The 71543-nt window shown below is 33.5% G+C and overlaps 6 protein-coding genes and 1 long non-coding RNA gene across 10 annotated transcripts in view; 3 read left to right on the top strand and 4 right to left on the bottom strand.

Annotated features, from left to right (window-relative positions):
• Nucleotides 1-9, top strand: part of LOC146925683 (uncharacterized) — a 4022-nt gene extending 4013 nt beyond the window's left edge. The window contains exon 11 of the mRNA XM_085701322.1: nucleotides 1-9. This exon is cut by the window's left edge and continues 147 nt beyond it. Within this exon, the coding sequence (XP_085557448.1) occupies nucleotides 1-9 (9 nt within the window).
• Nucleotides 10-15611: 15602 nt separating this feature from the next.
• Nucleotides 15612-20632, bottom strand: LOC146925682 (uncharacterized). 3 transcript variants are annotated; one of them, XM_085706840.1, is made up of 16 exons: nucleotides 20167-20632; nucleotides 19868-20035; nucleotides 19295-19404; nucleotides 19077-19194; nucleotides 18544-18999; nucleotides 18294-18464; nucleotides 18060-18184; nucleotides 17861-17963; nucleotides 17612-17755; nucleotides 17473-17529; nucleotides 17246-17341; nucleotides 17107-17166; nucleotides 16901-16975; nucleotides 16727-16780; nucleotides 16153-16254; nucleotides 15612-16051 (listed from the first exon to the last, which is right to left on the bottom strand). In XM_085706840.1, the coding sequence occupies exons 1-16, from the start codon at nucleotides 20611-20613 to the stop codon at nucleotides 16031-16033; spliced, it is 2307 nt and encodes a 768-aa protein (XP_085562966.1). In that variant the 5' UTR covers nucleotides 20614-20632; the 3' UTR covers nucleotides 15612-16030. The 3 variants fall into 3 exon arrangements, with proteins under 3 accessions (XP_085562966.1, XP_085562967.1, XP_085562968.1); XM_085706841.1 differs by having other exon boundaries at nucleotides 17246-17343; nucleotides 17478-17529; XM_085706842.1 differs by lacking the exons at nucleotides 15612-16051; nucleotides 16153-16254 and adding an exon at nucleotides 16267-16420.
• Nucleotides 20633-21757: 1125 nt separating this feature from the next.
• Nucleotides 21758-24388, top strand: LOC146925681 (uncharacterized). Its single transcript, XR_015007917.1, has 2 exons — nucleotides 21758-22014; nucleotides 24137-24388. It is a non-coding gene; the product is annotated as an uncharacterized LOC146925681 (long non-coding RNA).
• Nucleotides 24389-28059: 3671 nt separating this feature from the next.
• Nucleotides 28060-37591, top strand: EXO84B (exocyst complex component 84B). Its single transcript, XM_085706839.1, has 7 exons — nucleotides 28060-28406; nucleotides 30041-30138; nucleotides 32247-33279; nucleotides 33793-34308; nucleotides 35442-35630; nucleotides 36867-37003; nucleotides 37142-37591. Exons 1-7 carry the CDS (start codon nucleotides 28245-28247, stop codon nucleotides 37302-37304), a joined length of 2298 nt encoding a protein of 765 aa, XP_085562965.1. The 5' UTR covers nucleotides 28060-28244; the 3' UTR covers nucleotides 37305-37591.
• A 4298-nt stretch (nucleotides 37592-41889) lies between these two features.
• On the bottom strand, nucleotides 41890-45933 carry LOC146925679 (RNA-binding (RRM/RBD/RNP motifs) family protein). Of its 2 annotated transcripts, none has more exons than XM_085706837.1 (8): nucleotides 45720-45933; nucleotides 45396-45651; nucleotides 44808-44937; nucleotides 44392-44506; nucleotides 43269-43360; nucleotides 43091-43160; nucleotides 42913-42995; nucleotides 41890-42470 (listed from the first exon to the last, which is right to left on the bottom strand). In XM_085706837.1, the coding sequence occupies exons 1-8, from the start codon at nucleotides 45819-45821 to the stop codon at nucleotides 42374-42376; spliced, it is 945 nt and encodes a 314-aa protein (XP_085562963.1). In that variant the 5' UTR covers nucleotides 45822-45933; the 3' UTR covers nucleotides 41890-42373. The 2 variants fall into 2 exon arrangements, with proteins under 2 accessions (XP_085562963.1, XP_085562964.1); XM_085706838.1 differs by having other exon boundaries at nucleotides 44808-44931.
• A 14214-nt stretch (nucleotides 45934-60147) lies between these two features.
• LOC146925678 (D-3-phosphoglycerate dehydrogenase 2, chloroplastic-like) lies at nucleotides 60148-63910 on the bottom strand. Its single transcript, XM_085706836.1, has 5 exons — nucleotides 63142-63910; nucleotides 62236-62612; nucleotides 61773-61883; nucleotides 61572-61667; nucleotides 60148-61317 (listed from the first exon to the last, which is right to left on the bottom strand). The coding sequence occupies exons 1-5, from the start codon at nucleotides 63785-63787 to the stop codon at nucleotides 60646-60648; spliced, it is 1902 nt and encodes a 633-aa protein (XP_085562962.1). The 5' UTR covers nucleotides 63788-63910; the 3' UTR covers nucleotides 60148-60645.
• Nucleotides 63911-70180: 6270 nt separating this feature from the next.
• Nucleotides 70181-71543, bottom strand: part of LOC146925677 (Glucose-methanol-choline (GMC) oxidoreductase family protein) — a 3388-nt gene continuing 2025 nt past the window's right edge. The window contains exons 2-3 of the mRNA XM_085758088.1: nucleotides 70639-71543; nucleotides 70181-70516 (exon numbers count right to left, since the gene is read on the bottom strand). The exon at nucleotides 70639-71543 is cut by the window's right edge and continues 71 nt beyond it. Coding sequence (XP_085614214.1) covers nucleotides 70459-70516; nucleotides 70639-71543 — 963 coding nt within the window. The 3' untranslated portion in view covers nucleotides 70181-70458. The remainder of the gene's footprint in view (nucleotides 70517-70638) is intronic.

The following is a 71543-nucleotide window of genomic DNA, read 5'->3' as shown; positions in this document are numbered from 1 at the left end:
AAAAGCTAAACAGAAAACTCTAAAAAAGAGGAAGTTTAGTCATTTTAGTGGTAAACCTTTGGCTGATAATAAAGTACGTCCTTTTGCATTGTTTTTTTGTAATCTAACTCTGAATTGCTATGAAATTTTACTCATATTCAAGATCTCTACATTCTTTGGTATCTTATAGTTGTTTGATTCTTCAAATTGATTTTTAATTCCATAACAAACATGGAGATCTTCCATATAAGGTTAAGATCCACGTTGATCGTCTAAATGTAAAAGACTGTCATAACATTTTCTAATTTAAATATCATATCATATCATTTTGGTGCTCATCTTCCAGCTGATATTTACACCACAAATGCTAACCTTGTCAGAAACTTTTCATCATACTAAGAACAAAAGCAAGAGATAAAAACTCCAAGATATTATCCATTTGTTAGTGCTCCGAGTCGTAAGGTATTTCCTACCTTGGACTAGAGCACCATCCCCTCACTCTAAAAAATTTCTATAAAAAAAAAAAAGCACTAGATAAAAAACATATATAGTGAGGAATGAGGTTATCAAAAACTCTAATTCCATCTAAGAAATTCAATTATTTTTATCACCCTTCACTAAATTGAAACAGTATAGACATGGAGGAGTTGCTATCGTGCCAAGTAGGAACAACATAAGTATAAATTTTAGTTTTTTCAAAAAATAAAGTGCAACACTTTGAAGTCATTCAACTTCTTATTTATTTATTTGCAAGGTGGAGGAACAACATGAAGAGATATCCTTCCGATTCAAAACTTCCTACAACGACGGTTGATGATATTGACACCTTTATAACCTCAGTTTATCGCAGGTTGAGATTTCCCGCATAATAACCAGTTCTAAACTTCCTTTGACGGTAGATGATATTGACACCTTTTTGACTCCCCTTCATGATCTCTCCCTTGATTAACCAATGTATGCTCTCATCATCAGAGTCGTCAAACAGCTAGCAACTGATCTTTTGCCCAATCAACTTGGCAGACTGCATCTGCATACATAGATTGTTCATATACATATATAGTGAATACCAAATTCATCATTACAACTTTACGGAAACAAAGAATATTAATCTAAAAAATCAAATGGTAAGTAACAGGGTACTGATCCATAAATTCAAAACAGTTGCATCATGTTATGTTTTCAACCATACGCTACAAGTTACTTCATTTGAGATCGCTAATGGATGCAATGCAGCATAGCATATTTCATTATGAAGCCAAGGGAAAAAAAAATATTGTTTGGTTTTACTTCTGGAGTAGGTAAATTTGATTCTAGAAGTGCATAATTGAATTTTTGACGTGTTTGAATGTTCTCGAGTAGAATTGATTATACATCTAGCACCGATTCAAAGTTGAAGCTAGAATTTAAAGCTTCCGACTCTACAATTGTTTTTTTAGCTTCGAATTCATTATTCAACCAACTTTTAAATGAATGCATCAAAACATAAATCATTTTACATTCAACTTATCTTTATTCATAATCAATTTTATAGAATCAATATCAATTTGTCACCGCACAACCAAGGAAGGGATGAATTATCATCATAATATTTATAAAGGAACCACTTGATGATTAACAGGCTTTGGATTAAGGTCACCCACAAATTCTTCTCACCCCCAGAATGCAGCAAGGTAGGAAATAGAGAGAAGCACTAGTGTGAGTTTGAGAGTGTGTGAAAAGCAGTTTTATATTGAGATTAGCAAGACCCTTGCCACCTAGCAAGGCCCCCCAGTTTTAATAGAGAGAAGCACTAGTGTGAGTTTGAGAGAAGCAATTTTATAAAAATGGTTGCCTTTTATTCTTCAATACGGATAGCCCTGCCACCTCAAAAAAAAAACTTTTAATTTGCATAGGTTTTTTTAGGGACTAAAAATATATTTAATTTAATTTTTTTTTTTGCAATTTGCTTTCACTCTCATACGCGAATTTACTGGATTGTGCACGTGGTGTGGTTGTTTGCTCCGTATTTGGATTTATCTGTCGGATTGTACAGTGTGATTCCGCACTCGTATGCGGGTTCGCTAGATAGTGCACATAGTGTGTGGTTGTTTGCTCTAGATTTGAATTTACCAGCCAGATAATATGGTTGTGGTTTCCTTAGCCCTTTAGGTTGATTTGTATCACCCTTTTGAGTTGTTTGGTTTTTACTTTCACTCGGTCAGATTTTATCCCACCAATTTTTTTTTAGGGGATTATCCCTCCAATTTTTTGTACGTTTTCTTTTATTTGAATTTATTTAGGGTGTTGCAAATGATTTACTATCTACACGCCATTTGCTTAAAAAACAAGTTGAATTTAATGTGGCTTCTGTCGGATACACTTATGTAAAATAGAGAGTTTAACAACAAAAAACAATGTAAAATTCACGTTTAAACGAAAAAAACACAACTAATTCTAGCTTCATGTTAGAATAAAGGCTTAATTAATGATTTGGTCCCTTAAGTTATTTGTTGGTTATATTTTGGTCCTATAAGTAGATTTTCCCATAACAATAGAACTACACCAAGGGTCAACCCTAAGTCCTTATCTTTTTACTTTGGTTTTGGATGTACTGACGGAACACATCCAAGAGTTAGCACCGAGATGTATGCTTTTTGCAGATGATGTAATCTTGCTTGGTGAGTCGAGGGAGGAGTTAAACGGGAGGCTAGAGACTTGGAGGCAAGCCTTAGAAACGTATGGCTTCCGCCTGAGTAGAAGCAAGACAGAGTATATGGAATGTAACTTCAGCAAAAGGAGAAGTGGGTCTACCTTGGAGATGAAAGTTGGAGATCATATCATACCCCAAGTTACGCGGTTTAGATATCTTGGGTCCATAAATGACGGAGAAATAGAAACCGATGTACATCAACGTATTCAAGCTGGGTGGTTGAAATGGAGAAGAGCCTCAGGTGTTTTGTGCGATAAGAAAGTACCACTTAAGCTGAAAGGAAAGTTCTATCGGACAACAGTCAGACCGGCAATGTTGTATGGTACGGAGTGTTGGGCGGTTAAGAGCCAACACGGGAGTAAAGTAAGCGTAGCGGAGATGCGGATGTTGCGTTGGATGAGTGGTAAGACTAGACATGATATGATTAGGAATGACACCATTAGAGAGAGAGTGGGGGTAGCACCTATAGTAGAAAAGTTGGTAGAAAATAGGCTTAGATGGTTTGGACATGTAGAGAGAAGACCCGTAGATGCCGTTGTAAGAAGAGTAGATCAAATGGAGGAGAGTCAGGTTAAAAGAGGTAGAGGAAGACCTAAGAAAACCATTAGAGAAACCATTAGAAAAGATTTAGAGGTCAATGAGTTGGATCCAAATATGGTTTTTGATAGAACACTATGGCGTCATTTGATCCATGTAGCCGACCTCGCTTAGTGGGATAAAGCTTGGTTGTTGTTGTTGTTGTTGTATTTTGGTCCTATAAGTTATTAACGTTACAATTTAGTCCCTTAAGTTATTATCTGTTAGCCAAATAAATCCTCATCGTCAGTCTTTTGCTAAAACGTTAAATAGGCACATGTGAACGGTGACGTGACAACTTGCAATGTGCATCCACCTTAAACATTGGCTTAACGGTTTTGACGGTGGGAATCTATTTGGTTGACGGAAGATGATTTAAAAAGACCAACTTGTAACATTAATAACTTATGGGACTAAAATGTAACCAACAAATAACTTAAGAGACCACATCATTAATTAAGCCTAGAATAAATTCAAAAGGTAAAATCAAATTAGTATTTCAAGTTGATGTGCCTTTCGTTGGTAACAGTGAATTTTCAAATTAGTATTTCAAGTTGATTTATTAAAGGGTAAAAAGTCATTTTTGTTAATGTGTAACAAATAACTACTCCCTCCATTCCTTTTCTTTTGATGTTTTAGGTGATTGCACAAATATTAAGGAATCATTAAATTATAGGAATAATTGTATGGGGTATTCTAAAATACCCTTACTTACTCCTTGATTTTTTTTTTCTCAAAATTCTAATCTCCTTAATTATTGAAACTCACCACACAAATTGCATTTATTATTTAAACTTCCAATTTTCAAAGTGTGTTTTTCAACAAGGGTAAAATTGGATAAAAAGTATTAAAAATTCTAAAACATCAAAAGTTTTGGAATAAAGTTTAAGTTCTAAAACATCAAAAGAAATGGAGGGAGTATAATCATCTTTTAATGTAGCAAAACAACAAAGTAGTTTTTAATTGTGTACTCGTTAGTCAAATCTAAATAATCAATGACGAGAACAATTGCTTATATTTCCCATCAAGAAATGCTTACATTTTTATGCCTACTCCCTCTTTAAACCCTTGGGACGTTAACTCACCACGCTTCAATTTTCTAAGAACTCCAAAGCTATGATGATTAAAGGAAGCATTTTAAGGTCAAAGACTATTTTGAGTAATGACTGCGAAATCAATCACTATTTGTAATTTTGTCGAGTAATCATGGGCACATACATTACGTCTTGTAGACTAACCCTTGCCGCAAGCTTATGAGACTAACACTATATAGTGACTTATTTATTATGAATCATACAGGCATCGCAGATTAGTCTCATAGCTTCATCGTAGGTTTTGAGTTGGTATCTATTTGAGAACATGGGAAGAAAATCTCCGTTTCTACTTGGCTTCATAACTTAAAAAACAACTGTTTCAATGTGCACTGGTCAATGGGTTTATATTACTTATCTTCAGTCAAACCAAACATAAATGGATTTTTTTTATTTTATGAATAAGCATAAACAGATTTAAATAGCATGCTTATTTTAATCATCTATAAAACTGTAACCAACAAAAATCATCTATAAGACAATGAAAACGCAACATTTCGCATAGTGAGTATATGTCAATATCTAGTATCATTAAAATTGAATATGCAAAGTATTAGAACTAAGAAAATTAACCTCTGCTTGAAAAGCTCTATTTTCAAAATGGATGGGGATATAGTAAGAACAGAGTATTTGAATCGTAATCAGATTTACCAGCATAGCTGCAACTACAACAAAGTAAAATACAACTACAATGGCTAGTGGGTTGTCGCGATTCACAAAATTTTGAGCAAACTAATAACAATCAAAATAGTAAAATTAGTACTTCAAATAAACAAATATACTATAAAATATACGCTTCAATAGAAGAAACAAGAGTTAAATCTCATATTAGAACAAAAGAATGAGATTGTTAGTGTTTTCAAAATTGGGGATCTGGGGTTTCTCTAAAATATCGATCAATTTATCATGCCAGTCTCCTACTCTGAGAAAATAAGAAGAATGCATATGAAAAAGTTGAGCGGGTAGGGTTTTGAGTTGGAGAAAAGAAAAAGGATTTGCTTCTGAAAATAAGAAGGAGATGTGGAAATGTGCGGCTCAGTCTTTATAAGTCTAGGGTTTGTTGAAATGGGCTTGAGCAATACAAATGTCTGGCCCAAATACGAAAGCCCTCACCCGAATATATTTATAAGTTCTGAATTTTCATTCCCACCCTCCGCGTTTCTCGCATGCCCTCCAAATTTTTATTTTTAACTCATTTGGATTAATTGAAATCCTAAGAAATACGGTTTAGATTATATGATCTGAATCATTCTTATATACAAGTAAATCTCTAAAACTTCCTTCATTTTAATAATTAATAGTTTCTAACCTAAACTTCTCCAAACCACCCAAAATTTGAATCACTCAACGTCGTGCCATTCTAGAAGTTTTTTTTTGTCTAATTCATCATATTTCAACCTTTATTCAACCACTTAACACAAGGTTATGTTGCATTTCTTCGATCATTTTCTCCTCAATTTGTTTTTATTTTTGGGTGAAGTACTGTTTCAAATTTTATAATCTTAAACGATACAATGTTTGGTGATATCTTGTTTTTATTGAACTTTGTTTATTTTTTTCATTTGTATATGTGTTTCGGTTTTTTTATAGATATGAACCAACTCCTTGATTGTGTTAGATGCAACAGATCTACAATGACAACAACTACTATACGAGAGTGGTTAAAGAAGATCTACAGCGACAACATCTCCCTCTGTATCTCTCACCCCCCCCCCCCCAAAAAAAAAAAAAAAACCTAAGGGTGTGTTTGGTATAGGAGAGAAATTGTGAAGAGAGAAGTATGTAAGAGAGAGTATAGGAAGAGAGAAATAGGTGAGAAATAAAATAGATTTGACATATTGTTTGGTATAAGAGAGAAATGAGAGAAATAGAGAAGAAAGAAGTGTGTTAAACTTTTGAAAAGACCAAAATATCCTTATACTAAACTTTAATATACAATTTTATTATATCTGAATTAATTTCTTATAAAAATTGATATAATTTTTTACATTAATTTAATTAAGAAATTAAGTTATTTTCTTAGAAAGAAATTTAATAACTTATTTACTTAATTAATTATTTATTTAAAATTTTATAATTTAGTGGGCTAAACTATTTTTTAATTTTTAATTTGGCTAAACTATATCATTAGTTAACTAAATAGTAGTTTAATTTTATTTATTATAATATAAGAGGAATCAAAGAGGTTAAAGGCAAAGAGTTGAATTTTAGCTTCTTTGTTCACGTGCTACAACGAAAAACTTGAAAAAAAACTTGAAAACAACACTACAATATAATTGTATATCACCACGGACAATTTTGGAAAAGAGACAGAAGTTCATCCTTCTACTCCATTTCTTCGCGGTTCCAGAGAGAAATAAAACAGGCGTGGGTCCCACAATATTTGGTCTCCTCTCTTCAATCTCTCTTTTAAACTAAACAGGAGAAGTAGTTTATCTCTATCCAACTTCTCTCTTCCCTCTTTCTCTCTTTCTTATTTCTTCTCTACCAAACATAGTGTAAGAGTATAATTGGAAGCACAAAACATGTATTCTCTGTATATTGTGTGGAATAGATAAATTGGTGTGCTTTTATAAAAAAGAAAATTACAGCCCCATCAATTGAAATTTATGAATCTCTAAGCGGAAACCAAAGAGAGCGGTATGCATCTATTCAAGAGTTCTCAAATTGCATCTTATTGCATGGTTTGGAATGCTAACATAGATGGCATCTAGCTTATTCCATGCGATCATTATTTGATGCTAATTTTCAATATCAGGAATTCAACAAATTAATAAAAGCAATAGAAAATGATTTCATGTAGACATGATATAATTCTTTTACATGTTTTCTAATGTGGAATCAATAATGGAACTCTAACTCAACTAGATTAAAAACTTAACATATTTTGACCATGATTCGTGGATATTGTTTTGGAATGGTGGTATTGACTTTTGGAATTATACATAGGAGAAGTTGTGCTTTGACTTGCCATGTACGCATGTCAATGACAACTTTTTTTTTAGCGAAATGTACGCCGGCTAATGGTAAGCTACATTTGATACCTAATGACAGAGCATCATATGACATTTTTGCTATGTTTTTAGTACCTTTTCTTTGCATTTAAAGACAAATAAGATGAGAATTATAGGAGTTGTTGATGATTTTAGGAAAATATTGTATTATTTTCAATCGAGTCATTGTAATTCAGTTTTATCCTAAATCTTGCAACTCCATAGGTGTTTTGTAGTGAGGAATCATGTAAATCAAGACATCATGTGAAGGATCAAGATTGAAGAATTGAAGATCAAGGGTTCTTAGAAGGTTGTTGAAGACAATACAAAGTGAAGAAAATTAATTTCATGTTTCTAGGAGTTTTTAGACGAAAAAATGAACAAAAACGGAAAGAAAACACAAGAAAACGCACCTGAGTGGCTGCCTCAGGCGCCCTGCGCCTGAGAATGGCATCGAGAAGCATTTTGCTTCTTTCCCAGGCGCCATGCGACCTGCGCCTGACAGCAGGTCAAAATTCGTTTTTTTGCAAATTAATTAAACTATTACAAATATATCTATTTATTTATTTTATCAAAGGAGACATTAGAGAATACGAGTTAACTAACATGCAAGGTTTAACAATAGAGTTTTAACATATAATGATGATGATTAATTAAGCCATATGTAACTAACATACAAAAAAAGTGATGTTCAATTTGAGTCAAAGTTCAAGTCTAAGCATCATAATTGAACACCAAGAAAGTATTAAACAAAACTACATATAAAAAAGTCTAATGCATCAACCTATACAAACATTCCAACTCACGGCGGGTTAACCGATGAATAGGAGGTTGTCGTGGGTGCCATGGAGTCGACGAGCAGTAGTTCTCAACACAAATGAAATGATATTTTAATATAAATAAACTTCGGTTCTAAATTAATGGTTATCTTTCTAAATAGCATACCAGAAAAAGAGAATTAAGAGAATTCACGAGGAAAAAATGGTAAAGAGGGGTTTGAAGATGAGATTCTAGACAGAGTAAGATAAAGACCTGTATTGGGAGAAGAGGGAGTTTGAAGATGAGAGATAATTTTGAAGAAGAGGACGTGAGAAGAGAAATAAATTCACTTTTAAAGGGATTGAATTTGTGAGATGAGGGTGTGAGAGGGAGAAACTTGTATTGGTCATTGAATTGTGAGATGATGGATTTTTTATATTTTATTTGATGTCTTAGAATTGGGGGTAGTGATACATTGTTGATTCTATGGTAGATGACTAAAATTTTCTAGAACAAAAAAAAATTATATATATATATATATATATATATATATTTGAAATAATTTAAAAGTAATAATATATCTAAAATAATTAAAAAATATATGACATTTTCATCTTAAATCAAACAACTAATTCAAGAAAAGAGAATGTCATGGAACATCAAAGACATTCAACCATGTAAAAATAAATTCAAAATCAAAGACATTCAACAACATGAGTGTTTCAATATCATGTATTATATAACATTATGCATAATTGATGTTTAAGTTTAACCACACAATAGTAGCCAATATGATGCATACATTTAGCATCGATTCAGCTTAATGAAGGAAGTAACCTTATTCACAACTCATGTTTAAAAGAAATAATAACAATTAATAAAAATATATGTTAAATAAAATAGAATTTATTATATTATTTTCAATCAAATATAAAATTAAGGACATGAAAACACATAACAAAATAATTTTAGTAAACTCATTTTCAATAAATGACATACTGATACATGAAAAAAAAATTACAAAAAGATATAGTAACATAGAATGTACATAAAAGTTAAAGAAACTATTAAGAAATGAAAAAAAAACTACAAAAAGATATAGTAACATAAAATGTACATAAAAGTTAAAGAAACTATTAAGAAATAGAAGTTCACTTTGAGCATTAGCTCTCAAGACAAATAATATTTCAATGTAAATAAACAACAACAAAAATCCACATAAAAGAGAGCCACCTGTGGGAATGTGAAAACTACCTCCTAAGGATACAGTCAAGTGGGTCAACAACCATCTCATAATAAAGACACAAACTACTCTTAGCCATCACTAAAAAACCGTCTTAAAGATAAGACTTAAACATGATATTCAATATGCCAAAATCAAACAATTTATCATGAAAAATAAAACTAATTCGCACTTCCCACAGCATTTATGCAAGATCGAAACCAAACAAATTGTTTTACGAAGATATATCCCACTTAACTTTGAAAGTTTTCAATGTCCAAATAAGTTAAAGTAGAATTAGTAATGAACAACAATTGTTCGGTTTAAGTAACAAAAGAAAGATTTGATAGTCCAAAACTTTATAAACCATAACCTTGTAAAAAAATGCATCACATCTTTAATGAATGAAGATGTCGTAGAAAATAAAAATCAAAAGAATATCAAACTTAGAGTTAAATTGTATAGACATTAAATCAATATTAGAATTACCTGATACGAAATGTTTGGCCGAGACAACCATTATCATTGAAATGAATGACCTAATTGAACAACAACAAACACTAAGTCATTTATAACACATAATCACAACCAAAGTGTATATGTTTTAACATGTTGTGAAAATATAAGATACCTTGCACAATCCATCATACAAATGAAGTATAATGAGTCTACCATCAAGGTCTATAAGGCCTATCTTTATAAGTGAAATACATTAGTTATCTAAACCATACAAGAACATAATCAAAGTAGATATTGAAATACAAATTACACACCTAATATTAGTATGACGTCCCCAATTAGGCTCAGTAACATCTTCATTTCCCGGAATAACAAAGAAAACAAGGTATTTAAAAGATAAAATCATTGTTGCTCTACCTAGTAGCAGACTTTTTGGTTAATATTGAAATAAGGTAATGAAGAAAAATATTGAAATACAAAAACATTGTCGTTTGGGGTATTTTTTGGGTTAATGTTTACCCTATCTTAAATGATAAACCTCGTTTAAAAATGAATTTTTTCTTGAGATAGTAAACATGAGATCACAACGCATTACCTAGTAACAAGTTTTGAGTTCACTGGTTACCAATGGAGTACAAAGCATCTGCATTCTTCAATAGCAACAAACAAAAAATCTAATGTTTCACTCTATTTGATTGCAAAGTAAAAAATAATAACAATCTAATTCTTCAACGTAGACCGTTATGCAAATGCTTGAGAAAACAAGTGCAGAGGTGAATGCACGTAAAATTATATTACACCGACAACCAAGCTTATTTCTCGCCAACGCAATAAATAATTACATAGTCGTCTTTTATTTAAAAACTGTCTAAAATGTTCTGGCAAATCAAAGAGTTGTGATTAAATGTTGGAGTAAAATCACTTTATGCAGACGATGCATATCTATTAATCTCATAAAATTTACATATAGTGTTATACATTAAATCTAACTAAATATCAAGATTAGCAAAACCCTCCAAAATTGAACATGTAAGATTTAATTTAAGATAATTTACCATGATTTATGTTCATCGCATAAATATGGTCTCCAACGTAGCTCATGAGAACTTCGAATTCATGAGGGTTGAAAGCGACTTCAAATACACGACTACTTTTTTTTGAAAGAGGACATAATGGAATCAAATAAAATATATATATATTGCTCTAACATTGACAGGGTTACCACCAGAAAAGAAAGCAAATAACTAACTCCTGGAAATTTGGGAACATTGGATTGCATAGAAAGATGTTTTGGACAATAATAGTTGACTAGAAGTGACTTTTTCTTCCTACTACGTCCAACACTCAGATTCCTTCGATCATACAATCGTCCAAAGCGATCACTGCAAAAATATATAAAATCTTAATTCAATTGAAATAGAAAAGTGATTTAATAGTTTATAACATTATATCATACCTTCCATCAATAAACATCAAATATGAGCTGATTGGACTAGAATCAAATGTGTATATATCAAACAAACAAGTAGGACGGTAAGGGAGTGAATTTCTATGTTCCCGATTTAAGTCAACCTCGCATTAAAAATTAAAAATAAAAATGTAAAATATCATGAAAATGTAAAAATGTCACAAAATCCTAAAATTAAAACAATTTATATCTCCCAACACCGCATTAGAAATGACTACAAACAAATTAAAATACTTACTATGACCTTTTTGCAATCATCTCCATAAGGTGGTTCCCTAATATCATGTTCTCTTACAGTACTATCGTAACCACCACTCCATACAACATTAGGAATTCCATTTGGAAACTACAATATTTGAGTTAAAGAACATTTTAAATATATTATAACTATATTATTAAGAAAATTCATTAGAAATAACTAGACAAATTTTTATTTGTAGATTTATCATGTATAATATTTTTTTTTTTGAAGAAAACATGTATAATGTATTTGTAAATTCTTTTATGTTTTGTTGTTAAAAAAATAAACAAAATAACATAAAAAAATTACGTAGTATTCATATTCATTGTTATTTTGAAGTTATATGTAATGGTTAAAATTTTTGTAGGAAAATTTCATTACAATTTTATATGTGTTTGACGAATCAAGTAAAATTCACTTGTTGTTTAAATACTAACGGATTCAAAATTCAACTGAAATTTAAACATGAGTTGCGAAAGTGTTAAGAAGCTTCAATTAACAAAATTGGTTGATTATATTGAGAGGTAAAATGACTGGAGTTTAAAATAATTGGAGTTAAAATTTAATGAACTCATGTTGAGTTAACATATAAGTAAGAGTTGAAATATTGTAAAAGGGTTAAATGTTCAAATATCTTATCGTAATCACTAAACAATATTTAATTTAAAGGATATTTTAGATATATTATAACTATATTATTATCTTATTAAGTAAATTCATTAGAAATAGCTAGATAAATTTTTATTTGTAGATTTAACGTGTATAATGTATTTGTAATTTTTTATGTTTTATTGTGAAGTAAAAAATAAACAAAAAATGCATAAAAAATTAGGTAAAATTCATTGTTAGTTTGGTGTTATACGTGATTGTTAAATTTTTTGCAGAAAAATTTCAATACAATTTTATGTGTTTGGTGAATCGAGTAAAATTCACTTGTTGTTTAATTTTTATCGAATTCAAAATTCAACTGAAATTTAAACATGAGTTTTAAACATGAATTGATATTGACGTGTATTGTCAAAATATGTGTTAGGGCGAAATATATAGTTTCTTGTCAAATAATAATTTGATCACACTACATTAAAAATTACTATTAACAAATATTGTTCAAGTTATTTATTTGTTGTGGGATTATCTGTCCGAAAAATGATGATTTATTGCCACGATATTGGATTTCAGACAAAAAAAATTACATATGAGATCAAGATTCAACTATTTTATTGTTAAAATCATATATTGGACAAAAAATATCGATTAGGATCAAACTTGATACAAATTTGAAAGATTAAAATACTAAAAATTTTAATTTTTAAAAAAGAGAATTATTTTGGAAAAACTTAAAAAAAAAAAAAAGTGCAATTAACTGTTGTTTTCAAATTACAACTTTTCATAAAAAAAACAACCTCTTATTGAAATTTATATAGGTAAAACAAATTTTAACTTGTGGCATTCTTTGTACTGACCTAATATGTCACTGTATACTTATCTTAAGAAAGTTTATTTCAATTTTTCATATGAAATTTTTCATATTTATCAAGGGTATTAAATTCTGATTATTCTTACATGATGCAAGACCAAATATTAATTTTTTAGGCACACTCACAAAATGTTAATTATATCTTTTAATCTTTTAGTTATTTTAAAAATAGTTAAAAAAAATTAACTAAATATTTTACATTTATATAAGCGTGTCTAAAACTAGTGTCCATAATTTGTGACTATGGAAGACTTCTCATGATCATAACCATTGCACCAAATACTTAGAAAAGTCAATTTTTCATTTTAATTTTTATGTACAACATTTTACCTATTGGATTATATTATTATTTACAGCCAAAGGTAGATTAATAACTTTATGAATTGAGAGTTAGGAAGTGTATTATCGTATTTTCTATAATAATAATAATAATAATAATAATAATAATAATTTGATATGAAACGATCATAAAACAAAAATATCAAACACGAATAAAAGAGACGTAATAGCAAGAATTTCTACTTAAAATGAGTAGAGATTTCACCTATATTTGAAGTGTTTGATTACTGGAGAGTTTGATGTCTCCTTCAAATTAAGAATCAACCATCATTTCAAAAGAATGTCATATGTATTTTTTAGGATTATGATGGTTTTGCTTCTCTTTTTGTTTTTTTAAGGATTATGATGGTTTTCCTCAGAAAGAGATACTAATATTTCACTTCATACGAGTTTAATGTGGCTGCACCTGATTAGGTGCGAAAGAGAGGTAGATCAAATATTATATGAAGTTGATCATTCACCTCATTATCTTTTGATTAAGTTATTTACAAATCAACAAAATCTCAAAGGTTAATCTTTTTACATCTAAACTTCCACACATAAATGTCAAGTTAGTGACACCAAGGATCAAAAACCCACTAATATTTATCACGTCTAGTAGGCTATATTTCTTAAAGGAGTAAACAATTATTTTTGCCCTTAAATATTGGGTTAGGCTCTATCACTATAATTCATAAATGCATAAGAAGTATAAAAACACTCTAATCGTAATTCATGTACATTTTTGAAGATCAAACGAGATACATTTGATACTCAAGTTGATCAATGAAGTCGATGCAACACTCTATTCCATTTGCATCCTAACTCGCCACTTGACATCTCAAGTAGCTCAAATCCAAAATCTTCAAACTTCGGCACACATTCATACCTGAAACTTCAACATACATCAACCAACACTTGTCTAGTCTGTCAATAACATTCAATCTCTCGGCAATGACCTGAAGTTTCCTTGTTAAACAACTTCGAAATTTCAAACCTTGATTCGCGACATTGATTTGTAGATCAATGTGCAATGAAACCAAAGGAATAGGTGTAGAATTTACAAGGAGATGTTTGAGGAAAGTTATGACTCGTAATTGTTGCATTATTCTCAATGATTTGTTTATATTCGATATGTAAAACTCATTGGTACTGATTGTTATTTTGTTTTGCAAGAATCAAATAAAATTCTTCAATCAACTAGATGCTAACTTGCAATTATCATTGAGAAGCTGCAATGTTCTTTAACCTTCTTTGTGATTGATACATACATATATATATATATATATATATATATATATATATATATATATACACACACACACACACATATATATACATATATATATATATGTGTGTGTGTGTGTGTGTGTATGTATCAGAAGTCACCTATGTTGAAAGAGAATGTTCAATGTGAAGCTTGTATGATCATTTTTGGTTAAGAAGCTTCAATTTTGAACCAGTTTCATCTAATAACCTTTAATGTTTCCAAGCTAGACCTAGTTGTTAAGAATTTTCGGTCAGCTTCAATGTTCTCTTTGATTTCCATGTATAAAGATTGTTGAAAATTCAAGGGTTTGTTTTTGAAAATGATTACTAGTTTGGCTTTTGAGATTGTGTTGAGAAATGATTATATTTCAACATGATGTCGTTTGGTCTAATGGAAAAACATAATCTCTGTTGGTTTCTTGTTTATCGAACCATCCACTTTCTTTCATCAAGCTCAACAAAATATATATATTAAAAAAAAAAGAGCTTACTTCACTTGCAAAATAAACATCTCAGAAACTTCAAAAGGAGCTTACTTATCTATTAATCATTTTGTCCTAGTTTTTTTGTTTGATTTGAATTCTAAGACATGCTAGTCTTGCTTCAATTACCTCAACAATCTCCCAACCAAATGCATCACTCACATTGTTTGATTGATGAAAGAAACATACCCTTTAATGTGTTTTATTTTATATATTGGGGTGCTTTTGAGAGAAATTTCAGGGAGAAAGTTGGCAGGAGTTTAACAAACATAGAATAAAAACATAGTTTGCTAAGAAAGTTCATTAATTTAACTGCAAAAATTATTCTCCCAACAATGGAATGAAAGTAAGGAAAATTATGATTGTTGATATTATGATTTGTGATTTTATTTTACAAACAGACTCCACTTGTGTACCATTAAGGTAGGAATGTCACATGACATTTTTCAATACAATTGTGACACATAAGCTAATTCAACTATTTCCTCTCTCTCTCTCTCTCTCTCTCTCTCTCTCTCTCACACACACACATTAAAGTGTATGTTTTAATTGGATGAATGAAGAATTGTCATGAGAAGCAATGAAGTATTGTATCAACCTATCATACGGGACATTAAAATTTTAACTGGATGAGAAAATGGTACTATGGTTGAAAAAAGAGGCTCAAAAAGCTTCTTTCAAAAACAATAAACATATTGACAAAAGAGTAATTAATATCGGCTAATTAAGTAATAACGTGACATCGTATGTATTGATCATCATTTCCATGCTTTTCTCCCTCGGAATTCTTCGCTGGTTCACTTGTGTTTTATCATTTTTCTCAATCCTAGATCTTGCTTGCACGCAAATTTTCATCATCGATGCTCATCTAATCATTTTCTTGGTCATGGTCCGCGTGCCGAAGCATGCAGAATCATTACTCTCCAATCTGTCATCATTGTCAATGTTCTACAATAACTCGGCACAAGGAACATCCAGTTGCAAAATTGACTTCTCCATTTTTCTTATCAAAACAGTGAAGGGCAAACCTGCAAATGAACTACGATTGTTAGATGTTGCGGACAATGGGTTGAGTATGCTGTTGTTCTTAGCACGCATGCATGCACTGACACAATGTCAGGGTAATCACCTCTTGGAATACGGTAAGCCGAGATCGAGCTGCTACCGGATCTGCCTTCTCATATGATTTCTTATATAGGGCAAGGTCTTGTAGCAAGTCTTCATTCATTAACTACATTCCGAAATCAAACAATCAAATAGCATCAAGGAAAGGAAATAAAAGTTAAGGAGGAAGGGAGGTAGTGTCATTCCAAAATTGGGCCATTCCACAAGCCTCCTACACGTAGATGGATCGCCTATTGTAACTGTGTGAGCAGTTGCACAGTTACAGCTCTCAACTGTTCGAACCAAATCAATGGTTAAGATTTTATTAAATTAATATACTGATTGGGTATTTGAACTTTCCGGTCTAAAATCAATGATCGAGATCCATTACTGCATACAACTGCTCCTAGATAAGGTACTAAAGATGACCTACCTACCTACTAATGAAGAACCACTAGTAGGAATTGAACACAAACACCTGATGTTGTTTGATCCTACTAGTTAAGCTTATCTTCATAGGAGACACATGATATATTTTGTCAAGACATAAATCATTAAATGCAGATATTTCCAAAGGAAGAGGAGATTGCAGTAGTTACCAATGGCATGTGAATGCATATCTCCCTGACCGCATTTAGTCCAGCAGTGAAGACCTAAAAATATCACTCAAACTCATCAACCTATTAAAGTTGAATGCTCCTATCATGGAATTGAATTATGAAATCTCATTATGATATCGAATGTTAATGCGACAGGTGACAAACAAAATTTACCTCTGGTTGTGAGCCGGCAAGAACAAACTGATTTACAATTTGTTTGAACAAGGACTTAACAGCATAAGGGGGAACCTGCATTCAAATAAAAGCTTGATTGAGCTGGAATGCACTATTTGTTATAATCTATTGAAGAATCAAAATTTGAAGGAAAATGCTATGAGTTATAAAAATTGATCTGGCAAAAAATCACAAACATACTCTACCTCATCATGGCATGCTTCAACTACTGCCGCAAGCAAATTTATAACGTCTTGTTGATGCGGCTGATAGCATATATCACAATGGTCATACTTCAGTTATATATAGAATACCAAATTCCACGTAATATATCAAATAAGATACCTGGATATATTTCTGAACAAAAGGGTAAAAGTCCAACAACGCTAATTTGTGACGACCAACTATTCGAGCAATAAATTTCAGCATCATCATCTTAACCTAAAATTTACACATGGTAATTGCATAAACCAGTGAATATGTAATCTTGACGTGTGCCGATATGAAAAGGAATTGCATGTCTTTTTTTATAACATTATATAGAAATGCTTATTTGATATTGAGTAATACACCTGATCAGATTCTTCATTATATGTCTGAAGGCAGGAGAACAGCTTCTCAGCAAAACCCTGCAGACCATATGGTATTGAATGTTGATGATCCAAGAGCAAAATCCAAATCCAAAATGAAACTACAATGGAGATCACAAACCTGTTTATCTATCATATGGTTTAGTGGTGAATAATAATCGTTATTGCTTCTTTCAGCTAATGGTTTTTGCAGACTTTTCCTGTTGTAAGGCAGTGTGTTTCCTAATTTCCTTAGCCGATACATTGTTAAATCTCTGTGGTTTTCCTGGGATTTGTTAGGAGACACCAGCAATTACAGACAGCTTAATATGAAAGCCACTAATCTTAATAAAAAAACAACATCGATTCAAATACTATGATTTAATCTCACCTTCATATGAGGCAACTCATCATCGCTGTCTGAATCATCATGATCCTTTTCAACCACCTGCTTCCCATTCTCGAGAAGGAATGATAAAGCCGCAGTCTTGATGCTGAGAGATGCCGATACATGATCTTAAAATTTAGGCTGAACACGACCTAAGGTACAATTTTAAAACATTTTTATCGAACAAAAAAAGAAAGGATACCTCAATGCTGGATGAAAAGAAGCTGTGCAAATAGCATTTGCTGTTTTTTCATCAAACCACACTTTCCTCTGGTAAAGCCGCCACAGAATCACAAGCACTCTTTTGGCAACTGCTTCATTCCCTTCCTATTGAAACATAGATTCATTGAATTAAAAACTCGGGAAAACTAATATTATAATTTCCTTGAATCTAAAGGCCAAATGATATGGGGAAAAATAGTAGTAATTCACAAACCTGTAGCATCTTAAACATGACACTCTGAAGTTTTTGGGTCTTGATTGCAACCGGTCTTTCTAGGCGCCTTATGTTGACAACAAGGTGCTGAGATACAAATCTGGTAAGCTTTTTATCGCCTAAGGTTTGTAGTTCCATTAACAACGGCAATGTTTCAGCAATAGCCACAGTCTGCACAATTCAAATAAAATCACTAATTATTATTCTGCAATATAAGAATAATAATGTGTATATTGTTCAGAAACAAAACCTGTCTATTAACGAGTAGAATAAGAGCGTGTGCGAGTTTGAAGCGAGACATGGAAGGAATAAACTGTGCGAAGCTATGGAGCAAATAAACAAGTCTTATAGGGAAATCGGCGAGGAAGAAAAGTGTAGGGTAGGAAGGGGCAACGAGTGTGAGGAACATGGCCCTCTCAGCTAGGTCTTCAGCGACATTTGGATCAGAAGCAACAGTTGTTAGGTCAGAATCGATGATTCCGTTGATGGAAATGAAGTTCATGGCCGCTTGTTGTTGAAATAGGAGGAGGGAGGAATTGAATTGAGAGTGAATAAGGAGAACCTCCAATATGTAGCCTTTTGGGTCGCGTTCCACTTTGGATTGGAGTGTTTGAAGGTTTAGCTTCTCCGACCTCCCACCGGAAGCCTCCGCCACCGATAATTTGCCGTCGCATGACATGAAATTGGTTGAGCTTCGTTTCTCCGACTGCATGCCGAGAATGAAGCTATCACTGTCTGAATCAAATAAGGACTTTCATGCAAAGCTTTATTATTCAATCTCACCTTATCAAGGATGATAGCCTGAGGTGACTCTGTTGGTTCATCATCACTGTCTGAATCATCATTTTCTATAATCTGCTTCTCATTCTCAAGTAGAAATGATAAAGCTTCTGTCTTGATCCTAAGAGATAAAAATACATAATCATAATTAGGCTTAAACTACCTAACTAAGGTAAGATTTTAGAACATGCATGTAACCAAACAAAGCAAACGAATGATACCCCATAGCGTTGCAAATTGCATTTGCTGTTTTTTCATCAAACCACACTTTCCTCTGGTAAAGCTCCCACAGAGTCACAAGCACTCTCTTGGCAACTGCTCCATTACATTCCTATTCAAAAACACATTCATTGAATTAACCAGTTATAAGAAATCCAACCATGTAAGAAAGAACACATGTGTTTGTATTAACTCATAATAAAAAAGACAAAACCATAAGTTTGGTCCCTAAACATGTAAGGACCCATCACATTAGTCCATGACTTTAGGAAATTACTATCATCATTTTAGTCCCCGAATCTACAAGCATCAATCATATCAGTGTCTGAATCTAGAGACCAATTGACTAATCAATGATAAATTTAGGGAATGCTATATATGATATGACTAGTGCTTAAAAACTCAAAAACCAAAATTATAGTTTCCTTGAATCGGGTACTAGCCCCACATGTACCAATCCCACATAAAGCAAAAGCCCAAGAAAATGGAAATTGATCCTGATACACACCTAATGCAATTGAGAAAACTCAAACACAATCTGAACAACAACATCTAAGATTCAGTAATTGACAAACCTGTAGCATCTTAAACATAACACTCTGAAGTTTTTGGGTCTCGGATTCAGTCATATTTGTGCGCTCTATGCTCCTAACAACGTGACGGTATGCCAATTTCATAAGCTTTTCATCGCCTAAGGTTTGTAGTCCCATGAACAGGAGCAATGTTTCGGCAATATCCACAATCTGTACAATTCACATAAAAATTACAACACATCTAAAAAATACATGCGAAATTTTGATGTCCAAATATCATTTCTTTATAATCAACTATGATGAAGCTACAATAATAAATATATATTGTTGAGAAGAAAAACCTGTGTATTAACGAGTAGAGTGAGAGCTCGTGCAAGTTTTAAGCGAAGAATGGAAGGAAAGAACCGTGCAAAGTGACGAAGAAGATAGACGAGTCTTATAGGAAAATCAGCAATGAAAAAGCTAGGGCAAGAAGGTGTAACGTGTGCGAGGAGCATGGCCTTATTGCCTAGGTCTTTAGCGACGGTTGGATCAAAAGTGAAGCGAGTGATGGAATCAGAGTTCATGGCTGCTTGTTGATGAAAGAGCAGGAGGGAGGAATTGAATTGAGAGTAAATAAGGAGAACTTCTGATATGGTGGCTTTTGGATTCAGCTCTGATTTGGATTTGAGTGTTTCGAGGTATTTTAGCTTCTCCGATATTCCACCGGAAGCTGCCGTCGTTGTAGGTAGCTCTCCATCGTGTGACATAAGATTGGTTGTTGAGTAGTTTGGTTTCTCCGGCTGCATGTCGTGACTGAAGAGAAGACGTACGTTATTTTTAATTCTTAAACCCTTTTTACCTATTTTTAATTTCTATGTTTTTTCCAAATCTTAAATCCTAGAAGCCTTCCTTCAAAAAATAAAAAATCCTAGAAGGCTAAATCGATTTCGGCAAAACTATCTTGTGATCCAAGGATAATTTTTTAGTTAGTTACGACCCGTCCGTCACTCATAAAATATAGTTTTTTTTTTTTTTTGAGGGAACTCATAAAATATAGTTATTACTTAAATATTTTAATAAAACGAAAATTTTATTTTTCTTTATATACTTTTTTCAATTTATGTAGTGTGATTAAATGCTTTAAAATAAAATATAGTTTTTTTTTTTTTTGAGGGAACTCATAAAATATAGTTATTACTTAAATATTTTAATAAAACGAAAATTTTATTTTTCTTTATATACTTTTTTCAATTTATGTAGTGTGATTAAATGCTTTAAATTTAGACTCGTGGCGACACAAATCATGCTTCTGATCCAATTAAGTTTCATTGATTTGAGTTTCGTGTGAACTCGTATTTTTAACGTCAAATTAAAACCAACCTAATTCGATGATCGGATTGGTTTTGATCGGTTGATCAAGTTCGTGGGAAATATTTTTTTAAACATATAATTAAATCATATTATTCCTTTTTAAAAAATTAAATAATATTATTATTATTCATACAAAATACAATGCTTATGCTAAATTCTACGATTTAAAGTCCTTGTGAGCTTAGCTCAGTTGATATGGACAATGGATAATATATGCAAGGTCCGGGGTTCATTTCAGTTGGATTCGATCTCCAATAAATTGAAATAAAATACAAGTTAGTTTCATTTGGATCATCGAATCAGATTCAATGGGTCACATGAACCCAAAAACATCTTTAATTGAGAAGTCTTTTTCAAAATCTAGATTTTGGTTTAAAGGTAACACAGAACTCATGATTAGTTGTGTTCATGGGTGTGGATCGGTGTACAAACCTATCTCGAGTTAATTTTAGGGGGCTAAAGAGATATGAAGGGGGTCTAAAAAGAAGTCTTCTTGTTACTATTTATATTGAGGCCCAAGCCCAATAGTCCCTTCTTCATTTATTTTTGCATCTTCTGAGTACTGACTGACTGTAGCAGTAACGAAAACAAGTGTAAGAGGAAAGAAACTCGACGAGAGAAAGTCGTATCAGATAATCGATCAATGGCGTCAGGCAGAGGAAGAGTAGCGATTTGGAGAGCAGCAGGGATGACATACACAGCATATTCCAACTTGACAGCCAATCTTATTAGGAATTGCCTTAAGGAACCTCACAAAACTCAAATTCTCTCTCTTTCTCGCGAGAACGTTCAGTACTTGCTTCCCACATGGATCGACAGTCATTCCGGAAAACTCAGTAAGACCCCCTCTTTCTCTTTCTCTCTTCTTCTATTTACTATCTTTAGTCTTTACCCTTCCTTCATCACTTGGGTTGACCTAGGTCTTGGGGTTTCAAACTATTGAGTATTGGAGCGCTTGGATTAACCGGTCCTTTCCCCGGATGCCGAGTTCTTAGAAAGAAAAAAAAAACTATAGCGTATATGATATGTCTCTTCTAGCTTAAACAATGTCTCTTGTTGGAACTTGAGTTTGGGCATGCCATAATGTTAACTTTCTTAGGGAAAGCAGCTTGCCACCCATTTGTTTCTACAAAGCTTGAGGGACTAGTATGTAGAATTCATCATTTTAGTCCCTAATTAATTAAGATGATAGGGAACTATTGAGTATGTTAGAACACATTTTTTAGATTGAAGGTGTGAGTGGTGTCTAACATGTGTTGGTGTGCGACACCGGCACAACAAAATATGTGGTTATATTTAATTACTTTCATTTTCTTAAGTTATTACGGGTTTCAAAGTGTTCTTTAGTATCTTGTCTATATCGGTGCTTCATAGATAGAGGGACCTATGGGACAAATTTTGAGATGATTTAGAAACTACTTTGGAGAGAAATTGAGGGTCTGTTTACTTTGTGACAGTGTTTTCTATTTACATTTCGTAAAATTTGCGTTAGTTTTACTTGTCAATAAGAAGAAAAGAAACCGATGAAGTGAAGTGGAGTATTGTATTGCCTTTCAGAAATCAATGAAAATGTCAAAAAAATTGTTTTCATTATTATTAGTGGAAATGTATCTTCCCTAGCTAGCATTTTTATCTTCTCTTCTTCTTAAGACGTTAAAATGAACACGTATTTTAGAAAATAAAAGCTTACAAAGTTTTTGCAAAGTAAACAGACCATGATATTTTTGAGACAAAATTGAATGATTATTCTTATCTTCTCTTCTTGTTAAGATGTTAAAATGAACACGTATTTTAGAGAATGAAAACTAACAAAGTTTTCGCAAAGTAAACATACCATGATATTTTAGACTAAATTGAGAGGTTATTCTAAAGAAATGGTGAGTGTGGAGTAGGAACTAGGAATGGATTTTCTCATTTAATTACCTAACTTGTGGCACCAGAAATTTCAGTACTCATCGCTACAATGGTTAGGTCTGTCTATATCCCTTTTCTTCATAAAGCACAAAACCCATGTTCTGAGATAATCCTTTTCTGTTTAGTGGCAATGAACCACTCACACCCTTCCCTGCGTTTCCATTTCATTTCTGTTTAATTGATTGGCTAAAGAAATATTGATGTGCTTTTTCAAACTTTTGTCATTGGTTTTGTTATATTTCAAATTTTATGTATTTTGATGTATCATTTGCTGCTAGTTTATAATTTACTGTAACAATGTTTCTTCCTGTGTAACATCTATTTGTCGAACTGATTTAATTTAGTTCACATTTAAACTCTTTAAAATAACATTCAACTCACACTTACATGGTTTTGGTAAAGATTTTTCTTTGGAAAATAATTGGTCATTGTCTCCAAACTTCAAACCGATTAAAAGCGATAAAATTCTCAATGAGTTTTGCTTTAAATTGGCTTTGAATCCACTGTAATGTGAAGTTACCCTTTAAAAAACACATTCAAATGACACTTACGTGATTTTGGTAAAGATTTCACTTCGAATCATAATTGGTTTTGTCTCCAAACCTCAAACTGATTAAGATCAATAAAAATTTTCCTTGAGTTTTACTTCAAATTGGTTTTGAATCCACTTTAATGTGATGTTTTCATTAGGTTTAGAAATTTACATCAGACATTTATGTCAAATATTCTTTTAGAGAGTAAAAAACATTCAAACATGAATTACTTTGCCTTAAACACAGTTTCACACAGTCAAATTTATTCAAAACTCACTTAGAAGCCAAAAAAAGAGGTACACTTGTAAAAGAGGTACACTTGTTAGGGATCTAAGGAGAAAAGGGTGGATATTGAAGTAAAATATAAAATATATTGTTGCTTGTTCACAATATTCAGTTTGACTAAATGTTGTTGTCGTCTCCTGATGATTTGCATTTAACGCCAAGTTTATTTAGTTTTGTATATTTGCTGTATTATTTCTGATCAAAGTGTTCAATTGTTTTTTATCAGCCATTCATACAGACATCCCAGAGGAATCAAGACGACGTCACTGAAACGCATTCATGATGGAAGCTAATCTGAGATCTGCTGGAAGCTAATTGTCATTTAGAACCTTTCTAGAGTTTTAGATGTATTCCGTTTTCTTTTTTGGTTATGATGTGTGGCAGATGCCCTGAATTTTGGATTTGCATGGTTAATCTTGTTTGTAATAATTTGAGGTTGAACACTTAATGAAAGAATTTAGATGATAATATCCCTTCATAGGATGAATCTCACTTTTTTTTTTTTTTTTGAATAGCAAATATTATTCTCGACATGGAAATGCAAGAAGCATTAACCCACGCGGTAAAAAGGGAGAACCATACAAAAACAAGATGCCGCATATATGCGGAACACCTTAAACCCACAAATTGAATCTCACTTAAAAAGAGATTGAAAGATTTGGCTAAACTACGCCTGTTTGATACATTATTACTCTTTTAGACAATATATAAGGACACATCATGCTGACGGAACTTTGCATGTATGTGTAACTTGTGAGACAAATTGAGACTCTAGTGTTTAGACTGTCAAATTGTTACAACAACCTGCCACTCTCTACTTGGCAATGACAGTCTGCTTTGTCATCAATGGAACTATTGCATTGTGCTTCCTGTAACTTTTCAATTGCCAATTGAAGAGGTGGTGGTTCCTAACTTTGTTTGGATTGAAAGATTTGGAATAGATCAAAAGATTTCATAATTTTAGCTATAATATTGTTATCAGACCAAATAAAATGAACAGTCATTCAAAATTTTATGTGATGTTTAGATTTGCATCAGCAAGAGCTTGCACCCGGTATCTATAAAAGTTAGGAAAATCTCATCATAACTGAGAGCAAAAACTGAATCTCATGCAGCCTCTTCGATCCTTCTTGGCCAGTTTTGTAGAGATCTTTCATTTTTCTGATTTATAAGTCATCCTATACTTAGCTTACGGTTTAACTCTGAATTACCAAGGCCTCATTCATATAGAAACAGTCAGGTTAACTTAACACAAAAGTAGGTAAAATAGGAAGTTGTGAAGTTATGATGTAGTTGAAGATCAAGTTGGTTCTTGTGCCACAAACAGTGACAACATTTTTAGTAACAAAGTGTCAACAACATTGAGGAAACAGTCATCTGCTTAGATAAAAGAGATGTTGTGGTCCAAATTGCATCAAAATTCAAGACATTGAAGAGAAGAAAATTTAACTCCGGTCCTGTCACATGCATCATCAGTGTAGTACAATTGATTAGTGAATCATAAAATGAGTGGAAATAAAGTGAAGTAGTACATATAAGTACGTAATTAATGGATGTTGAAATGAAGACAAGTCTATGGCCTAAACTAATGTAGTACTAAACGGCAAAATCGTGAAAAACAGTAAAGACTTTCTTGTCCAAAAATCAATTGGTTTCTCCACAAAAACTTTTGTAGCTTTAATTAGAGTTCCTAGGGGCAAATGAATATGTCGCACCATATAGGATGTAGAATAATTTTATTATCATTTCAAAACATAAATTTTAAAAGTAACTTTTTATATACAATACTTTCATGAAATCACAGCTTTCCCTACCCTAAAAAATTTACCCTTTCATCTCATTAGAAGATCATAATGTTGTCAACAAGATTACAAAATGATATAAAGCAGGTCATTATCATTATTAGTTTCTGAATGGAAAAATGTTTTTCCCTTTAAATTGAATGAATTAGAGACTCTTTAGGTTCATAATCTGTGTGAGGGGTAGAAGATAAGAGAAAATCTTGTGTGGTCCTGGTCCACACAAGTGGTCTTTGGTCACAAAGAGAAAAAAGAGAAGAGAGAGAATAGAGAAGAGAGAGAAAATGGAGAAGAGAGAAGAGAAGAGAGAGAAGGAAAAAACTTGTGTGTGTGTGACCAAACCAAAATTCTTGGTCCTGGTCCACACAAGTGTTTCTCAGAAGAGAGATAAGGAAATTTGTATAAAATAAAAGAGGCTAGGAGCTAGAGCCAGCTAGATTTTCTTAAATAATGAAATGGCTATACATATAGATTATTCTGTAATGTTTATGATGTTTTGAGGAGTCTTATGCATGTGCTTTATCCTTCTACTACCTCCGTCCCTAATTATAGGACCCTTTTGAAAAAATAACGGGAATTAAGATAGTGGATATTTGTATTAAAGATGTTTGTAATTACTATTGGTTTTACAATTTTATCCTTTAAGAGAGATGGTTGGTTTATGTTTTCAACATGTTATTTATTGCTTATTGAAGAAAAAGATGTATAATAAATAGGGGCATGTATGTAAAAAAATAATTAATGTAGTTGGAAATAGCAAAGGGGTCTTATAAAAAGGGACAAAAAAATTCTCAAAAAGGTCTTATAATTAGGGACGGAGGTAGTAGTATTATTTTTGTAAGCTTTGCATTCAATCACATAAAAATATATATAGTTGTCAACTAATCATTAAGCCATAATTTCACTATTTAATTCCGCTGTCTCATACATGCGGCGTTTGATGGAGATTTTATTCTATCAATATCTAGTAATTGGCATTCCATCGAATGAATAACAATAACCATCTTCTACTTTCTCAATAAGTTTTTTTTTTAATGAAACTTAAAAGAGTTAATTCATTATAATTTTGTAGGCAAAAATATTGAATCATTAGCAAAGCTTACCATGATTTTAAAAAATAAAGTTGATATATTTTCTATCATAAAATTTGAAGGAGTCATCTCTGTGTTTGTTTCAAAATGGAATTGAATAGTACTAGCAATTACCTTGTCAATTGTTAGGATCTAATAATTAGTATGTAGTGATTTTCAACCCTGTTTGTTACTTCAGCTAAGAATTGTTTCTATTTGTAATAGTACCTAAAATAGAAAAGAATGAAAAGATTTTGTCACAGAAAGAAAAGAATAAAAAGTTTCTTTTTATATGTGATATTTAAACGTACGAAATCTCAGCCATCCAGATAATTTTAATGGTAAATCAAATTTCACATGAAAATCTTACTAAATGTTTTTTCCCTTCCTTCCGACATCCTGCAATCATATGTCTACATTTATCAGGCAATCAACTAAAGTCTAAAACTACCATTCTCAGCAAAATATACGATTTCATTTCCAAATATGTAAAAAAAAGTAAAAATAGTGTATGATTACCAAATTTCTAATTAACTTACCTAGTAAAACACAATAATCACAGTCTATAAAACCTAATGCGTCCGACAAAAATGTTAAAATTAAAATGCCAAATATTAACTAAGTAAATGAGTTTAAATGATTAATTTATTACATCAAATGATGAATTATTCAAAAGATTTGAAATCGATAGAACAATTTTTTGTCAGAATTTATGTACATTGAACTTCAGTTTACTATAGCCCTATGTTTCGGAGGGTTAACAGACAAAAGTTGAACTTCTAATAACTATTATTACTTCGTTTATGTTCATGTTAAGATCAAAAGTTGAACCTGCAATTATACAAATGAGTCTTTATCACCGAACCAAAAAATGAGTCTTTATCAACTAAATCGAATTGATCTTCATGACAAACAAAAGCTAACTTATTATTTATTTTATTTTTTTGAAGATTATTAAATCCCTAGCCATTTTTACCAAACAAAAGCCAAGATAGATTTTATTATTATTATGCTATCAACAACTACTTTTGGTGTAGTGGTTATGTCACAAGTAAGAAAATTCGAGTCTACTACTACTACAAGCAAAAGTTACTTTACTATTATTATTAGTTGAAGAAGTTATACCCAAAATATATTTATTTATTTTATTAAAAAATTATTAGAAAAAAACAGAGAAAGAGGAAGAAGAATTAAAAAAACACAAAGACTGTTAAAGAAAAAGTGTGCGCTGGCGCATAAGAAAAGTTTCCATAATACCGTCACCGCTTGGTTAGGATCATAGAGAGAGAGAGATCAATAAATAACCAAACACACAGTGCGCGTGACTTGACCGTGTCTTCTTCAATTCAATTCCAATTCAATTCATTCAATGTTGTTGTTCAATTTCTAGCTAGATTGGCGCGTGTGTGCGTGGATCTCTCTCTTTTTTTGAATTTAGTTAGTTACTCTCCTTCGTGATCTTGTTATGGCGGCGGCGACGATGATGAAGTCATCTTCACGGTCAAGAGCTACGGCGGCGAGTGTTAAAGAAAATGGAGTTAAGCTTGAAGAAGGTCTTAATCCTTTCAAGTCTGATAGATTTGATGCTGAGTTCTATGTTCAATCCACCTCTTCTCTCAATGATAAGGTTCCCTTTGATCCATTGTTTCTTGCTTCGATTACTTGCTTTCATTTTCCATTCATCAGGTTTTCAATTTTAATTTATTTTGTTGCTCCATGATTACTTACTTCATAATTTAATTTAACTTGTTATGTAGTTGATTAATCGAAGGATATACAATTTGTTAGTGAAATACTTTTATCGACTAATCCAGAAGCTTAATTATATATATATATATATATATATATATATATATTTAGGTCTGTTTGGATAAAAAACTTATTTGAAGCTCATAGTACAAGCGTCGTTTAATATGCTTATGTATAGGCTATTTTTTATAGCAAAAGATAAAATTAAGTTAAATTGTTTGTGTTTGTATAACTTTATAAGTTGTTTTCATAAGCTATTTTGGAGACCTTATCAAAATAAGCTGAGAATAGGTTAGAAACAACGGGGCTGTTTGGATAAACAGCTTATTTGCAGCTTATAATACAAGCTTTTATCATGATAAGCGTTTATGCGTAAGCTATTTTTATAGAAAAATATAAAAGTTCAATTATTTTTGCATGTGTTGTAAGCTGTTTTTATAGAATTTATGAAAATAAGCCCAGAAAAGCTTGGGAAAATTGTTATAAGCTGTTTTTATAAGTTCAAAAAACTTAGGTTGGTAGATAAACTCAAATCCCAATCCAAACAAACAGGCCCAGTGTCATAAGTTGTTTTCATAAGTTTTCCCATCACAAAAGTTATGCTAATAGATATGCTCAAATAAACCAATCCAAACATGTGTCACATGTATAATACCAACATTTTCTATCGAAGGCGGCGTGTCCCGTGTCCGACACGTATCAGTGTCCCACACCAACATAACCCCAACACACGTGATTACCTTCAATTATGTTATTTTTCTCAAATTATTATCGGTGCCAACATGTTAGATGCTTCACCTCATTGATAACTTCATTTCATTCAAACTGCATTCTTAATCTAGAGTAGAGAGTCCACTCCAATAAGTGAAGAATTTAAGAGCTCTACTTTAGATTATAGTTTCTTGTTGCTAACAAGGTTCTAAATTGTGGTTGCTATGGTCCTTTATATATCAATTGTGATGCTGTTGCAAGCCCTCAAACCTGCCTGTATCTTGTTGTCGCAATTGCAGTTGTTGACTGGAATTTAAAACTATGCATGACACCAGATGATACCAGCTAATATCCTCTGTCAATCATGTTATTCATAAAACTAAGAGTATGTGCTTGTTTCTAGTTCGTATACTTGGTTGAACAGGGAAAATTTTGTATTAATTTCTTCTCTGCCTCTATTATGATCTACATGGTTAGAGACACGCCTTTATGCTAGATAGCAGATAATCTAAGACTTGTGTTGAGGAAAAATGACTTTGATGTTGTTATAATATATGAACATAGTGAAAGAGTACAAGGTTATGCCAATTGTGATAACCATGTAGTCGCAATTTTCCATTCCTTTTAGTCACAATTTTGTTTCCATTTAGTCGTCTAAGTATCTAATGGTAAAACCTATTTGTTGGGTATGTCTTATTTACACCATGCAGGGAGAAGATTTCTTGTTCTTCATACTGTCTAATGTAAAGTTTCTAATCAAATTTTGACAATTGTTTACTCTCTTTTTCTCTTTTTCCCCAGGAAATTAAGCAATTATGCACATATTTAGTAGACTTGAAAAGAGCTTCTGCCGAGGAGATGCGCAGAAGTGTCTATGCTAACTATGCAGCCTTCATACGGTTAGTTTGTGTTCATTTTTTGAAATTTAAACTTGTCCTTAAACTATAAACTAGTAAAGAAAGTGGTTCAAGGTTCTCAACTCAAACTAAATTTTTGTAATTACAAAATCTAAACAATTTGATCTTGTGAAGCAAAGAGGTTGTTTTCAAGGTTTGAACTCGTGATGTCTAGTCACAAAGCATCACCTTGCTGTTCGGCCAAGACTCACCCAACTAGTGGGAGCCTAGTGCACTATGCCGATGATAATATATAAATAAGAAAGTTTTAAATTATTACCCTATAAATAATATAGCATACATGTTAAGTACATGCATGACAGAGACACACAGTAAGATATATCCCCTAATTTAATAAAATGAATTGATGATAATACAATAATTTAACACAGATGGGTGAGATAGAAGAGGCAGTGGGGTTTCAGGTACTGGTTGTCTGACGGATCTATGAAGCCTAGATAGTTGATACAACAACACGGATATTTTAAAACATATACTAGGATACTGAAATTTTTTCAAAACTGAAGATCTGATACTGCCTAGATAGATATATTAACAAAAATTTATAATAGAAATAATTATACATATGAATGCATACTATTTCTAAAGAGATTTTGAAATTTGTATTAAATATGTAGATGATCACAGATTCACAGTTCACAAAAAATACTTGTATCATAAGGAAAAGGTACAAACACATCTTTCTCTGGTCCATTTCAAAAATGATTTTTTTTTTCCTTGTGAACTTTTTACAAATGTACTTTTCCCCTAATAAACGACAATATGTCACATAAAGCATCATTAATAAACGAAGTTTTGCCTCCATTAAATTGCTTACAATTTAACGTCTAACACTAACTGGATCATTTTCATCCCCTCATTCTCACCATCCAAAAATGCGTAACTTCCATCTATAAATCATCAATAGGCAACTCTACCAATTCAAGAAGTTGGTCACTACCATCATCAAATTTTTCATGCACGCCTCCCCTATTGTCCCACAATTGGGTGTCTTCTTTTTTATATTCTCAAAGAATGAATAAAAGATTATGTACTACAATTTTGCTCATGACATGATCAAGAGCAAGGTTGTACAAAAATCAAAGCAAGTTTTTGGAGTAGTATCACAAAGCACCAAAGCAGTATTCCAAACGTATAGGCCAATATTTCCTTTTGAAAATTTTCAGAATTCGGAGGATACTCCATGCGCACATATGCAGTAGTGTTGCACCTGTATACAATACCAATCGATACCTGTATAGGAAGAGTATTGCACACAAGTGCACATATTAGTGTCGGATACGGGTAATGTATAACACTGATTCTTCAACGTTTTCTGTTTTTCAGATTTTTTTTATAATATTTGTAACAATTAACAACACACAAACACTGATTTTCACATTCGACGATGTGGGGTTCAAACCACTTCGTATTGCCAAAACTCTATGTGAAACTAGTGGCTACATAATTCCATTGGTGCCCTTCAAGCTTTTCTGCATTTAAATTTCTGTATGGTAGATTTGGATTTGCTCAAAGCATGCGGATAAAGCAAGATAACATAAATTCAGCTCTTTAACAAACAAAACACCAATTGTCTAATGGCAAAGTGGTGCTCTGCCACAGCCCAGTTCTGGATTGTACTTCCTCTTTGCTTAAGTATTTTGAGGGTGCAGAAGAGGGGGAAAACTGTTCAACCAATCCAAATACTCTTCGCATACATTTTATATCTTGTGATGCTTCATAAATTCTAAAAGGTCCTAATATTTTAGCTTCATCCTCATGTTTCATCAAATAAATATTTTATCAGTATATGATTTGACAAAGGGTGTTGAGCATCTGACATTTCTCATTGTTATTTTTTTTATGAGAATTATCTCCCTGTATGTGGTGTAAATCTGGGTATGGCAGTTGTGGGGGGGGGGGGGGGGGGGGGAAGAGTACTTCTACCTTGTTCTTTTTAGTTATCCTTCTATACAGAAAAAGCTGATGTATGATCAATTTCTTTTTTGCACATTAGTAGTATATTACAGCAAAACCATTTTAATTTATTTAGCTTAATTGTCATTTATCATTGTTCATGTTTTAAATTGAGTAATATTTAAATGTCATAGAACTTCCAAGGAGATATCCGATTTAGAAGGTGAGCTTTCATCCATCAGAAACCTACTATCCACTCAAGCAACCTTGATACATGGTTTGGCCGATGGAGTTCACATCGATTCATTATCGATATCCGATTCTGATGGTTTTTCTGTAAATGGTACACTGGATTCTGAACATAAAGAAATATCAGACCTGGACAAATGGTTAGTTGAGTTTCCTGATCTTTTGGATGTTCTCTTGGCTGAAAGGCGAGTAGAAGAAGCTTTGGCCGCTCTTGATGAAGGAGAACGTGTAGTCTCTGAAGCAAAAGAGATGAAATCTCTCAACCCATCTTTACTTCTGTCTCTGCAGAATTCTATTACCGAACGTAGGCAAAAATTAGCTGATCAGCTTGCTGAAGCTGCTTGTCAGCCTTCTACCCGTGGATCTGAACTTCGTGCATCAGTTTCAGCCCTTAAAAAACTTGGGGATGGTCCGCATGCTCACAGCTTGCTACTCAATGCTCATCTGCAACGATATCAGTATAACATGCAAAGTCTCCGGCCGTCAAACACCTCATATGGAGGAGCATATACTGCAGCTCTAGCACAACTGGTATTTTCTGCAGTTGCACAAGCTGCAAGTGACTCATTGGCTATTTTTGGTGAGGAGCCAGCGTATTCTTCTGAACTTGTGATGTGGGCTACAAAGCAAACAGAAGCATTTGCTCTTCTGGTGAAAAGGCATGCATTGGCTTCATCAGCAGCTGCAGGAGGTTTAAGAGCTGCTGCGGAGTGTGTTCAAATAGCATTGGGTCATTGCTCATTATTAGAAGCTCGTGGTCTAGCTCTCTGTCCTGTACTTTTGAAACTTTTTAGACCTAGTGTTGAACAAGCATTAGATGCGAATTTGAAGCGAATACAAGAGAGTACTGCTGCTATGGCTGCTGCTGATGATTGGGTACTCACATATCCTCCTAATGCTAATCGGCAGACCGGTAGTACAACAGCATTTCAACTTAAACTAACAAGTAGTGCCCATCGCTTCAATTTGATGGTTCAGGTGAGACTTTTAGTTTTGGCATAATATTGACTCATGACATAGAATGATGTTTGGGTTGAGAAACAGTGATATAGCAGCCGTTGGGACAATGTGAGTAGTTGTTCTAAAACTAGGTGTATTATTATTAGCCATTAAAAAAAAACAGTTACCTTGATTTGCAATGTGAATTTTTTTTGCTTTAAGTGAAGAAATTTGTAATTGTGTGTGAAAAAACAGATGGTTTATTTCAGTTCATTTATAAATAATATCCACCTTTAGTCTATGATTTTTCCTTTTTTTTTTTTTTTTTTTCCTTTTCATCTTTTTATTTTGTCTGTTAATAACATTTTAAACTTTAACTTAATGAGATTGAATAAAAAATTGTCTTCGCACTTCAATACACACAGCTACTCAGCTGCATTATTTTAATATTGGTTTACTTAATATCAAGTTATTTTCCACGTTTCCCTTATGTAGTTTGTGGTTTTTTATTTTCAATTTACTTTAAGCTGGATGTTTTTTATGCTTATACAGGACTTCTTTGAGGATGTAGGACCTCTGCTTAGTATGCAGTTGGGAGGACAAGCTCTGGAAGGGTTGTTTCAAGTATTTAACTCTTATGTAAACATGCTTATAAAAGCACTACCAGAATCAATGGAGGAAGAAGAAAGCTTTGAGGATTCTGGAAACAAAATTGTACGAATGGCCGAAACTGAAGCCCAGCAGATTGCACTGCTAGCTAATGCCTCATTACTGGCTGATGAACTACTTCCACGCGCAGCCATGAAGCTCTCCTCCCTAAACCAAGATCCCTATAAGGATGATAACCGTAGAAGAACCACAGAAAGGCAAAATCGTCATCCTGAACAACGGGAATGGAGGAGACGACTCGTGGGTTCAGTTGACAGGTTGAAAGATTCATTCTGTCGCCAACATGCTTTGAGCCTGATTTTTACAGAGGATGGTGATAGTCATCTTACAGCTGACATGTATATAAGTATGGAAGGAAATGCGGATGAAGTTGAATGGATTCCGTCTTTGATTTTTCAGGTATAATGGAACCTGGGTTTTAAATTTAACACTTCCATGAATCAGTTTTGAAGATTTTCAAATTTTTCTTCCTTGTTCATTCTTCATCAAGTGAATTTGCACTTCGCTTTTCTTTTTTCCAGTGTTATGCATGAGAAGTGTTTGCATTGTCTCCTCTCTACTTTTCCTTTCTGCCTGCTCTTTTCTTCTTGTTGGGAACTTCTCTGTTGGGGATATGTGTAACGAGGAAAAAGGTCCAGAATCTGATTCTGTAGTCTTATGGTTGTTGATTTTTAAAAATTACAGGATTAGGCAGCAAATTGATGATCTCTCTCCATATATATTTCTAATTGTAGAATACCTTGTCCACAGTTTGGAATGTTGGCTAATTTTTTGGAAATTTGTGAAATTGGTAATTAAGGATTCTGAGAATATTTTCTTGGTAACCAATTTTTGTGGTTTATTATATATGATTGCAGAAAATTGAAACTCTTACGGCATTGACTGGCTTGCTGAGTACTGAAGTAGTTTATTTCCTAATATATATATATATATTAGTTTATTTTCAATATAATATAACTTTAATATAACTTACCATTCATCTACCAAAAGAAATATTACTCATTGGGATTAAATGTTCCTCTTTGTCCACAGAAGGAAATAATAAATTGTGTCTCATTTCCTAGTTACACGTCAACTTTTTTTCATCATCAGAGAAGTCATAGTATGTATGCTTTTTGTTGAGTTTTACATGCCGGGTGCATATCTATCTCCTGGTTTTTATGGAGTGGAATATAGCCTTGATAAAATGCAGAGTTTAAACATTGAAGCTCCTCCCATGTCCCTAGGTAGACAACTTTTTTACATCTTAGTGGGTTCAGGCTTGGTTGTTGTTGTTGATACAGATTGATACTGTCTTTCTATTTACTGCCATAAATGCTAACTATGTTTTAGTTTGATTTCAAGAAGAGTTCATACTGATTTCTGCCTTTGAATATCTTAATAACTTATGGAACATGTTGGTCTGCTTAATTTTTTTTCTTCTTTCTATTCTCAGTGTCAACGATTTTTTTGTCTTGCTAAAATCAATTCCGTTTCTGTTTATGCTTCAACTATTATTCAAGATCTGACGAGACTGTTATGTTATTATCCAGGAGCTTTTCATAAAACTGAACAGAATGGCCAATATAGCAGCAGATATGTTTGTAGGGAGGGAACGATTTGCTACGTTGCTCTTGATGAGACTTACAGAAACTGTTATTTTGTGGATTTCAGAAGATCAGAGCTTTTGGGATGATATTGAGGAAGGGCCAAGGCCTTTAGGTCCTCTTGGTCTACAACAGGTATGCAATTGAAATTTGATCATGGTTTCATAAACAATTTTCAGTTAGTTTTGGTTGCTGAAACACTGATACCTAATAGGACACGAATTGATTCCTTTATAAGCAAATTGGATAATTTTATTTGGGACGCATCTTTGTAAGGCTAGTCTTGGATCACTTAGAGATCCAAGCACTGACCTATCCAAGTTCCTAACAACCAGTGGTTTAAACAGAATAATATTTTTTAAATGATAAATCTTTTTCTAAGTTAAATGTTTTAAAAATAGTTAACCGAAGAATGCAGAGTATCCAAACTAAACCAAAGTTTAAGGCATGTAAATAAGTTACAAATAGCATGTGTAATTATAATCTATTCCCAATAATAAACTTGAGTTCTTGTTCTTACGAGTGAACTAGTCTTAATACATTACACCACATACACAGCTAAGTTTCTTCATTACATATTTTGAACTTTCATTTTAAATCAAATAATTGTTATTTACCTCGTCAATTACATGTTTTAATCAAAGGAAAGTTAACCATCCTTGATTTCTTAAATTGATACTTCAAATTTTCTTATTACATTAGCTATAATGGGATATTTACTATGTATTAAAATAATTTTCTCTGTATTATAATTAAACCAACTTCGAAACATCTTGTTTATATTTCGATTAATTTATTACCATTTAAAATTATTTATATTAATTAAATTTATCTTTTTATTTATACCAGATAAATACATGTGAAATGCACAGGATATTTTTATTGCAGAATGAATCTATATTGTAGCTAAATTGTTCTTACATAGAAGCTTGTTCATTGTATCAAGCTCACGGACAAAGAAGTCAATCAATACTAACCTTTTGGATTCTGGCCGTCCTTTCAAAAACACTTTAGGGCACATTTATTTACTTATTGGAATTAAAAAATTTCCAACACCCATTTCAGAAACTTCTCCACAACTTATAAGAAAATTTGTCCTTATATTTGTTATAATATTTATTAAAAATTTTCCAACACCCATTTCAGAAAATTCTCCACAACTTATAAGAAAATTTGTCCTTATATTTGTTATAATATTTAAAAATGACAAATGTTCCAACATAGCCGCATGTATTGCTCTTTAGAATCTTGAACATGTGCTTCTTTAGAATTTACTGATGCGGAAGATCAATAGACGCAAACTTCACTTGAAAGAACATTTTGAACTGCAAATTCATCATAGCCATATAATTTTTTTTTAACGTTGTGCAGTTTTATTTGGATATGAAGTTTGTTGTGTGTTTTGCCTCCAACGGTCGGTATTTGTCAAGGAATTTGCAAAGAATTGTGAATGAAATTATCAGGAAGGCAATGTCAGCATTTTCTGCAACAGGGATGGATCCGTATAGGTATGTTTTGCAATTTTGTTTTAGCCATGTTTCACCATCAACATTCTATCTGCATTTGCAATTGTTTCCATTGGAAGTTGTGGCTCTGAATGCATTTTTTTTTTCATTTTAAGTGTCTGATACATCTTTTGTTTGCAGTGATCTGCCTGAAGATGAATGGTTTAATGAAATATGTCAAGATGCTATGGAAAGATTAAGTGGAAAACCAAAGGAAATAAACGGGGAGAGAGAACTTAGTAGCCCTACTGCATCTGTCTCTGCACAATCAATTTCATCTGTCAGATCTCATAATAGTTCGTAATGAATAGTTAAATCCCTGTAAATTAGTACAGTCCAATCTATCATGAAATTACTGGCCGATTATTGCGTTAATTAACATTGGTCTCTTAATTGCTTCTCATGATGTTTTTCTCACCCCTTGGCACCCCTTTCATTTTTGTCTTTATTCATTTTAATGGGGGATAATCTTGCATTTGTGTAGATTTAATAATTTTTTGTCCCGTCAAATTTGGCTTGCGTTTGTAAATGCTTGCTGATTCGATTATTTGATTCGTATTCTGAAATAATACTTTTTGAAAGTGTTCTCTATTTTTAAGTTGTCATTCACGTTGTTTGATGATTCTGAAGTTCCTGCGTTATCACATGTTTTTTGGCATATTTTCCTTGATCTTCAACAGGGGAACATCACCCTGGCGCCTCCAATCAACCTTAGTTAGGAGATCGGACATAGTCCTCCTAGTCAATATAAATGTCCCCTTGCTTCTTTGCGATCTACTTCGAGACACATTACTATGTGAGAATTCTGATAGTCAACATAGAGAACACCTAGTTGAATTGAAAAGTAGTGGTTCTAAGAAAGAGGAGTTTGAATTGTGATCAACAAAATTCAAAACGAGAATGATGTAGATATGATTATGAAGTATTACTATGGACATATTTAATCACAGTGATTTGATGTGTGATGTACTATTTAATTGAAAATTGCAGAGTAGAGATAGAAGAATATGACACACGATATCCAGGTTCATCCAATGTAGGCTGGTTCAATCATCGCAAATTGTGTGATTTTTCAAGATGGTTCTTGCATGCATAATGCGTGCTGATACAAAGGAAAAATAAGAGCAAACACTAACACAGATGGTTTTACGAGAAAAGAGAACATGGGTATTAACTTTGAATGTGGGTATCTATCAAAAAAAACTTTGAATGTGGGTAGTTATTTTACTATAAGCTATAAGTTCAAAAGCTACTTGAAATAACATCTCAAAAAAAAGTTATAAGCTTGTGAGAGAAGCTTGTTACCAAACACATCACAATTTGAACCAACAAACTTATAAGCTAATTCAATAAGCTATAAGCTAGCTTATCATTGTTATCAAACATAGCCTAAGTAAAATATAATCAACTATCGTTCTATATATATATAGATCGAACTTGGGTACTTTCGCAATATTTCCAATTCAATTACTTCTTAAGTTGTTTACTCTAACAAAAAATTATGAAAATAGTTTGATAAGTATCAGTATAAATAATAGTGCAATTGCGTCATTCATTTCGTATATGTTAATGTATTTGTGAGCATTGTCTCTCAAACTTTCAATCATTAAAAGTTTCATTAATTGGTCACCCATATGTCCACTCACTGCATTGCCATCATTCTGCTACAATATAAAATTGCAATTGGGATGTTTTTGGTAACTGAAAATTACAGCAAACTAAAAGTTTCTAACAAATGATATAATTTACAAAAATGAATAATTTTTCTTATGGAATAGATAAGATGTACGACAATTTTCCCAATGACTCTATAAGTCTTTGGGGTAAGAAAATGCTTCCACAAAAGGGGCTAATAGGATCTAATATTTATTTTACACTGCCACTCTCCATATAAGGTTGTAACTTCTCCAATAGAACACAAACCTTAGTTCTAAAGGAACAGCTAGTGGCGTTTGAGGTGGTTGTATTGTCACAACTTTGCTCCTTTCTTTAATAGCCTCTAATGTCGTTTCACATCGGCCTGTTTTGGTAATCAACATTTTCTAATGAGTGTTCAACCATCATATATATATATTTAGGCTATCTTCAGATAAGCAACAACCTAATTAAGTGAGAATAACATATAAATGCTTACAAATAAGTTATTTTTTACCAAAGCAAGACTTGCTCTAAACCTAAAAGGACAAACGGTTGTTGAAAATGGAGTTAACAGTGAACAAACAATGTTCAGTTGAAAGGTTTTTTATGGGAAATTAGTGCTTGCTTACAAAATTTAGAGGTTTGTGTTTTTAAGTAAATCTTAGTGAAGGAGAGTGTAATTTACCCTGATATACATGGGTTTATCTTCTCAACGAAGTCAAGTTCAGTTCAATTGGGACTTGGGAGATAAATATATCAGGAGTGCTAGCAACACTCTCTTTTGAGCACTCTCTCTAGCACTCACTCTTTTATTGAGTGGTATCAATGTAGGACACCACTTTGGAAATGGAACCCACATAAAGTGGTGGGACATACAGTAGAAACTCTTTAATTTAATACTCGGTAAATTAATAAACTCTCTAAAATAATAAATTTGTCTGGTCCCGACTTGGGCCAATGTAAAAAATTGAAAAACTCGATAAAATAATAAGATAATAATTTTTCGGGAGATCCTTTTATAATTTTCAGTCCCAAGAAAATCATAAATTAATAATTCATAGAAACTGAAAAAAAAAATATTAAGAATACATTGAACACATTTGTTCATCTTGTTTACATTTACTGTACTTCAAAAATCATTATTGATTTCCAATGCATATGAACACAGTAGTTACTAATTTACGTTGAGTCCCAAGGTTTGCTGCAACATAATTCTAAGAGGCATAGACTAATTTGCCTTTTTGTTTGGTATGTACAGTATAATTACTTAAAAACTCTTTAAATTAATAATTATTAATTTATCGATAAATTAATAACTCTTTAAATTAATAAATTTCTCCGGTCCTGACATTATTAATTTATAGAATTTTAACTGTACATTGATTTCACCCAATAAAAGAGTGAGTGTTAGAGAGAGTTCCCAAAAGAGAGTGTTGCTAGCATTCCTCTAAATATACATAACTAAGTTCGCATTTTTAGTAGTCACGACGACTCTAGAAACTTTTCTGGTAGACTTAGTCACCACATGCTAATATAACTATATAACTGCTTATATTGCATTGGTCCTCGTCAAATGTCTACTGTGATTGTTTTAAAAGATTAGTTTAACTACCTCAAGTTGATTTTTATTTTTTTATGCTGTCAAAAAGTTAATTATTTTTCAGCCAATTTGAGTAATGAACCATTCACTAATGTAAGATAAAATGTTGGGAAAAAAAAAAACCATTTGCAAGAATACTACCACTTTCAAGACATAGTTTAGAATAACTCTCAATTGTTTTGTAAAACAAATGAAAGAATTGAACACTGGCTCAGCTATGCTGATACAATGTAAGAATTTTATTGTTATAAAACAAGTTAGAACAGTTTATGGCCCTCATTTAATGCCCAAAAACTAAATATTAAAATGTCATTTCCACCGTAAAACTCAAAGTGTGTGAGATCAAAGAGTTCAAAGCAAAAAGTTTTTATAAGTTTAAAATCATTGATAGCAGGATGACATTTGCCCATCCAAAAAAAATGATGGCAGGATGAGGACCCCACAATGACTCTATTATCCTCTAGTGTATTATAATGGGTTAATTATGTTTTTGGTCCCTACAAAATTGCGACCTTGTAAGTTTAGTCCTTACCTAATTTTAATAGCATTTTTAATCCCTACAAAAAAAATTTACTTATTATTTTAGTCCCTGCTAAAATAAATTTTGTTTAATTATCCTTAAACTCTTAAATTTTTTAACGATTCTTTTTATACAAGTTTAGAACACTATGAAAGGTTCAATTACTAAAATCTATAATTTTTTAACATGAAATAAATTAAATATGAATTTTTTAAAACGACAAAAGTTTAAGATATAAGTAACAAAAATATGGATGTAGAAATCAAATTTTTGCGATATTTTTTTTGGAGGACCTTTTAATAACGTTCTTAACACGCCTGTAAAAAATTGTTGAAAAACTTAAGAGTTTAAGCATAAATTAAACAAATTTGGATTGAGTAAGGACTAATATTGAGTGCAAATTTTTTTTGTAGGGATTAAAAATGCTATTAAAATTAAGTAAGAACTAAACTTACAAGGTCGCAATTTTGTAGGGATCAAAAACATAATTAACCCTATTATAATTAGCCTACCAGTCACTTCTACACAAACAAAACTTGACAGTATAAACATCCAATTCTTGCAAAAAAAACTAACATTTTTCGGTTTATCAGAAATTCGTAGTCATAGGGCACCTATAATTCAATGGCTGCTTCACTTGATATCCAACAGACGTTCCAACCAAATTTGATGGTAGTTTACCTTACCCGTGCAAACAAAAATCACCTGCAACAATATGGCAGTAGCAGAAATGGACCTTCCATTATGAAAGGAAGCTTTGTCATGTTGCAACCCTGTATAAATCAGACAACATATAACTCCGGAGAATCCTTTAAATAGTTTTAACTTCAACGCATTTAACATTAATGCTGTGTGATCAAATGGAGTCATGAATGCCAGGGTGGATCTAGTTTAAAAAGCCTGGGAGTGTACTTTAGAAGACAAAATACAAGTTATATTCGGTGATTCAAAAATCAAACAAATGAATTTTACGAACTTCATAGTTAATTACATAGTTATGCCAATTTCAACCATTAATTTTCTAATCACCGATTATAACACCATATTTTATCGCCTAAAGTACGCCCCCAGTTCACATAAACTAAATTTGAAAAACAGGAGGCTAAAAAAGTGGTGTAATGACAATGATAATGAGAGTGGAAAGGGTAGATGGATCATTGATGTCATGTCAAGCCATGCCATGAAAATAAAGAAAGCATCACAATAATATGTCATGTCAAATAAACAACACATGAACCTAAAGTTGGAAGCAGATACCAATGCCTGTTTGGATAAGCATCCCTAAATACCAATGTATACAGAAAAGTCTAATGACCATAAAGCACATTTCAAACAAAATTTAGACACATGCACAGTTCCTACAAATGATAACGCCATCTAAACACCTATGAAACTAATCTGGGAAACAACACATGCTGCCGATAAATGCATGTCTGATATTAGTATAACATAGCCAAATGAATGTATATGATGCCACTGTGCATTCATTAACATGAGCAGGGATGATAATGGCGATGACTTGATAATCAATGGATGCATGAAACAGCTGCAAGATGCATCCTATAATGTAGTAATATTGGTTGAAGCATAAAGAACAGAGTACATCCCCTTCAAGCTACTGATAAGTCATTGCTACTGGAGCTCCATTGGCACCAGGAACAGCCATAGGGTAGGTTCCATCTTTTCTTTTTCCAAATGGATTTTTGGAATATCTGCTAAGAAGTCAAGAAAAGTACAAAAGAATTCCTTGCCTACAACAGAATGGAGAAACCACAAGCAGTTTTATACCAAATTGAATGCAAAGTATGAGTGTTTTTTGAATGCACATTGAGAGAAACCATTGAATTTACCAATACTTAGTTTTGGCATTGAAAAATATAAGGCTTCAGCCCTGAATTTACCAATACTTAGTTTTGGCATTGAAAAACCATTGAAAAAACAAATGAAAGAAACTCACGGTTCCAGTATCAGTGATGAAAAATACATGGTAAGTTGGAATAAGTGCAAGCAAGCAAATAAGCAAAAATTTCTAATGTATTCTACTATTTCCCAGTCATAAACCCCAGATGCTGGGTTAATAGAGAATGAACATATGAATGAAAGAAAAAAATCAAGAAAACAAAGCTTCAGATGCTCCACAATAAAAAAGGATATTGTATCCGCATGCCAATTGAACCAGAACTTGGGATAACAGCACCCTGCAGATTGTGGTGCACATTTGTAGCACTATTCACATCCTGCAATAGGTTATTGGATACCAAGTATTAGCATAAACATAAGTCAGAAAAGATCCAGACAATAAAAGGCACAAATATGAACAAAGTTTACAGACTTCAAACTCAATGAAGCAAACTGTATGCCTCTCCTGCCTTATAATCTTCATTTGCTTAAAGCCAGGTTGTCTGCATTACAAAGCCAAGTTCAACAGATTAATCCAATATATGACACGGCATAGAAAATGCTACATAAACTGAACAGAAGAGCTGTGTCAAAGGATAAGTTTTACATACACACTGAAAAGGCCCCTCACTTCTTCCTCATTAATGTTCTCTCCCAAGTTCCCAATAAACAGGGTGTTGCAAGGAGGGTTATCTTTAGTGTTCTGTACAGAAAATTTAATGTTAACACATTGCATTCAATATCTATCATTGATAAACAATATTAACGGAAGTATAAAAAAACATTTATTAGATAACAGAGCAAAACAAACATCACTGCATGATAATAACTAAGGTAAAACCAACTATGAATATACTTCGAACAAATAATACTTCTGTTTGACCCTTTAAACATCATATTTTTTCCAGTAGGATGTACATAACACATTTAAACATTCATTCAGCAATTTAGAGGTATTAGTTGCTTTAATCTTGCCTTCTTTGGTAGTTAAAATAGAGATGTAATCTTTAAAATATGATTCTAAATCCAAGCAGAATATAGCAATTAAGTCAACAAGACATCCGACAAAACAAAGACAAATGCTTCCCCTCCCATATTCACTTTGAGATACAATTTTAGAACTCTTCTGTGCCCGTTCAGGACTTCAAGGACAGTTCATGAGCACATTAATAAGTAGATAAGTTGCGTGATCAATTTCTAACAGTTGAATGGTAATAATTATACCAACAAGAGAAAATATCAAGCCCTTTTCAACTACTCCCTCCATTTCACAATGAGTGTCGTTTAAGGTTGTCTTTCGCCCTCCATTTTGGCACATAGATTAAGAAATGGAATGAAATAATTAATAGACATAACACTTTTACTAAACTACCCTTACTTTATTAGAGAAAGACAAACTTAAAGTTGCATTGAAAATTCTGAGAGAAAAGTTGGAGTAATTATTGAGGGCAAAGTTGGAAAAATAAATTAAAGTTGCATTGAAAATGTAAAGTGACATTCATTTTGAAACAAATTTTTTTTCCCTAAAGTGACACTCATTATGAAACGGAAAGAGTAAAACAAAAGACATACAAGCAAACATTACAGAGCTTATAGCTAACGGAATATTAAAAAATTCCGCCTTATCTTTATAAATCACGAGCTCAAAATTGCACACGAAGGAGTAATGATATAACAATTAACATGAAGATGAGTGAAACCAAAGTAGCATTAACAGTTTAAAGCCATTCTCACCTGAATTGGAACATAACTGCTAGGTGAGATAGACACAGGAGCAGGCATTGGTACTTGTGCAACAGGATAGCCTGCATATGGATCATACGGAGGAGGAGGTGGTGGAGCCATATATCTAGACCATAAAAACAAACAAACTTTCAGTTAATAATATGGAGAAACAAACAATTTTTTTTTTTTTATCAATGTTGACAATTGCAGACCGCGGAAAATATCGGTTTTTCTAATTGCACTGAACAATAGTGGTATAATCCCCTATAGCAACTATTTCACAACATTTTGTACTAAATAGCAAATCACGAAACAATAGTGAGTTGTTCAAATTCTGCTACGCTATAGCCACTATTTGACAACATTGTTTTTACATATCATATGTCACACACACACATATATAGATGATGTTTGTGTTAGTTTACCCATGTGGTCCCCAAACAGGTGGTGGCGGAGGATGAAAAGGAGACGGAGTTACATAACCAGTATGATTATAATCCCCAGCTGTTCGTAACCGTTTACTTTGATCAAAAGCAACTGCATCAGCTCCTATTCCTACAAAAAAAATCAAAATAAGTAAACTTATATAATTTACAATGAAATGTCTTAGTGCGTGTTTGAATTCGGAGTTAAGTTTGGCAGAATCACAGTGTGTCACCATGATTTGAACAAACCTCTACCTTGGAGTTTCAACAAATCACAGTATCACCAATACCATAATTTAGTCTAAATCACCGTCATTCCAAACATGCACTTATTGTGAGATTCAACTATGAATCACGTACAAGGAAACCAAACATGACACAGACACATAATTTGAGAAAATAACATAATTTAATTTAAAATAATCACATGTGTCGGTATGAGACATGACACATCTGCCATCAGCAGAAGTGTCAATGTCGGTGATTGTCAGACACTAGACACTTGAGTCATGTCTTCGATCAGAAGTAGTAACAGTGCCACATAATTGAATAAAAATTGAATTGAATTGAATTGAATTGAATTATGACCTCGTTTAACAAAGAGATTTTTCTTAGCCATCTCAGTATGAAGAACAGATTTAGCCTCGGGATCAAAAAGCATATCCTGAAGAATATCTTTAGCAGCAATAGCTTGATGAGGAGAATTGAAGAGAGCAAAACCCATAGGCTTTTCGGCTTTGAAATTCAACTGAGAAGCTTCAAAACCAGGTAACCATCGACAAAGGTTTTGAAGTTCTCTCTCTTTAACATCTTCTGGAAGACCCGTTATAAATATGGTTCGAACCTGAAAAAGTATAATTGAATTGAATTGAATTGAAATAAATAATAGAAGAAGAGTGAAGGAAGTACTACCTCTTCGGAAGAAGGAGAAGGAATAGCGGTGGGTTGAGGAGGAGGAGGAGCGGCGGCGGGAGGCCATTGCTGGTGGTAAGGGTGGATGCCGTTGGCTGCCATGAATGAATCAAAATTCACAAATCAAAGAAAACCTAACCCTAACTTTTGAAGTAAATCCGGTGTCGTTTTACTCTAAACACTTCTCAAGTTCAAGTTGAAGTGGAAGATGCACCTCTCTTCTTTTTCTTTTTTTCTTGTGATCGATCGAGTCGAGCACAACAATTAATCACTTTTTTTTTTTTGTGGTGACAACAATTAATGACTATAATAATTTATCCTATTTTTTCCTTTAAAAACAAAAAGTATCCTATTTTTTTATAAAAAAAATTAGGGTGTGGGAAATAATTTATCTTATATTTTTTAAGGATTTTTATCTTATCTTATAAACTCTTTTTTAGCAACTTAAGGTACCACTCTTACTTGAAAAATAAAAACTTATATAATTGTGTAAACTTGATTAAAAAATGAGTTTAATTAGTACACATCTAATGATATATGTATAACAATGGTATATGTATAATGACAGAATATATTCATTATTATTTTTTTACAGAATATGCTGATTAAATTTTGAGGAAATATGACTGTGTAAATTTTTTCAATATATATATATATAGAGCCGTTCTTTGGGGAGTGCAAAGAGTTCAACCGAGCTGGGCCTCTCAAATGGATGGGCCTCAAGAAAAAAACTATTGCTCAATATCCTCACCTCCACTCTAAAAAGAAAAATAAACATGTTTCATGTTTCAATTTTTAAGTAAAAACTCATGTTCCATGTTTCTATTTCTAATTTAAAAAACACGTCTTTAGTAAAAATAATTGCTAATTTTGATTTCAGTGGCTAATAATCATTATACGGTGTTATTTTCAATTTAAATAGAAGATTATGTTGGAACAAAATGTGTTTAACAATGAACCTTAAAGGGTTTTGATGATAACAAGGTATTAAAAATTGTAAATTGGACTAGCTAATATTTGTTCAAGTGTACAGGACCATAATTATAAAGTTACATCATCATTGGTTCTGAATGAGCAAATAAAGAGCTATGGAAACAACAAAAATTTGAAGCTTGGACGCTCCTGAAGGCAACTTGCTACTGAAGAGAAAAAGCGCTCCTGAAGTCAAGCTGCTCCTGAAGAAATAGCGCTCCTGAAGTAAGCTGCTCCTGAAGAAGAGTGCTTCTGAAGACAAGAGGTCCAGAAGCCACATCATCAGAAGCTGCCTCATCAGAAGCCATTTCACCAGAAGCTGAATATCAACTGGATTTGCAAAGAATCAAGAATTGAAGAATTATCAATGCAAAAGCTGTCTATTGGATTCGAAAACACAAACAAAGGATTAGTGGAGTTTGCAACGGTCATTTCAAAGGTGTTTGAAGGCGTGTGTTTGCAATTTGGACGAAAGCGTTGACATTGTACTTTGTACGAATTGTACAACCACGTTCTCCACTACTCTGTTTTGTGTCCACGCTACAGGACAAGAAAACAGCTCCAGAATACGGTTTCGCCTGCATAGATGTTCCTTTGGATAAGGAATGGATTTCAAATTTGTTCTTCATAGGACAACAACCAAATCAGGCAATATATCATTGGTGAAAGATCAAGCTTCAACAACGACTCTTTGGTGCGCTGGCAATTTCACAACGTCTCTTTCACACCTCTATATAAAGGAGTGAAGACCTAGAGATTTGGTAATGCAAGAACGCTGAACGAAAGACTCACAAGATTTTCACAAGTACCAAACCTCTGCTGAAATTGTTCTGCATTCACTTAGAATTTCTGTGTCTCAAGTCATATCTTAGAAATTCTTAAGTCCATTGAGTCTGTATCTGATTTGTATTGTGAGCACCTCTGATTGTATATCAAGTGTTCAACCTTAAACAATTTTCTGTGTAATTTTGTTTAGTTAAGAAGTCTCTTGCAGTTGTGCTTGAGCAGGAAGTCTCTTGATTGTGTTCTTGAGCAAAGGAAGTCTCTTGCTTGTGTGCTTGAGCATTGGAAGTCTCTTGCTTGTGTGCTTGAGCATTTGTAATCAGATATTACTCATAGTGAAATCTCCTTGGAAGTGCAAGGGGGACTGGACTACTTCCGAATTGTGGAAGGAACCAGTATAATTGCTTTGTGTCGTTCTTCTTCTCTCTCTCTCTGTTTTATTCCGCTGCATTTAGATTCTGATTATCACTTCAGAAGCTGTCTCACTTAGCTTCTGATCAGTGTGTTCAGTTTTTAGGAGAAACGAAGAATTTTTCTAAAACACAATTCAACCCCCCTTCTTGTGTTTTTCTCACCTTCAATTGGTATCAGAGCCTGGTTTGTTGTGTAACACTTAACCGTGCAACAGTCAAAGATCTGAGAAAAACATGACTACTCCTCCTCCTAATGGTTCTGGTTCTAGTGATACTAGCTATAAAAATGTTTCACATGATTATAGTGATAGTAAGAAAACCAGTATTGGAAAAGTTCCAAAGTTCAATGGAGATGTTGAAGAGTTCTCTTGGTGGAAGACCAACTTTTACAGTTACATCATGAGCCTAGATAAAGAATTATGGGATATTCTGGAAGATGGTGTTGGTGATTTAGTCCTTGATGAAGAAGGAGCTGCTGTGGATAGAAAGAAACATACTCCAGAACTGAGGAAACTTTACAAGAAGCATCATATTATCAGAGGAGCTCTTGTCACTGCCATACCCAAAGCAGAATACATGAAGATGAGTGAAAAATCCACTGCTAAAGCTATGTTTGCTTCTCTCTGTTCAAATTATGAAGGGAGCAAGAAGGTCAAAGAAGCAAAGGCTCTCCTGCTTGTACATCAGTATGAGTTATTCAAGATGAAGGATGATGAAACTATTGAGGAAATGTACTCAAGGTTTCAAACCTTAGTTTCTGGGCTACAGATTCTAAAGAAGAGCTATGTTGCTTCTGATCATGTAAGCAAGATACTCAGAAGCTTACCTGCCAGATGGAGACCAAAGGTGACTGCCATTGAGGAAGCTAAAGATTTAAACACTTTAAGTGTCGAAGATCTTGTTAGTTCTCTCAAAGTTCATGAGTTAAGTCTTAATGAACATGAGTCTACTAAGAAGAGTAAATCAATAGCTCTTCCATCCAAAGGCAAGTCATCAAAAGCTCTCAAAGTGGTTGAATCTGAAGAGGAAGAACAGTCAAGTTCAGATTCTGAACCAGATGCTGCAGAAATGGCCATGCTCTCAAACAGACTTCAATATCTGGCCAAGAAGAACAGAAAGTTTCTCTCCAGAAGGGGTAACTCCAGAAGCTCAAGGAAAGAAGATCAGAAGGGATGCTTCAACTGTAAGAAGCCAGGTCACTTCATTGCTGAATGCCCTGATCTTCAAAGAGAAAAGTCAAAGGACAAGTCAAAGAGGTCTACATTCAAACCAAGCAAATTCAAGAAGCAGATTAAGCAGAGTTTAATGGCAACCTGGGATGATTTGGGTAGTGAATCTGGATCTGATAAAGAGGAAGCTGATGAAGATGCAAAGGTAGCTGTTGGGTTGGTAGCAACAGCAACTTCAGAAGCTGGGTCAGATTCAGACTCAGAAGATGAAAACGAGGTATATTCCAAAATTCCCAGAGATGAACTTGTTGAGTCACTTAAAGAACTTCTTACACATTTTGAAGTAAGAACCAATGAGTTGAAGGATTTAAAAGAAAAATATGCTGATTTGGTACAACAGCAAAAATCAACTTTATTGGATCTGAAAGCTTCTGAACAAGGACTTAGGGGCTTTGACTTCATGTGTAAAACATATGAAGATCAGCTCAGGTTCTTATGTCAGAAGCTACAAGAAAAGTGTAATGAAAAACCTTTAAGTAACCATGAAATTGCTCTTGAAGATTTTATTATATCTGGCATTGACAGAAGCAGAGTGGCTTCTATGATTTATAGCATTTACAAGAACAATGGCAGAGGAATTGGCTTTCCAGAAGTGAAACTGGAGAAAACCAATCTAAAGTCTTGTTGTGAATGCATCAAGGAAGGTCTGAAAACATTCTTTGTACCAGAAGGGGCTGAGTTGGAAACTGTTGTTCAATCAGAACCTGAAGCTTCTAGTTCTAAGGCTAAGATTACTTCAAAGCCAAAGAACTCTAAGTCAAAGGCTATGATCAAATCTGATTCCAAAACTTCAAAGGTTAGGATCCTGAAAAGATCAGAACCTATTCCTCAGAGTCTGGTGAAACCAAAATCTGGGGTTCTGAAGTCTAAGTTTCAGAAGAAGACAGTTACTGCTTCTGAAGTACCAAAACCTAAGGTGATGGTTAATCAGAAGCAACCCAACTCACAGCACAAGGTACAAGAAGTGAAGAGTAAAGCCTTAAGTACTAACCTTCCAGGACCCATAGAACAATGGGTACCTAAATCTAAAAATGTCAATGATGCAGGTATGTCTAAGAGCAGTGCCAAAGCAAAGATCATGGTACCTAGACAGTGGTTGCTCAAGACACATGACAGGAGACAAGTCCATGTTCCTCAGCCTAACAATGAAAGAGGGAGGAAATGTGAAATTTGGAGGCAACCAGTCAGGCAAGATCATAGGTACAGGAACTATTGGTAACTCCTCTACCTCAATTAATAATGTATGGTTGGTAGATGGTCTTGAACATAACCTTTTGAGCATTAGTCAATTTTGTGATAATGGTTATGATGTGCTTTTTGAAAAACCCAACTGTACAGTAATCAACAAGGAAGACAAATCCATTGTGTTCAAAGGAAAGAGAGTTGACAATGTCTATAAAATCAATTTTTCTGAACTGGCTGATCAGAAGGTGATGTGCCTACTATCAGTGAATGATAAGAAATGGATGTGGCACAGAAGGTTGGGACATGCTAACTGGAGGTTAATCTCTAAGCTTAGTAAGTTACAACTTGTGAAAGGGCTACCAGACATTGACTATCATTCAGATGCACTCTGTGGTGCATGTCAGAGAGGGAAAATTGTGAAATCATCTTTTAAAACCAAAGACATTGTTTCAACCTCAAGACCTTTAGAATTACTCCATATTGATTTATTTGGACCAGTGAGTACTGCATCCCTATATGGAAGTAGATATGGATTAGTCATTGTTGATGATTACAGCAGATGGACTTGGGTGAAATTCATAAAGAGTAAAGATGTTGCGTGTGATGTATTCAGTAGCTTCTGCACTCAAATTCAATCTGAAAAAGAATCAAAAATTTTGAAAGTCAGAAGTGATCATGGTGGAGAATTTGAAAATGAGCCATTTGAAGCTTTTTGTGAAAAACATGGAATTTTCCATGAGTTCTCTTCTCCTAGAACACCACAACAAAATGGGGTTGTAGAGAGAAAGAATAGAACCTTACAAGAAATGGCCAGAACCATGATTCATGAAAACAATTTACCAAAACATTTTTGGGCAGAAGCAGTGAATACAGCATGCTATGTTCAAAACCGGATCTATATTAGACCTATTTTGGAGAAAACAGCATATGAACTCTTTAAAGGAAGAAAACCCAATATCTCTTACTTTCATCAATTTGGATGTACATGTTACATTCTGAACAACAAGCTCTACCTAAAGAAATTTGATGCCAAGGCCCAAAGAGGAATCTTTTTAGGTTACTCTGAAAGGTCAAAGGCATACAGAGTGTATAATTCAGAAACACTTTGTGTTGAAGAATCTATGCACGTTAAATTTGATGACAAGGAGCTTGAAGATAAAACTTCAAAGCAAGGTGAAAGTTCTGCAGAGATACAGGTTCCTGAAGCCACTCCAGAACCTGATCAGATAGCTGAATCTGAAGATAGTTCAGAAGCTGAACCCACATCAGAAGCACAAGATGAAGCTGCTTCTGATGAAGCACAAGATGGCTCACATCAAGCAGATCCTCCCAGAAACACATTCAAACACAAGTCTTCACATCCTGAAGAGCTAATCATTGGAAACAAAGATAGTCCAAGAAGAACAAGATCACATTTCAGACAAGAAGAGTCAATGATTGGACTAATCTCAATGATTGAACCTACAACAGTTGATGAAGCACTTTCAGATGATGGATGGATCCTAGCTATGCAAGAAGAGTTGAATCAATTTCAAAGAAATGATGTGTGGGATCTGGTACCCAAACCTCAGCACAAGAACATTATTGGAACAAAATGGGTATTCAGAAACAATCTGAATGAGCAAGGTGAAGTAACAAGAAACAAAGCCAGACTTGTTGCACAAGGGTATAGTCAACAAGAAGGCATTGATTACACTGAAACGTTTGCTCCAGTTGCAAGATTGGAAGCAATCAGGTTACTTCTTTCCTATGCAGTTAATCATGGCATAATATTATATCAAATGGATGTCAAGAGTGCATTTCTAAATGGTGTCATAGAAGAAGAAGTGTATGTCAAGCAACCTCCTGGATTTGAGGATATTAAATATCCTGACCATGTTTTTAAACTGAAGAAATCACTATATGGCTTGAAACAAGCTCCCAGAGCTTGGTATGATAGACTAAGTAATTTCTTAATCAAAAATGATTTTAAAAGAGGACAGGTTGATACTACACTCTTCAGAAGGACCCTTGAGAAAGATATTCTTGTTGTGCAAATATATGTTGATGATATAATATTTGGTTCTACTAATGCATCTCTTTGCAAGGAATTTTCTGAGTTAATGCAGGATGAATTTGAAATGAGCATGATGGGAGAGCTGAAGTTCTTCCTGGGCATTCAAATCAATCAATGCAAAGATGGAGTCTATGTTCATCAATCAAAGTACACAAAGGAGCTTCTGAAGAAGTTCAAACTTGAAGATTGTAAAGTGATGAACACTCCAATGCACCCTACGTGCACCTTAAGCAAAGAAGATGAAGGAGCTAAAGTAGATCAGAAGCTGTATAGAGGTATGATTGGTTCTTTGTTATACCTCACTGCATCTAGGCCAGATATTTTATTCAGTGTATGCTTATGTGCAAGATTCCAATCAGATCCTAGAGAATCTCATATGACTGCTGTCAAGAGAATCTTCAGGTATTTGAAAGGAACGACCAATCTTGGACTCCTTTATAGGAAATCCTTAGATTATAAGCTAATTGGATTCTGTGATGCTGATTATGCTGGTGATAGGATTGAAAGAAAGTCAACCAGTGGCAATTGTCAATTTCTGGGTGATAATCTTATATCCTGGGCTAGCAAAAGACAAACAACTATTGCTATGTCTACAGCAGAAGCAGAATACATTTCAGCTGCAAGTTGTTGTACACAACTACTTTGGATGAAACATCAGTTGGAAGATTATCAGATAACTGCTAACAGTATTCCCATTTATTGTGATAATACTGCTGCTATTTGTTTGTCTAAAAATCCAATTTTGCATTCAAGAGCGAAGCACATTGAAATCAAACACCATTTTATCAGAGATTATGTTCAAAAAGAAATTTTAGATATACAATTCATTGATACTGAAAATCAATGGGCTGATATATTTACTAAGCCTTTAACTGTTGAAAGATTTGATTTTATAAAGAAAAATTTGAACATGCACTTTGTATCCGATTAAATGCTTGCTTGCTCCTGAATAGGATTTTAGGTTCTGAAGTTAGTTCAGAAGCGGTAGTCCATCAGAAGCTCTTTATTGAGGTTCTGAGGAAAACTCGCTTCTGATGATGACGTCAGCATCTGAAGTCCAGAAGCTGGATTTGTTGCTTCTGAATAGTTGAATTAGTGGAAACGTTGGAAGTTACCTTTTAAAAAGTAACTTCTGGCCCACTAACTGGGTAGTTACTCTGTGAACTTCTTACGTGGTCTGTATGTGTTGGTGTATAACTAAAAGGGCAATGATGATTTAAAAGCTTTGAAAGTACTTTTCACGCGCCCCCAATTTTGTCATTAATGTTATGTTTGTTTGTCTCTTTTGAATTGCAATCGTTTTACTTTTAACACTTTGTCAATTCACACACTACTCACTCACAACAAACACATTTGCTCTCAAACCTCTTGCGAAGTAAGCGCATTCTCTCAACCTTAGAACCCTAAAATCTTCATCTTCTTCAAATCTTCGTCAATCATCAAATGGCATCATCAAGCTCAAAAGTTTCAGAACCTACATCAAACAAGCAAAGCGTATCAGAATCTGGGTCCATCTACAAAGAGAAGACTATGGATATTCCATGGAAATCCTTAATCGTCCAAGTAGAATCACCAGTGGACTTCACTTCACTCATGAAGTACGAAGTGGACATGGAAGGCTACGTAGAAACTCAGAAACTGTCTGGCTACTTCAACATGCTAAATGGGCCAACATATGTGAACTTGGTCAAAGATTTCTGGTTAAGGGCTGAAATTGTCAATAGAAAGTCTGTGAAGGCAGCAGATAAACCAGCTGGGTCGAAGAAAGGAAAGAAGGAGATTGAGTTGAATCCCACTTCCTTCAGTAGCCTTGAGATAAGGTCTGAAGTGATGGGTATTCCCGTAATCATCACAGAGGAGATTGTTGCTAAAGCTTGTAGAATGGATGCAGAAGGGAGGTTTCAAGAAATTGTTAAGAAGGATGATGTCCTGCTGCAAAACTACTACAACACTCTTCTGGGTGGTAACAAAGATGCTAAGCCTTCTGAAATGGAGATTCACAATAGAATGTTGGTGAAATTCAGCAACGATTGCTTCTTTCAAAGAGCAGGTGGGTCTGATCAACCCAACAACCAACAGAAGCTAGCAATCTACTTCATGACCAATCTGGAAAAGATAAACTTTCCAAGATATGTATTGGATCATCTCTGCTGGGCTATTAATGAAAGCACAGTCAAAGGAAGGAAACAAGTGCCCTATGGAAGATTGCTCTCTGAGATCTTTTATCAAGGGAAGGTGCTGGATTTGTTGAGAAGAACAAGGGATGCTTCTGATAAATGCTTCGAAGTTTCTACTGCAGAGAAGACTATCAGTAGCAAGACTTTGCATTCAATGCACTTTTTCAAGACAGCTCCTAAAGATGAGAAATGGTTGGAGTTGACCACAGAAGAATCTGAGATTATCAGGGACTTTCCTTCCATAGTTAAGGAAAGTAATCCTGAACACTTAGCTAGATTAGTAGCTGAGTACGTCTTGGAGGAAGATGCGAGGTCTCAGGAGGAAGCTGCTCTTGCTAAAGGGAAAGGCAAGAAGGCCAAAGCAGTTGCTGTGTCAGAAGCTGCTGTTTCTGATGCACCTAAAGGAAAAAGGGCCAGAACTAGTTCTGAATCTGATGCTGCTCCTACTAAAGGAAATAAGGCCAGAACTAGTACTGAGTCAGAAGCTGCTAAACCTGTTTCTATCAAGGAAAAAGGAAAGATGCAGAAGGTTGGTGCTGCCTCTATTCCTCAGAAAAGAAGAAAAGGTAAGGCAGATTTGGTAATCACCCAAGAGCATCTGGAGGAAGCTCTTGAAGAAATGGAGAAAGAAGAGGCTGATCCCAAGCTGAAGAAGAAGAAGGCTCCCCTTCAACTTGTGAGTCCTATGGTTGAGATGACTCCAATAAGGAAAAGGATGGCAGATGAACGTGCTTCTGATCTTATATCAGACAGAAAGGAACAAAAAGCACAATACATTCATCAAAGAGATGAAAAGCTCAAGGCCTTGGGATTGGAAGATTGTGATAGGTTCTACAAAGATAAATTGGCTGAAGTAAGAGCCATTGCTGGTAAGCCTACTGAAGACAATGAGGAAGACGATATGATGCTCATTTTTGAAAATGCTCCAGAAGAGGGAACTTCAGAAGTAGTTCCTCAAGCTGCTGATCCACAAAAGATCACTTCTGAAGCTGGCCCTGCAGATCAGGTAATTCAGATTCCAGTCACCTCTCTCCCCATTTCACCCTCTTCACCATCAGCACCTGAACCAATAGAAGACACTTCTGTCTTAGACAATCTTGCTCTCCACTACTCAGGTGAGTTACCCATAGACAGATTTACTTCAGAAAAGGCCTCTGAAGCAACTCCAGAAGCAGCTGCTTCTGAAAATGTTGTTTCAGAAAACCCCCATCAACAAACACCTGAACCACATAAACCCACAACACCTCCACAATCACCAACAGCTACCATTGACCCCCAACTCAACACTCAAACATCATCTTCACCACAACAACCACCAACTGAAACTGAATTTCAACCTTTACCTGAACACTCCCCAGAACCAACTCCCATGGATGTTGACATCTCTCTAGTCAATGTTCAAGCCTCAACCTCTACCACTCACATTGCCTCTGACCAGCCTTCATCTTCAAACACACAAACACACTTTACCATTCCAGTTCCTAACCCTGTTCAAGATTTGGAAATCAGTGATTCTGATCTTTAAATCCTTGAACAACCACCCTCAAACATCCTGGAATCTAGATATATTAATTCTGAGCTTCTCTCAATCCTGAGTCAGTTGCATAATCTTGTGGATCAACGAAGGACAATTGATCTCACAAGTGCATATGATGACTCCTGGGCATCTCTTCAGAACCGGGCAACTGAGCTAATTGAAAACATAAGGGCTAAGTGCATCAGAAGCAAGGAAGCTTCTGTCAGGAAGTTAATGGAGCATCTGAATCAGAGTCTCAGAGTAAGAAGTTCTACACTGCTCCTGGCAAACCAGCCTTTCTTCTCAGAAACGGACTACTTGACCAGAGAAGCCAGGTTGTGTAAGCTTCTGAAGAAACAGATGGCACAACAGCAGCAAGAAGCTAAGGAAAGGGAACAGGCTCTTCTCCAGAGGCAACAACAGCTTGAAGAACTGTTGCAGAAGAAGATTGAAGAAATGGAGGAGATGAAGAAACAACATCAAACCAACCCTTAGTTGCACACCCTTGTGTTTTTCTTTTTGTTTGTTGTTTGTTTTAAATTCCTAGTCCTTGCTTCTGAAACCATTCTGATTTAATTCTCTTTGCTTCTGAATGCTTACTGATTCTGACTGTTTAGCTGCTTCTGACAATTGATATACATGTTCATATATTTTGCTCTGACTTATTTAGTTCACTTTCTTTTATACTCTCTTTTGTTTGAGTTTTTCTCAAATCTTTTTGTCTTTTATGCTTATTTTAATTTTTTTTGATAATGACAAAAGGGGGAGTATATGTGACAAGTATTTAAAGGCTCTGAGCCCCATTAATGGCATTTGAAATTTTTGAAAAACTTCTATCATTTTTTCTTACCTTATTGGTATAAGCTATGAACGAACGAAGGAGTATCAAAATTCAAGTAAAATTAATTGAACCATTCTTCTTATCTATAAGTTAATTCTTTCAATGATTCAATTTTGTTTTTAAGCTCTGATAATTTTATTGCGCGAAAAATGAATTTAATTAACCTGGATAGAACTTAGGGGGAGCTTACAAACCTCACCTTAAAGACTATCAGACTCAGGGGGAGTTTGAGCTTACAAACCTCAGATTCTGAGCTTACAAACCTCAGAACCCCAAAATCAACTTGTTAATTAGATTAACAACAATTGATCAATTTTAAATACTTTTGTTTGTCATCATCAAAAAGGGGGAGATTGTTGGAACAAAATGTGTTTAACAATGAACCTTAAAGGGTTTTGATGATAACAAGGTATTAAAAATTGTAAATTGGACTAGCTAATATTTGTTCAAGTGTACAGGACCATAATTATAAAGTTACATCATCATTGGTTCTGAATGAGCAAATAAAGAGCTATGGAAACAACAAAAATTTGAAGCTTGGACGCTCCTGAAGGCAACTTGCTACTGAAGAGAAAAAGCGCTCCTGAAGTCAAGCTGCTCCTGAAGAAATAGCGCTCCTGAAGTAAGCTGCTCCTGAAGAAGAGTGCTTCTGAAGACAAGAGGTCCAGAAGCCACATCATCAGAAGCTGCGTCATCAGAAGCTGCAGAAGTCATATCATCAGAAGCTGCATCATCAGAAGCTGCCTCATCAGAAGCCATTTCACCAGAAGCTGAATATCAACTGGATTTGCAAAGAATCAAGAATTGAAGAATTATCAATGCAAAAGCTGTCTATTGGATTCGAAAACACAAACAAAGGATTAGTGGAGTTTGCAACGGTCATTTCAAAGGTGTTTGAAGGCGTGTGTTTGCAATTTGGACGAAAGCGTTGACATTGTACTTTGTACGAATTGTACAACCACGTTCTCCACTACTCTGTTTTGTGTCCACGCTACAGGACAAGAAAACAGCTCCAGAATACGGTTTCGCCTGCATAGATGTTCCTTTGGATAAGGAATGGATTTCAAATTTGTTCTTCATAGGACAACAACCAAATCAGGCAATATATCATTGGTGAAAGATCAAGCTTCAACAACGACTCTTTGGTGCGCTGGCAATTTCACAACGTCTCTTTCACACCTCTATATAAAGGAGTGAAGACCTAGAGATTTGGTAATGCAAGAACGCTGAACGAAAGACTCACAAGATTTTCACAAGTACCAAACCTCTGCTGAAATTGTTCTGCATTCACTTAGAATTTCTGTGTCTCAAGTCATATCTTAGAAATTCTTAAGTCCATTGAGTCTGTATCTGATTTGTATTGTGAGCACCTCTGATTGTATATCAAGTGTTCAACCTTAAACAATTTTCTGTGTAATTTTGTTTAGTTAAGAAGTCTCTTGCAGTTGTGCTTGAGCAGGAAGTCTCTTGATTGTGTTCTTGAGCAAAGGAAGTCTCTTGCTTGTGTGCTTGAGCATTGGAAGTCTCTTGCTTGTGTGCTTGAGCATTTGTAATCAGATATTACTCATAGTGAAATCTCCTTGGAAGTGCAAGGGGGACTGGACTACTTCCGGATTGTGGAAGGAACCAGTATAATTGCTTTGTGTCGTTCTTCTTCTCTCTCTCTCTGTTTTATTCCGCTGCATTTATATTCTGATTATCACTTCAGAAGCTGTCTCACTTAGCTTCTGATCAGTGTGTTCAGTTTTTAGGAGAAACGAAGAATTTTTCTAAAACACAATTCAACCCCCCTTCTTGTGTTTTTCTCACCTTCAGATTAATCTTTTAAAAAAGTTGTGCATTTTTTTTATTAGGGGTCTATTTTTAATACGAGAGTCGAGTCTCCAGTTTTATAGGGACGGCCCTGTATATATATATATATATATATATATATATATATATATATATATATATATATATATATATATATATATATATATATATATATATAATTGTGTAAAAATAAACATGCTAATTTTTTTTTTTTGGATAAATTCGTCCTCGAAATAATAGAGTTGTGTCAACACGCCCTCGTACTATCGATATTTTAAATTGATCACTAAAACTTTAAATTGTTAATTTTTATATATATTATCTTATGCAATCACTCTTTAAAAAAAATATCTTATGCGATTGTAAAATAGCATTAAATTTTCAATTTGGTCTATTTTTGTTTGAAAAAATATTCCAAATTCTTCTTCGATATTATCAATTTAATGTCATTCTTTTTGTTTTTTTTTATAACAATTTAATGTCATTCTTTTTTTTTTGGCAACAATTTAATGTCATTCTAATCTGTGTAAATAAATAAATGGATTTGATTAGAATAATTTATTTTCATAAATTAGTTTTGAATGTTGATAGTAGATTAGATTATTACAGTTCTACAGTGATATGTATATTAAATGTTTTTCCAATACAGGATATAGCTTTAAGTTGAGATGGGTTTCATCATATGAAACACTTTAAGGTTTGAACACTGATGAAACCATTCTAATCTATCAATTTAGTGTCATTCTTTATTTCAATTTGATGTCAGTTCTACAGTATTATCAGTTCTCCAGTTTAACTTAATGTTTTCTAGCTTTAAGGTGTAGGATTCAAACGCTCATGAAACTTATCTCAACTGACAATACTGAAATTATTAAGTTAAACGCATTCATCAGTGTTTGAATCTTTAACCTTAAAGAACGTCTGAGTTTCACTGATGTTTACCACTTTGTCTATAGCCAAAAAAAAAAAAAATTAACTAATAATCACCAACCCATTGGTTTCTATTTGGATTTGATAACTTTAAATGGAAAAGTTACTATGACTTTCTCTTTATCTCTATTTTATATTGTTCTATCTCATTTTATGTTATTTCTCTTTTATTTTTCTCTCATAAAATATACTAAAGTCATCATGATTTTTCAGCCAGGAAGTCGCTAAAATCCAAATCTCATTTGTGCACGGCACGAACTACGTAATGCATTTAGAACGAAGTAAACTTTAAGGTTTGATTAGCCAAAGAACAACTGAAAAAGTATTGGATTCTATTTGTTTTACATTTTTACATGTTCCAAACTAACATTAAATTTTTCTCTGACAGATAATGGATTGGAACACTGAATTTATCTGTTTATGATGAGCAATTAATAATTTACACGTAAATTTATCAACATAATAGATAACATAAGCTTAACTAAAAAAACAGAAAGTCACAACAGAACAGAAGTTTGACAAATTCATTAAACATAGTAGATTATAGGTAAATAAACCATCAAAGGATGAATACAAATGGATTGCTTCTAGCTTGTGCAATTATATGAGCTAGTTCCACTTGGTTGGTGCATCACATTATGATTCTTACCTACCTTTTCCCTTTCAAATAATTGCACTAGTTTTGCAACTTTGAACAAAAGTCACAAACAAAATCATCAATTACAAAAGACAAACAACAAAATAGTTTGTACATATTTAAAGCTAGAAAACATAAACTGAAACCATGATACAAAACTTAGTACAGGTCACACACTACTAGCTGCTTTTGCTTTCAGCTAGTTTTATTTATACTCTATCATCCATTACTTCATAACCAAGCTATCACTTTTCTCAAGCTTTCTACTAAAATCAGAGACTCATTAACTTCATTTCTCCAATCAATACCTATATATATATAGTATTACTTTCTAACAATCACAAGATGAAATTCATATATTTATGAATCATCTATTTAAAGCTTGAGAAACACAAACTCCTCAATAGCAGGCACAGCTCCAATATTCTCAAGAGCTTCCTTATTTGGCTCTTCATCGACGCCAATAGCCATAAGCGCTTTCTTCCTACGCGATGTTCTTCCGACGCTCATAAAGCTCACATTCACATTTTTCTCGCCTAATATGTTTCCGACTTTACCAATCATCCCAGGCTGATCAGTCTGTCTGCACAAAATCAGATTCCCTTCTAAGCTCACATCCACACCAAAAGATCCCACACATGTAAGGTGTGGTGTACCATACTTCACTTTTCCGTCAATGCTTATCTGACCAGTCTCTGATACAGCACTTGCGAATTTGGACTCCACATTGGATATTTGTATCTGGATTGACTCAACAGGTAGCTCAGGAGACGCATCAACCACTACTCTTTCCTCGCTTATGCGAAGGCCTTTTTGCTTTGCGATGTAATCAGCATTTACAAGGTTGACAATTGTGTTTGATATTGGTTCAATAATGCCTTTTGTGATCATGGCTCGAAGAAGTCTGGTGTCTAGGTCATCGGGACCCCTGGCCGATCGGTAAACCACTTTTACAGATTGGATTCCACTTCCTCCGGATACCAACTGCACAGCTAACCTTCCTAGCTTCTCAGCCAGCACAACATATGGAGCCAATTCTGATAATACCTGGTGAAATTGCAAACAATTATGACAGAAATAAAATAAAAGCAAAAAAAGAACAATGCAGGTAAATCATAGATTTTTATGAGTTATGACCAATGTGACCTATGTCTAAACTAGTTCTAATTCAATTTTGAATTAAAAATAACAATACTATGCGATAGAATTTTACCCAAAGCATAGTTTAATTTCCATGGAGGCTGACTATGGTCTTTATTTGAGAAAAGCATACTAATGTTACAATGTGGTTGTTTTTTTACCTCAGGAGCAACCATAGGAGCATTGACAGCAGTTGCTGAAAGTTCACCATTCAATGCACCAACAACAGCCTCTGCTATTTCAATAGCCACACCCTCCTATTGAGTCAAAATTGATGAGAAAAAAAACTTGGTCAGAAAATTATGTGAGCTAAAAGGGAAGAAGAAGAAAAAATGCAAGTAGGATATTAAAAAAAAACAAACCTGTGCTTCTTTGGTGCTGGCTCCAAGATGAGGAGTGGCAATCACATTCTCATGTTGCACTAACTTACTGTCTTTGGCTGGAGGCTCCTCAGTGAACACATCAAGAGCTGCCTGCTCCACATTCAAACAAAATAGAAATGTCATTTGAATGGTTAACGCTATTCGCATATGTGATCAACACAATTCAGTGAATGGTTAACAGCTACGTTAAGATTAGATAACTTATTAATTTCAAATTTGACCATTGTTAATCGCGACTTCGTGTGCTTCAACTACTTGTAGATTTGAACACGACTTGACCACTATGCAATTGCGATTTCCAAAATAGTAATGGTAATTCAAGGAACATGTAAACTATAGGAACACGTTGTGACCACGATTTCCAAACGAGTTGAACATTGCTAGATTTCTGATAGTATAATAGCAATTCAAGGAACATGTTAATTGAAGTAAGAGGTTTGACCTGAGCAACAATTCCACTATCAAGAGCTTTGACTAAAGCATCTTCATCAATAACACCACCTCTAGCAACATTGATGATTCTCACACCCTTCTTCATCTTAGCAAAAGTATTGTCATTGAAAACTTTGTTAGTAGTTGGAGTGAGAGGCATGTGAAGTGAGATGAAATCAGCGGTTGAGATTGCTTGATCAAATGAAACTAATTCGACACCAACAGCACGTGCTCTATCAGCTGGAGCATAAGGGTCATGAGCAATCACATTCATTCCTAATCCTTTTGCACGCCTTGCCACTTCAGATCCAACTTTTCCAAATCCCATTATTGCTAATGTTTTCCCAACCATAGACACTCCAACATACTTGTTCCTCAGCCATTTTCCTGCAAAAATTATCAACATCTCATAATCCTCAACAAATACTCATAGTAGTGTAAAAACACACATATTATAGGACTACATTTATTTTTATGTAACATTAGTAAAATTCTTCACCTAAAAATGTACTTTTTGTGTACATAACTATTCATAATTTACTCAAAATCATCTTGCTATTTCAATACAACTATTTTTTAAAACCTTAAATATATTTCAAACAAGAGATCTAGCAAGGATCATCTCACAATCTCAACCCAACTGCAATTTAAAACTTTGGATATATCTCAAGCAAGTAATCTAGCAAAGATCACAACGTCGATTTCCAACGTTGAATATACGTCAATCATCATATATAAAAGATGTTGTCCGTATAAATTAAAAACTAACCTAACAACCAATTACTAACATTTGTCGTTAAAAAAAAAAAAAAAACTATTTTCCACTAATACTATTAAACTATATATGCATAGTTAGTGCATAGAATCATAGATCTATAAATTAACACATAAGATAAATCATGAACATGTACCATACCGGCTTTAAGGGAAGCATCAGCCTGAGAAACATTACGAGCCATAGCAGCAAGAAGAGCAATCCCATGTTCAGCAGCAGCAATAGTATTAGCAGTAGGAGCATTCACAACAAGACAACCAAATTCAGTAGCAGCTTGTAGATCCACATTATCAATCCCAACACCAGCTCTACCAACAACTTTCAACTTTCCTTTCCCTGCTTCAAACACTTGTCTTGTGACTTTCGTACCGCTTCTCACAATCAAAGCATCACAGCTTGAGATCTTCTTGCATAGGTCTTCTGGTGAAAGATCATAAGCACATTCCACATGTCCTAATTGTCTTAAAACTTGTAAGCCTGCTTCTCCGAGTTTCTCGGAGACCAAGATCGTTGGTTTTTCATTTTCATCGTTAACAACAGAAACAACGTTGTTGGTTTGAGTTGTTTGTTTTGTTTGGTCAACGGTTTTTAAAACACTGTTGACCACAAAACAACGTTGTTGAGAGTTAGCATGAGAGAGTTTAATGTTGTTGGTAATGATTCCAAAAGTGTTGGAGTTAAGGAATGAGAGATTAGAGGATTTTGAAGATTTGGTTTCAGAAGATGATGATGAAGAAGAGAAGATAGGTGAAGGAAGAATTGAGTTGGTACAAGAAGAGGAAGACATAGTTGCTCTGTTTTTTGTTTTGTTGTTGAATTGAATGAATGAATTTGCTCTGTTTCAATATAGATAGAAGAAAAGGTTTAGAGGGAAGGGTGTTGTTTACATAGAAATTTTGAATTGTGATTTGAGGCATTCATTGATTTAGCATTTCCTATATATAACAGAAACCAATAATAATTAAGGAGTTGATGTGCGGCAAATGAGAGATTTTTCTTCAACTTGAGGTTTGGTGGTTGGTGGAGGATTTTACTCATGCTATTTGTGTAGAATAACTATAACTATAACAATTAAATTAGGAGTATTTTTTTTTTTTTTTGTGGAAATTTGAATAAGCATTGATTTTCTTACTCTAATAAAAATATACCAAATATAAACAAAATATCAAATGTGTTTGATGCAAATTTAGACCAAATACATTTGACTTCTTTTTTTGATGTATTTGACTTTTGTTGTATACTTGATGTTGGAGAATACATCATCTGATCACTATTACTCCCTCGGGTCCTTATTATAAGAAACAATTGACTTTTTTGGTTCATAGAATAATTAATGCATCTTGTTATAAATATAGACTAGATACATCACTTATACAATAAACCTTAAAAGTCAACTTTTTCTTATAATAAGGAACGGAGGGAGTATAAGGGAAAAAAATTATTTAGTTTATTGAATAACTGGCGTATTTTGTCTATATTATAGACCATATACATAATTTATTCAATAAATCTAAAAAATAAATTTTTTTTTATAATATTAACCAGAGGAGGATAAAAATATATAGAAATACCATCAAAAGTTTATATGAAAGTTTTATATCAGATGATATAGGGTGAAAATGTATTTATTTTTTAGAAAAGATGAAAATGTATTTATATATAAAAATGAGCTAGATCAATAAGTGAGTCTTATAGAGTTGAGTTAGACCCCTTCAAATTTTAAGATGATATAAAAGTCTATGAATAATTGAAGAATATACAAATCTTATAATTATTTTCATAAGTGAAAGAAATCTCTCAAGTTAAATATCATTTTGTATTATTTTTTTTCACCAACTATCAATTTTTTATTGTTGAGTTTAATCAGATCCAAAGTTTAAGAACTACTACTAGTCTACTAGTGTGATCAAGATATAATGACTAACTGGGCTTTAAGCCCTCTTTGTAACAAAAAAAAAAAAAAAGATATAATGTCTAACCATAGTTAATAATTACCAACATATTTTTTTTAAGGAATGACTAACATTTTTATTTACCATTCAATGGTTTTGATTTACTAGATTTTGACAGTGTTAGAGATGTGGCAAAAGAAAATAAAATATTGAAGCAAAGTTCATACGATATTTTAGATACTCCATTAAAAGTGTAAAAGCTTCTGAATTGGCTCTACAAACATGGTACTCCACTCGTTATTATTTTGTAGCAGTCACCTATTTAGGAGGAGTTCCTATATTCAAGTTCCTCTCATTGAAAAATTGTGGTAGATTAGATTCCATAACCAATGGAGTAAAATCATCTCATTTATTGGCCATGTCATTGTCTTTTGAAAACGCATCTACATCTACCCACAGTCATTAGTCAACATTATTATCTTATTGCATTATGATTGATTGTTGTTTTTTCAAGTTTTATATTTAGGCTGCTTAAGAATCATGTTATATATTTTTCCCAAACATTTTTCAGAGCAGTGTTATTTGAACATCTATTTGTTTGACAACCAAATAGACAACCATATTTTTACAAAGAAAAACATGTATTGACACGAAAACCAAAGTAATAGAGAGAGAAAATAAAAATGTAATGTGAGTATGTGAGAGAAAGTTGTTATAAAATGGTTGTTCAAATATCATTTCTCCATTTTTTAAGTGCGGAATAAAAAAGAAAGTAACTAAAGTCGATGGTAGGTCCACCAATGCACCCTCACATCTTAAAAAAATATCTTCAAAGGTACTTTTATAAGCTTAGTCTGTATAGTGCACAAATGATACAAGTTTTAACATCATGCACAAATTTATTTTTATCATTAAATAAGTTTTCTCGTTGGACTAGATAAGATGTGATAAGATTTATTAATTTAACGATAAAAAATAAATTTATGTTACAAGATTAATTTATTTGTGTACTTTAGACAAAATCATTTTTATATACTTGTAATAGATTCTCACGTCCTTTACTGTTGGGAGAGGTGGGGTTGGTGATTGGTAAGATCATAATAAATTATTTATCTATACCTTTATTATATGGTTTTGGCCATGTGAGCTATGGGTACGAAAGATTCACAATGCAATTATTATTATTATTTTTGAAGGAATTCACAATGCAATTATTAGCATCTTTGTGCCATGTTTCACTAAAATATAAATGCTTTGATTTGATCTTGGGATCAAGTGGAAACAACCGCGAATGTTAGCACTCACTGTCACAAACAAGAACTTGTCCTTTAGTATAATTTTCTTTTTAAGAATAGCAAAGAGTTAGTTTTGTGATCTCCTTCACCAATAAGTAAGTTGGACCGGTGTACTAGTCGATTTGGATACGTCATCTACAATTATTACAATAGTTTCTTATAGAAATATCATAATAATCATTTAAAAACTTACACGCATAAATAAAAGATATCAAGTTTGAACCCCAAATAATAGTGTTTTATCCGACAATTTTAACGTCTATTAGTTGAGTTATGACTCATAAACTAATTATCTTTTAAATATTTAACAAATATTTTTAGAATACTTATTAACATGACTCTAATTATAATCATAACTCTATTCATATTTGTAGCCAACCACACCAAATGTGAGTAAGTAGTAGGAAAACCTTCCGATATTGATATCATATGGTATGGATTTATAGTTCAATAAATAAATAAAAATTATTATAAAAGATCGGATGACTTAGATTGTCTTGCGGTCACAATTTGATTGCAGAGAATCCACTTTCAAAGCGTAATAGTGTTGGAACATATATGATCCCTCGTTTGCTACTTTGCTCTCCTTGTAGGAGATTTAATCCTTAAACCATAATTTCCTAATGAAAATTGTGTTTTTTTGAAGAATAATGAAAATTGCTTGTTGGCACGACACCAATACAACCCTTGGATGAATAATGTGCAACATTGCTTTTATTCTCTCTCTCCCCCATGTATTGTATGTTATCTGTTGATTTCAACATCGTGTTGTCGTCGGTTATTGAGTCGTGCTAGATAGCACTACTCTTTCCTAATTAATCTACTCACAATTCCTAGGACTTTTTTTTATATTGACCTTCGCGCATGAGCACAAGATAGATAAGTTATACATAAAAAAATTACATTTAGTATTTCCTATTAGTTGTGTTGTTTTAACATACAATTTTTTCCACCAAATTTTGACATCAATTTGGATGGTTAACACATTTAAAATATGTGATCAATGAATAAAATGATGTGATTCATTAATCTGTTAGATTGAAATGCTATACGTTATGGAGATACAAAATGCAAGGGGAATAGTTCTATATATAGAGAAGATTTATGCTAACTATGGTTACTTGACTAACAAATAAATCCTAAGATCAAATTAGTCTCTAACTAACTAACTCAATTTTATCCAACTAACTTCTACCTAGTAACTAATTTCTAACAACCTTGTTCTTATCTATAGTATGTACATCATAACAACCATGTACTAGACTGGTGAACCATCTCATCCTATGTGGTGATCCTCTGGGGTAGTATCCTCTTTGGTGTATCATCCTTTGAGGTACATCATCCTCTATAATTTGAATTATACAATTAATATTATTATCCAATAAATATATTTGAGGAATGTTACCAACATTCTCTTTAACATTCGCTCTCTTATCAGGTTAAATCAATATTTATCCTACTACTTTATGTGGGTTTCATTTTCAGAGTGTAGGATCCACATTGATTTAACGCAATAAAAGAGTTAATATAAGAAAGAGTATTGAAAAGAGAATGTCGCTAGCACCAATCAATACATTTAAACTTTTTGTTTTGAAAGATCATTTAACCATATTTTAGAGTGTATAAAAGATATAAATGCACGCTTTAAAATTTGGTGATATAAATTAGATTTATAACACCAAAACTGTAGCAATGAAAATCTTCATTTCTTTCAACAACAAAAAAATGGTGAGCAAAGCATATTTCAACAATTTATTTCTTTCTTCCATGAGAGTACCAAGGCAGTTGAATTGGACTGTCACATTGTCGAGAAAAGATTCAACAAAAAGCCGTTAGATTCATCCCCTTTCGGCACTTTTGTAACCTGGCTATGATTAAAAGACATGTACTGTCCAACTTGTGGGAGAATATTAGATAATAAGGATTAAGTCTTTGATTGTTATTTGATAGTTATCTAAGTTAGAGTAGCTAGTTTAGAGGAGTTAGTTACACTCTCTTTGTGCGTACTTTCTATATAAACAACTTTACCATCTCTTTGTACTTCTTAGTTCTAAATGAATTTATTTATTCAATGAGTAGCATGCAGGCTATTCAGTAATTTGATCCAATTGTAATACTTAATTTGGGAGTTTAGAGGGGAAAGAATGAGAAGTCTTTGAAGGGAGGGAATGAGAGGGAGAGAGGGAGAAATGCATTCACTTTTCTTTAGGGGTGGACAAAATGGGACACCGCCGGTGGATCCGTCCTGGCCCGCAAGGTATGAGTTGGGTATGAACCAAACTAAAAAAATAATAATTTAGGAAAAAAAAAAGTGTCCCAAATTGTAATCTCATAAAAGGAGGGACATGGTCCGGCTAGACCCTCATTAGAGATTGAGGTCTCAAAAAAGGATGTCTTCTTTAATTATTGTAAGCAAGAGTTTGTCTGTGCTGTGAGCGGGTGTGCAAATCATTTGTTCTTTTACTTACCGTAAGGATGATGCTATGCCTCAATTCAAATTCTTGCATGTCTTATTCAGGGTTTTGGTGAAACTAATAAATTTTACTTTTTCCAAAAAACTAATATGCCTCTACTTTTCCTAACTTCCTTCTTTTGATCGAAGTCTCTCCCCTCCCTCTTAAACTCTCAAACACAACCATAGTGTAGTGTAGGTTTCATAATCGACTACTCTTGACAAAGTCACATTGAATAATGTATTTTTTCAATTACTTACCCTACATATCATCTATTTAATTGATTTGTATTCATCATTAATCCTGAATTGTTGAAAACGTTTAGATTAAAAATATTGTTGTAACTTTAAAAGAAGTTTTTGATGTACATTTCTGGAAATATTCCAAACTGAAAAATGCGATCAAAGCGGCCTTGATTGTGTATTAAGGACTGATGGTAAGATTTCCATTAATTGCTTCATTGTGTATATTGGTTGATTGTCCAACTCTAATGCCTATTCAATATTTTCATGCAAATTAGTCATTCAGTTTGTAGGAATGAGTATATGACTGAATGATTGTGGGGAGTGCGATTAGATTTTCATTCAAGTTGGTTGGTTGCTCAGTAATTTGGCAGCTTCTTTGTGTAATGTTTGTCAAATGTGCGAGTGTCTATAAAGCTATTAGTTTTATGATATGTCAGCATTTACCTTGTTAATATTCTGTTTCAGTCAATGGCCCGATGCTCTTAATCATTAATTGCTTATTATGCTTCTTGAAGATCAACTGAGAAGGATTGTGGATATATGGGTGAGTTAGATAACTTATGCATAACATAAATGAGTTTGTGTGTTGTTTGATGAATACACTGACAATAAAGAACTATGGGTGGAATGTGAATGTGATGTTCTGAATTGTTATCAAATTTATTTTAGTTGGAACTGTAACTGATAGATTTAAGTGATAGATGTAGTATAACAGCAATACTACTTAACTTGTGTGAATGTGATCAAGTCAAGCAGAACAAAATATAGCTATTAAGTTTAGTATTCAGTTTATTAAGTACACTGATGGTTGCTATTACATATGGGTGCCATTGCTAGCCACTGCACATGGATGCAAACGTTTAGATCAAGCTTAAAAGGAAGAGTTGTTCCTACATTTTAGCTCATGTAAAACAACCTTCCCACCATGAATCTCCAAGTACTTAAAATATCTCTTTCAGACAGAAATTTGTTATGTCAGCCTCCTACAGCTCAACACTGACACTACATTTCAATTAGCACAGCTACCATAAGTTTCACTCTAATCTCTTGATCAATACTTTCTCAGACGCAAACAGTTTGCAATTAGATGAATGGATAACGAGTTTCTACCTCAGAACCCCATCACAGCTTGAAGAAAAACAGTAAAACAAGACAAAAAAAAAAAACAGTTTGCAATAGATATAATGTTTGATTATTATACAAACATATCATTACAATACAAGCAACTGGAGTTAACTATTAAGGGGATCCATAAAAATAAAGAGCATGAAGGTAAGAAACTTGGGAATGGATACTTTGATCATTGGCAACTTGGTATTATTCATCAAATTAAGAATCCAATCGAAAATCTATTTAGTCAATCAACAGTCAGGGAATAGAAACTATCATTACAAATCCATTCCCCTAAGCATTTTTTTACAAATCCAATCTATACAGTATATAGTATATACTGTGTGTGTTCATTTTGCTTTTGAGTATACATCAAAAATCTAAATTGAGCATCAACAGTGATTACACATCACACATTCTAATACATGTCGAACACCAAAACAGAATTACAGGACTTACAGGGTCACAACTCATGTGTACCCTTCCCTTCCCTTTCTCTGATTATCTTCAGTCCAAAATACCTGCCAAAATAGAATCACAAAACATGATTAATAATCACTCATTCCACATTAATCAAACACCAACTCATATAGCTACCAAAACTGAATTGTTCAATACACATAAAAGAAACTAAAAGACTCACCTTCCAAGCATCATTAGTGTAGCCTGAGGATTAGTTCCAGGTGAAACACTAAAAACAGAACCATCCACAATTCTAAGAGAATCAATTCCAATGACCTTAAGATCACGATTAACAACCCTACCAACAACACATCCACCATGATAATGCCATATAGTACTAACAGTCCTTCTACAAAAATCAGCCATTTCAGCATAATCCGTTTGATCATTAGGCAAAGCAGGTCCAATAAACCTAAAATCCCTCACACCCAACCAATTCCTAAACTTAAAATCATTCATAGCTCTGCTCCGAAGTACATCCCCTAATTTCCTGGTCCCATTAACACATTTCTCAACATCAACACCATTGCTAAAGTAATTAAACCTGACAATAGGATTAAACCTAACATCAGTCGAAGCCAATCGTAGAAAACCGGCAGAAACCGGTCCTGAAATCTTCGAAATCAGTGTTCCAACCGTCAGATAAAGTGGAGAAGCACTCGAACGGATGAAAGCAGTTTGCGGCGGTGACAAAAATGGAACAACATTAGAAGCAGCTTCTATGTAAGCACCTGAATTCGTTATTCCTACAACTTGTATAAGCGAATGTTCTAGCGGAACCGAAGGCAGAATCGTGATTCCATTACGTGGATTATCATATAGAAAATGACCTACATAAGGTAAGTGATGTGCCACTGGAATTCCCCATGAAGAAAGATAAGGTCTAGGTCCAATTCCACTGAGAAGAAGAAGCTGTGGACTTCCAATTGCACCTGCTGAAAGAATCACTTCACCAAAATCTTTCAAAATCGCGTGATGATATCTACCATTTTGATCACGATAAAGAACACCAATAACAGAAGAACTTGTTGCAGAATTTGGTGCATAAGAAGATGAAGAAGATGCTAGAAGGAGTCTTTCCACACT

This window comes from Medicago sativa, chromosome 4, assembly GCF_051527215.1.
Source record: "Medicago sativa cultivar Bolivia chromosome 4, Bolivia_mono, whole genome shotgun sequence".
NCBI classification, from domain to species: Eukaryota; Viridiplantae; Streptophyta; class Magnoliopsida; order Fabales; family Fabaceae; genus Medicago; species Medicago sativa.
The sequence above is the reverse complement of the archived record's forward strand: the minus strand, read 5'-3'. Positions and strand labels throughout refer to the sequence as shown.

What these genes read in the sequence shown, in the direction of transcription:
- LOC146925679 (XM_085706837.1), bottom strand. Translation starts at nt 45,821, where the DNA reads ATGGCAGCCAACGGCATCCACCCTTACCACCAGCAATGGCCTCCCGCC. An exon ending in AAATCTCTTTGTTAAACGAG is followed by an intron (nt 44,938 to 45,395) that starts GTCATAATTCAA and finishes TTTTTTTTGTAG; the next exon opens with GAATAGGAGCTGATGCAGTT. An exon ending in TCAATTGGCATGCGGATACA is followed by an intron (nt 42,471 to 42,912) that starts ATATCCTTTTTT and finishes ACTTCTTAGCAG; the next exon opens with ATATTCCAAAAATCCATTTG.
- LOC146925678 (XM_085706836.1), bottom strand. Translation starts at nt 63,787, where the DNA reads ATGTCTTCCTCTTCTTGTACCAACTCAATTCTTCCTTCACCTATCTTC. An exon ending in ATAGTGGAATTGTTGCTCAG is followed by an intron (nt 61,884 to 62,235) that starts GTCAAACCTCTT and finishes AATGTGGAGCAG; the next exon opens with GCAGCTCTTGATGTGTTCAC. An exon ending in CCAGCACCAAAGAAGCACAG is followed by an intron (nt 61,668 to 61,772) that starts GTTTGTTTTTTT and finishes TTGACTCAATAG; the next exon opens with GAGGGTGTGGCTATTGAAAT.
- LOC146925682 (XM_085706840.1), bottom strand. Translation starts at nt 20,613, where the DNA reads ATGCAGCCGGAGAAACCAAACTACTCAACAACCAATCTTATGTCACAC. An exon ending in ACCATATGATAGATAAACAG is followed by an intron (nt 17,530 to 17,611) that starts GTTTGTGATCTC and finishes TATGGTCTGCAG; the next exon opens with GGTTTTGCTGAGAAGCTGTT. An exon ending in ATAATGAAGAATCTGATCAG is followed by an intron (nt 17,342 to 17,472) that starts GTGTATTACTCA and finishes TGTAAATTTTAG; the next exon opens with GTTAAGATGATGATGCTGAA.
- EXO84B (XM_085706839.1), top strand. Translation starts at nt 28,245, where the DNA reads ATGGCGGCGGCGACGATGATGAAGTCATCTTCACGGTCAAGAGCTACG. An exon ending in GCTTCAATTTGATGGTTCAG is followed by an intron (nt 33,280 to 33,792) that starts GTGAGACTTTTA and finishes ATGCTTATACAG; the next exon opens with GACTTCTTTGAGGATGTAGG. An exon ending in GTCCTCTTGGTCTACAACAG is followed by an intron (nt 35,631 to 36,866) that starts GTATGCAATTGA and finishes AACGTTGTGCAG; the next exon opens with TTTTATTTGGATATGAAGTT.